Below are 72089 nucleotides of genomic sequence, written 5' to 3'. Positions count from 1 at the left end.
TTTAACTAAGTAAAGTGTTAGTGCCTTTATTCTCTCATAAAAGCCCTTTGTTCTTTGCCTTCTTACTTTATTCCACTAAGTTGTATTTGATCATTGTAATGTTGATTTTGGGGTAAGAGGACTTTGAGTGAAGTCTTGTAATAGAATAACTTTGAGTGAAGAGAGTGAAAGTGAAAGCTTCAAAGTCACTAGTAGAAAAAGGTCAATTTGCGTCGGCCCATTTGCGTCGCACAAACACGAAAACGATGCAAATATACTATTTGCGTCGCATGCAACAATGAATCGACGCATAAGACGAACTATGTGCGTCGTATCTAAATATTGTGCGATGCAAATCATCTATGTGCGTCGCATGAAGGTCATGGTGCGACGCACAAAACAAAGTAATCTGCGTCGGACCCCTTGGCCCATCCGACGCAGATCAGCCCAAAAGCTCAATTTATTTCTCACCCCATACCCAGCACCTCTCTCTTATCATTACTCAAACCCTAAAGCTTCTCTCAACCCGCCTCCCTTTCGTCCCTCAAACGCATCAACTGACGATCGAACATTTGTGATACATCTCTCTTACCCTCTCACGTCTCTCTCTCTACCTCTCGCGTCTCTCTCACACTCAAACACGCAGCTTCCAACATTTGTGATACATCCAGTTCTGAAGTTCCAACATTCGCGTCTCTCTGCTCGCCATTGCAACTGTTTGAAGAAAAAAACACTCTTCGTCGACGGTTTCGACAACAAACAGAGCCTCTTCGTCGACGGTTTGGACGAACAAACATAGCCTCTTCGTCGACGGCGTATAATCAACTTCGTCGATGGTGTACAACAGAACAACGAACTCTCCTGCGACTTAACTTTATGGATGAAACTCTCCGGCGACAGGTTCGTTTTTTTTTTTTCAAATTTTCAATCTGATTTTATAATTTCCAAGTCTAGAATTTTCTTTTTTCAGATCTACAATTTCGTTTTTTCATTTTTCATTGTTTAGATCTAATTTTTTTTCAGATCCACAATTTCTGTTTTTTTTTTACGTTTTATATCTGATTTTTTATTGACTTTTTTTTTCTTTTTATCATTTCCAGATCTGTTTTTGGTTTTTCTGGAAGTCTTCTTCATCGGAAATTGAAGGAAATTGAAGGAAATTGTGTAAAGATTGTAAATTATGGAATTTTGGTAGTTTATTGTTTTGTATTGGAGTTGTAAATTATGATATACTTGAATTATGTTTGTTTATTCTGTTGTGTTCGAATGCCTTCTTCTTCTGTTTGAATGCAATATAGTTCAAATTTTGGTGGTTTATGGAATGCAGTAAGCTTGTTCAATATTTTCATTTCATTTTGTTAGTGTATTTTGTTATTCTACGCAGATTCTTGTAGTTTGAGATCAGATTCTTGTAGTTTGCACCTCATTCCTAGTTTTTTTTAATTAAAAATTTTTTATTTTTTTTTTAAAAAATGCAATTTGCGTCGCACGTAGCCCAAGGTGCGACGCAAATCACTAATCTGCGTCGCACCCTAGCCGATGTGCGACGCACATCTCCCTTGACTGGATGGAGTTGGGGGCTGGCAAGACCACTTGCGTCGTACCGTATAAAGGTGCGACGCAAATAGCTGAACCATCTGCGTCGTTTCCGCATACGACGCAGATCGTTTCTGAGTCATTTGTGTCGAGGGCTTTGGCGTCGCACCGTAGTCCGACGCAAATAGGCGCCTCACATCCGACGCAAATTGCCTTTTCTTTACTAGTGAGTGGAGTTGAGAGGAATAATTGCTAAGGGAACTTTTATTCAGGAACTTGAGTTTAGGGACTCAAGGTGTGGCCTGAGAGTAGAATTAGGTTGTACTAGAGTTGTTTGGCCTAATTAGTGAAAGTGTTGAGTTTAGAATCCCTAGTGGTCGAGGTTGTTTCTTCTCGTTGGGCCATAAAATTTTTCCTCATAAAAATCCCTTGTGTTCCTTTAGCTTATTTCTTTGTTTAGGTATTATAATTCCGCAAAAAGTACATTTTATTTCTACACATACAATCCCCCTCCCCCCGCTCTTGTAGTCTTCCTAGTGAAATAACAATTGGTATCGAGCTAGAACTCACAAAAAGTAGAAAACTCTATTGACAAATACTACTACAAATATGTGCAAAGTAACCACCAATAACAAACCACCTTAATTTAACAGGTGGTTTATTTGATAAAAAAAATCTATTTTCTAAAAACAGAGGTTTCTTTTAACAGGAGAAATAGACCACTTTATATAAAGATGGTCTCTTATTACCTTCTTAATATTTCTTTTTGCCTTTGGGTCTCACACGTAAAACTAAGAAACCTTTATTCATATTGAGGTGGTTTGTTTCATATTCTTAAAATCCTTAAATCAGTATTAATTTTAAGCAGTTAGTTCAAAATTAGCACAACTCTTCCCTTATTCGTATTCCCTCCCCCCTCCTCTCCCAATCCCCCTTCGCGCTCCCTATCACACGCCCCACCTCTTTCGCCCCTTTCACCGTACCGCCCCCCTGTCATAATCGCCCTACTCGCCGACTCACCTACCCATATCTGCAACTCGCAGAATCCGCCGCCAGTCACCCTTCGTGAAGTTGAGATTTTGAATTTTACGGTTTGCGATTCAAAGTAATTTCATCACATGCCCTGCAATTAGCCTTTAATTCGGGTATTGTATCTCTTTCTATGTTAAATTCGTTAGTTTTTTTCTTTAATTTGGTTTGAAATTGTTGTATTTGTTGGTTTTAATCTTCTGCTTTCGATTTCCTTTCCTACCAAGGAAAATGAGACGAAACTACAACTCTTATTGGATTTGAGAAGAGATGTTCAGATTTCATAATTCATAGTTGCCTAAGGATTCATTTTATCTAATATAAGCATTTATAGTTGATGAGTTTTGTTTACTGGGCTTTCTCTTTTATGATCTTATGAAAAATTTATCAAGCAAAGATAGAAAATAAAGATCCCTAGGGAAGCGATTTTACTTGAGAATGTTTAGTGTAGTGGTGCTTTGTATTTTCATAATTTCATGTCATTTACTACTGGTTAATTTTTCATCATATTCAGGTTTAAAATATGTAACATAATATGATTCTTATGGAAATCATAGCCTATATTATGGAACTATATGATTAAAGGAGACATGATCCTTTTCGTGTTGAATTTGTGGAAATGTTGTACTTTGAGAGAATTCGATATGCTGCATATTGTCTGCTATACTGATCTTGTAAGCGCCTAGTGCTAAATTAAAACTATATAGTTGCTGCACAACTTTTTTTTAGTGAGTTATTAAAATGTATATGAATTATATATGTCTCTTACATTCTCGAAGTTGGATTCTCGTAACCAGATGATTCATCTTATTGTCAAGCAAAACCATATTGATGCAATCTGACACCCATGGTTCAACAACATTCTTATTTATTGCAAATATGATGCTTTGAGTTTTATTGTTAATATGATATAAGTTGAACCATTACGAAAGTTCGTTACTTTTTTTATTTTCTATTTGCTTGGCTCTGGAACACCTTTAAAGATTTTCTATATGCTGCCATTATTTTAAGGACGTCATAAGTGTAGTTACACGACTGCATAACTTACTTGCTTATGCTACGGTGGTTCCTCATTGTAAGATGAAAATCTTCTGTCTGCTTATATTACCGTGGAAGATTTGGCTTCTTTTATATGATAGCCTTATCTAGTCATTAGAGCTTTTAGATATGCCACCATCATATATGTTCATTCTGTTTGTTATTGGAATTTCATCAGATTTCTGAATTAATAGTGAAGGACTTTAGTTCTTAAAAGTTAATCATGTCCTTGACATTGTAGTGTCAATCTTTCTTTGAATTGGTTTTGTTTCCATGATACAAATTCTTATGGAGAAAGTACCTTTTAAGATTAACGAGTATGATGTCGAAGGGTATGTTGCTAGCGTTTTTATTTGCAAATCCTTTTGTTTAGTCCGTGAAAAAGAATAGGAGTGGGCAATCCGATATTATGGAGCAGGTGCTCGACTGTATTGGGTCGGCCACTCTGTTCAAATTTGCAAAATAAAACAGAGGAGCTTCATAAACTGAGTGGAGCATATGACAGTTAATAATATTTAGACATTGTTTCCATATGTTTCTATTAAACCTATTTTTATTTGAAGAATAAGAGCTGAACAAGTTCAGCAGAATGAAGGGATACACAGTGCAACAGTTGAAGCAATATAGATAAAGGGTATGAAAACAGAAAACTAGCAGAAAGAAAAGCATGATCCAAATTGATATTTAACAATCACTTATAGTTACTGTTATGTTGTTTATAATGTTTTAGATGGTGAAGAAAGGAACATTTAAATAGAACTAGTAATAGAGTTATTAGAATATGAGATGTATGTATTCATATAAGGGGGGGGGTTGGGGAACTCCTTAATAGTATTCATACAATTATCTAAACTTCTAGCTTGCTTGGCTAAAAATCCGCAAGCTTATTAACCTCCCCCTTGTATAGTGATACGGTTTTGGCAGTAGGAAAAACACACATTAGCTTGGATAGGAAGGTCTAAGTAGACTCCTTGTTTCAACTCCTATAATGACCTTTAGCTAGGCTAATGATTTTTTCTCTCTTTAGGCTCCTGCGTAGAGATAAACTTATTTCTACTCTTTCAAATTTCAAAGCAAAGAAACAGGATTAACATGTTCCACTCAATCCCATGGACCAGCGTAGCATTTGATAATTTTTTAAAAAGCCACTCCTCTAGGGTACCATCCTGAGTAGATTTCGGTGCAATATTAGTCCATAATTAAAAAGTGAAATTACATTATGGCAACAAATGGTCACAATTTTCACACGGGGAATCGCAACACATACAGTGAGGGGAGGGAACAATTTTTCTTATAAAGAGAAGTAGATTATAGGGGCGTCGGTCTAGCCATAGAAGCCAAAGGAAAATCTTAACCTTAGGGAGGGTGTGAGATCTCCAAATCCAGTTTATGTACATTGAAGTGAGAGTGAGTGCAAGTTGGGGGGAAATTTTGGTGTACAATGACATGCCACAAATTTTGGACAAATACATAAATTGAACTATAATAACTTGGATGTGATGCAACAACCATGGTATATAACATCTTTCAGGTTGCTGTTTGTAATTGAAGAAGATAACCATGCTATGCGAGCTGCTAGCGAGTCATGCTCCCATGTGTTTCTTTAGTTTCAAAATGTTAGTTGTCAGGTGATTCCTTCTCCTTATAAGATGCACTTTTCTTTGTTATTAATTATAGTTTATGTTGATCTATCATATACATCTTTTTATCCTATTTGCTGTTAGCAGACAACTAAGGGGTTTCTTCAGTTGAATTTCTAGATGTAGAGAAAGACCAGACGCTGGTACAGGTTCTATGTTCGTTCATCACTTCTTTTTTTACTAACCTGCCTTTACATCCGAATAGCTAGTGCATCATGTTTCTTCTGAAACTTGACATGGTTTTATAGGCATGTTCTTTCTTGGGTTCCCTTCTAAGAATTTCTCTTGTATTTCATAATAAAGCATGTTAGATTACTAAAGTAGGTAGTACTTTAATAGCATTTATAAAACTTATAAGATGGTGATTTTATAATTTGTTGTTACTTGGATGTTGTGTGAAAAGATGATATTATGGAATAAAGTTAGTAAATTTTAATTTAAAGTAGCATTTTTTGTCCTATTTGGTTGTATTCTATTTTTGATGCATATATTTTATGCTTTTTAGTTTTTTGCAGAGCTCATACGCACAAGCATAAACAAGCTGGAGGAGGAGGAATTTTGAGATAACATAGATTTTTACTAGGAAGTGTAATTGATCTACATCTTCTTTGGTCTTTTAAACTTTTGTGTATATAGTTTGAAATTTTCTTGTTACTTGTTAGAGAACATATTGATTGAAATATTATAACGTAGTTGTATTTTTGGAATCTTCTAACATTATATTGATATGCATGTGATTTTGTAGTGAATGATAATGAATGAATGAAAAGGTATTCTAATTATAAAGTCATCTGAATTATCTCAATACAAGTACCTAGATGTTCTATATACTTTTGTAAATTACTTGTAGATTATGAAAGACAAGCATGGAGCAGGTGAAATAGATTGGAGAAGTGTATAATAATATTGAAATATTGTTTTTTTTTATATGAAAAATTAAGGTTAAAGAGACCACCTTTTCCTTTCAGGTGGTATTTTTAGAAATGATTAAAAAGACCACCTATATATTAAAAATGATTTCTTTGTAAGATTAAGAAGATCACCTATCTATAAAATGTGGCGTCTTATCCTTCTTTTTTTCTCCCTATTTAAATTCATAAATAACCACTTATTTTAAGGAAGTGGTCTCTTCTATCAAATTAAGAAACCACCTGTAATAAGTGGTTATTTACCCTAAGAGACCGATGAGCTGAAGACCACCTCTCATGTGGTCTCTAAATGAGATTTTAGGGGGGTCTCTTTAGGCTTTATTGTAGCAGTGAAAAAGATCCAAGTAACATGAATACTACTGAGAAACTTGAAGACCTCCTATGTTCAATGGGAAGTTCTATATCTAATGGAAGAACATAATGGAGATATTCATCAAGGCCAAAAATTACCAAGTATGGAGAGTCATTGAAGTTGGTGATTTTGAGGTCACAACCACTAATGACAAAAATGAGGTAATTCCTAAAACATTTTATGACTATGACAAAGCTGACTTTGAAAAAATGGAAGTGAATGTTATTGGCGTTAAACTTTTATATTGTGGACTTGGACCCCGCAAACACAATAGAACCATCGGATGAAATCCGATCAATCGTAAAAGTTGGTAACACGGACGCTCAAACTGGAAGGTAAAACAAAGATGACTAAAATCAATGTTCTTCAAATGAATGTTCTTTATTCAGCAAAAGAGAGCATAAACTAAGTTTACTCGAACAAGAACACCATCAACCAAGTTCACTCGAACAAGAACACCTTCAACCACGTTCACTAGAATAAGAACACGTCAGGTTCAAACATGAACAAGTAACCCACGAATATATTACAAGCACCAACTTAGTGAAGTAATAGAAATATAAACGAATCATGGGCAATATCACATCTTGAGCGTAAATGATCCAATAAACTATGAATCACCCTGTAAGATCACATCGAGGAGAAACACAATTCCAGAGGTCAAGAGCACATCTTTGACCAATGATACCGAGAGTAGAGTAGGATCTCCACTAAAACAACCACAACGCCGCATGAACGACTAACAGACTAACCATCAACAAAAGAAGAACCACCAAGGAAACTGAGGAGTAGATCCGTGCCTCCACCAAACCATGTAATCCCCCATATTTTTTTATAGATTTTATAAATATATTTTATTTAATTTAAAATGTATTAATAAGTATTTTATATATTATTTAAAGAGGAAATTAGTTATGTTGACTATTTTGAAGGTCAATATAAATTGGCTTATCAACTATTGAATATATTTGATCAAAGTTTATTTTGTTATTGTAAATTATAATAAATTAAATTTTTTAATGAATTTTAGATTTCCTAAATAGGAAGTTAAGCTCCACATTTCCACACTTTTTTCAAACCCTTATTCTCCCGTTCTGCTCCTCCTCTACTCCTCTGACCGTCACAACCCTCCAGTGCCTCCTCTCCTCCCCCTTTCTTATTTCCTTCATCAATTATTCTCCTCCACTCTCTTTTGTTTCGTTTTTTTTTTTTAGTTTCTTTTTTCAATTATTTTTATTTTTATTATTTTTATTTTTATTATTGTTATTATTATTATTAATTACTATTAATATTATTATTTATCATTAATAATATTATTATTTATTATTATTATTATTTATTATTATTGTTACTATTATTGCTACTATTGTTGTGGCTATTATTATTATTGTTATTATTACTATTATTATTAATTTGATTATTATTATCATTGTTTTGCTTTAAAATATTGTTTATTTTATTGCTAATTACATGTTTAGAGTATATTGATATTATAATTTTATAATCTAGTTTTGTAGTACTTGCAGTCTAAAAATCAAGAAGGGAAGTTCTATGATGTTTAAGGTATTAAAATACTGGTTTTTGAGGGTTATAAGAAGGAAATCCTTGGTACTATTAATATGGATTAAAAAGGTTGAAACTTTAATGTTTAAGAGATTATTTTCAAAGATTTATAAAGACATTTAATATTTGCTAAATGGTTTGAAATTTATTAATGGTGGATTATTATATATAGTTGTTATTTATAGGAGAGGATTACCTCTTAAATGACTTTTAATTCTTGAAAATGGCACAAAGGATAAATTATACAAGGTATGTAAACGTTTAGGAGTCTTGGACATAGTATCATGTACTGATTTTTTGTGTGGAACTTGGTTTCATGCATAGGGAACTTCGATAGTTCTTAGACTAAGATTGTTTTCATGACATATAAATACCCCTGACAAATTTACAAATTCATAATATACCCTCAATGTTCCAAAAATGCACCATATACCCCTAAGTTTTCGAAAAGGTTCACCAAATACCCTTTTCGTAACTGCCGTTAGTTATCTCACCATTTGCATTATTTACAATTTTACCACAATTTAACCCTAACCCTAAAATCTACCCCTAAAATCCAAGCCTAATTTCAATCCCTAACCCTCACCCAACTCCTTCCCTCCACCCCACCCCACCCCACCCTAGCCCCCACCCCTCCCCTCTAACCCAGCCCAGCCCCCATCCCCTCTCCTACTACTGCATCCCCCAACCCCCTGCCACTGCAAATCCTACCCCATCTCACTCCCATCCCCCTCGATTTCCACCGTGAATCCCCTCCCCTCACCAGCCCTTAATGTCTCTCGTTCTCGCGCGACTCAAGCTTCACCGGAGATCTCGCGCGCCCAGGTTTTGCCGCAGACATTTCATTAATTGCGATTGAAATCTCCGGTGAAAGATGCGGTTTGTTGCAAAAATCGAGGGGGGGGGGGAGGGGGTTAGCGACAGAAATCGAGGAGGGGAGGGGGTGGTGAAATCGAGGGGGTGGGGGTGGGGACTGACGCAGAATTCGACTGGATGGGGAGGGGACTGCCACGAAAAGGGGGAGAGGGTGGGGGTGGGGACAGACGCAAAATTCGAAGAGACGGGGAGGGGCCGCGAAAAGGGGCGAGAGGGTGGGGTGGGTGGGGACTGGCGCATAATTCGAGGGTGGGGGGCTGGGCTGGGCTGGGTGGGGATGGAGGGGAAAGGGGTTGGGTTGGGGTCGATGGGAGGAGGAGAGGGTGGAGGGTGGGTTAGATTAGGGTTTAGATTATGGTTAGGGATTAGGGTTTAGATTTTAGAGTTAGGGTTTAATAGTGACAAAATGATAAATAAAGCTTACAGTGAGTTAACTGCAGTTACAAAAAGGACATTTAGTGAATGTTTACGAAACTCAGGGGTATATGGTGCATTTTCGAAAAATTGAGGGTATATTGTGAATTTTTAAATTTGTCAGGGGTATTTGGTAAAAAAACCGTATATATATATATATATATATATATATATATATATATATATATATATATATATATATATATATATATATATATATATATATATATATATATATACAAAAAGGCTATTTTTGGAATTAATCCTTGAATTAGTCATGTTTGTTACTTAATGCTTGTTAAAGGTAAATGTTGGTTATAACAATCATTTATTGTATAATTTTATACTTTATTATTTTATTACTAGCTCGTAATATGGATCATGGTTGAGTAATTGGAAGATATGTCTTAATGATATTAATTGGTTGGATATTGATTTTATTGAATATTGGGATTAAAAGAATTTATGGTTATAGAATTGGTATATTCAGTGACTTTTGTTAATAAAAAATAAATTACATATTTATTTGTGTGGCCGGTAGTGGTCATGTAGAAATAAACTCTGTATTAATGCACATCTAGAGTAGTGAACATTGTGAGTTTGAGTACATGGTGTGTAATAACCAGGGAAAAAAACAAATTAGTGGTAGATTGAAGGTTAAAGTATGATTACAAAATAAACTAGTTCCTAAGATTTTATATACGTTACTTAGTGACTTATATGATTATTATAGGTGAAATTATGTGTTTTCTTGGTTTTGTGCATTTGATCAGGACAAGCTATATGTGCATGCAGATTTCATATATGTGAAAATAATAGTTTATAAGGTAGTTTAAGGGTGAAATTTAATAAAATTATCAACCACTAATTTATGTGCTTATATATATATATATATATATATATATATATATATATATATATATATTAGGATTTTCAGTTATTACTGCATAAATCTAAACTGCTCCTAACTTATAAACGGTTAACCTAATCACCAACGTAATTTAATATTTGAAATCGTCCCGAATAATTTTTCCTAAGGTTGGATAATCACCACCATCTCAAGACAATATGCAAGATACAATATTGGTGGGTTTCAGATTAAACGTATTCATAATTCTTGGAAATTTCTTTCTAATTTGCATGTTAGTTATGTGATGAAAACAATCATCTAAATCACGAAAGCTACGGGAGGTAAGATCTGAAGACCAAATTAATATTCTCCCTTCTTGCCTGAAACACTGAAAGTTGTGTATTAACTGACTTAACTCACCACAAACAAAACTATATTGATTTTTCCTTTTAAGAACTATAAATACCATGCACCAGTACTCAATATTTTTTATAGGAGCAACGAGAGTAAAAGAAAAAGATTAAAGAGAATAAAATGAGAGACAAGAAGAAAGTCAATAAGAGGCAGTTTAACAATTGTTGTTTAGGTACATTCTTAAATACCCCTTCTTAATTTCGTTTTGTTATACTGTCTTAGTATATTAACCTCTTTATACAAAATGTAAGTACTAAAATTAGTTACTACTTTAATTTAATACTACCTCTGTTTCCTAAAAATCTTCCTTGTTACTGTTCCTACAGATACCAAGGAAGATCCATTGTGTGAGATGTAGGGTGGGTAAAGTAGGAGAGAGAAAGGGGTTAACATAAATAAACAAATAAAAAGGGATTAAAGTAGGAGAGAGAAATAGAGTAAAATTGACTTAATAATGTAATGGTGGACCATATGATAGTGACATGAGAGGGTAAAAAGGGAAAAAAATTCCAAATAAGAAATAAAGTAAAAGAGGGAATATCTTTTGGAAACGCACTTAAACGGAAAGAGGGAAGATCTTTAGGAAACGAAGGTAGTAGTAAAGTATATCGTGATTTGCAAATATTGTGCTTATAATGCTTATGGCATTATCATGTTATGATGTATATACAATGTAGTTTTAAATATACTATTATATGTGATAGTCATGATGTCTTGTATGTTCACTCTTGTTAGGTTTCTAGTATTGTCTATATACTTAAGTGTGTTTGAGTAAGGAGTTTTATGGTATTTTAATAGTCTTCATAGTTTTCTTGTAACCACTATTTATATAGTTATTGAATGGTTGGCAAAACCTCAACTGTCTCTTTTTATTACCATGATCCGTTCTTACTTGGCGATCCCTCTTTTTATGACTGCTAATATTCTTTTAACTAATTTGGAGATGGAATGGGTCTTCATACCCCATTGGAACCGAGTGCTATATCACTCGCCATGGCATAAGGGTGGGTTTTCACCCCTTCACACTTTGCTACAATTTTACAGGTTAATTCTCTTTTTTCGAATCCGTCCAATCCACGTCGGCGCAACCTTCGTTCTCTCGGAAGACCATATTGATATCATTCATTGCCAAATTTTGCCTCAAATCTTGAAGTTTATTGAATTATGTATTTTATTGCTTCATTGTTTTTTGCCTACTATTATGGTATAGGATTGCAATTCCATTTGGAACCGAATGCTTAGATATTCGCTTAAGAACTGGGGTGTTATCACACCCTGTAACTGTGTGCTCCTTAGTTGCAGGATTGTTGAGCAGCATGTTTGCCCCGCGGCTTACAGCTCAAAAGTCAAAAAATCATGGAATCAAGTGCTTCGTCTCTTGCAAATGTTTACTTATCTAAATGCCCAGGCTCTTGAAGCCTTATCGAACCGAGTGCTTGACACTCGCTTTTGCACAGGGGTGGTGATCCACCCCCTGACCTGTTTTCTTTCTATGGCAGGTTTATTTTTTCATCTCAGAAATGCAACAGGGCGAGAAAATATGTATGAACAGGTTTGTTGTACATCTATCATTGACCAGACTCTTGCAGTCCTATCGAACCGAGTGCTTGACACTCGCTTTTGCACTAGAGTGGTTATTCACCCCCTCTCTTGTTTTCTATCAATAAGAGGTCTATTTTCTCTTCTCATATTTCATGCAAGGGAAAGAAGAAAGGTTATGAGGCCATTTTTTTGGGCCTATGTACGATCGGGTTTATATGAATCTATTAAACGAATCTATCTCACCCATTTGTTTAATATATTTAAATTTTATGCTGGAATATCCAAGGGGGTAAAAAACGACAAGCTTTAAGTGAGCTGCTCTACCTAGAGAACAAATACAAACCGGATATTATCTTCGTCATTGAAACCTTAACTAATAATCAGAATAGCCATCGAATTCTCAAAGCTCTTCAATTTCACAATAAGTTAGTTGTTGACCCAATTAACCACGTGGGTGGAATGTGGGTGTGTTGGAATAACTCCAATATTATAGTTCAAAATCATTACTGTCATGAACGTTTGGTTCATGTTGACGTTCTCTACAAGCCAAACAATAAAATGTATTCCGTCTTGGGCTCATATTGCCCTGCTTAAAAACTCAAAAAGGATACTTTCTGGAATTATTTGAATAACTATGTTACAACTCTTCCTTTCCCCTGGCTTATGCTTAGGGATTTCAATGAGATGCTCTCTCCTAACGACAAACTAGGAGGCTTCCCTCTGAAACAAACCCAACTTCAACGACTCCCCCTCCTCTTGACTAATTCTCAAGCAATAGACATCGCATGTTTACAACAAGCCTTTTCATGGCGAGGCAACCATAACAACGAGATCATTTACGAACGCTTAGACAGGGCTATCTGTCATAAAAGTTTCTTCGACAACTTCAACAAAGGCACAATCTTCTATGGTAACTTTACAGTTTCCGACCACACACCCATCATTTTCTCCACCAATGATGGGGAATTCACTAAACCGCCTCCGTTCCGATTCCAAAATTTTTGGACGATAGACCATGACTCGCATAATATTGTTAAGAAAAATTGGACTATTCCAATTACAGGCTCGCGTTTCTATCGTATCCAGCAAAAGCTTAATCGCATTAAAAGTGAACTTAAATATTGGGCTAAAACAATATACAAGCACACATCAGATAAACTGACCCACAATGACGAAAAAATTCAAGAAATACAATAGAAACTATGGCTCCAACCGTATAATCACATCCTAATTAAGCATATTAATCGTCTCATTTTGCAAAGAGAAAAACTACTGCTTTTCAACCAAAAAGCTTGGGGTCATAATGCAAGGAAAACTTGGCTCACCCAGGGGGATCGCAACTCTCGATTCTTCCATAATAGAATGAAGAAATCAATGGCTCACTTGACTATTTTTAGATTAAAAAATGATCTTAGCCAATGGATTGACTCTCATGACGAACTTACTGCTCTTCTTTCAGATTCTTTTCAGAAACGTTTCAAATCTTCACACTCCGCAAATAGACAGATCAATTTGAATTTTATCCACCCTTTCATGTCCCAACAAGACTCCGATAAACTCCTTGCTCCAGTCTTTTGCCGAAGAAATAAAAATAATCATTTTGATATTAATCCATTAAAAGCCCCAGGCTCCGATGGCTTTGGTGCAAAATTCTACCAAGCTTACTGGCCCATCATTCAAAGAGAAGTAACCACTACTATTCAAAGCTTCTTTTTCCATGGGAAACTGTCACCTTCACTAAATTACACTCTGATCACCCTTATTCCCAAAAAAGAGGCTCCCGAAACACCGGATCATTTCCGTCCAATTAGCCTCATCAACAACTATTATAAAAGCAATATCAAAAATTTGGTTAACCGTCTACGCCCAATTTTGCAAAAAGAAATAAGCCTCTACAAACTTTTACACGATCGCTCTATTCATGATAATCTCCTAATAGCTTAAGAAGCTCTCAATACATTCCATAAATCTGAAAATAAGACTGGTTGGTGTGCACTAAAAATAGACATGGAAAAAGCTTATGACGAAATTGAATGGGATTTCCTTTGGAAAACTCTTCACGCTTTTGGTTTTCCCACCCTATGGATCTCATGGATAAAAGAGTGTGTCACAAATGTTTCTTACTCAATCAAAGTGAATGGCCAACCTTCACCCTAGTTCCACCCCTTTAGGGGCCTTCATTAGGGTGACCCCCTATCACCCTACCTATTCATTTTCTGCATGGAATTGCTCATAAGGAAGTTGATTATCCAAAGCCAAGTCCCAATTCCGGCATTGGCTTTGAACTACTTCCGCGAACTGCTAACATTTCCTGTCTCCTTTTTGCGGATGATAGCCTACTCTTTTGCAAAGATACCTCGTCCGCTTGTACCAATCTAAAAAAAGTGCTCGGTGACTTTTGTATCATCTCTAGTCAATTAATAAATTTCCACAAATCATCGATCATCTTCTCCAAACAGGTCAATCAACCTCGTAAAGTGGCGTTAGCTAGCCATTTTAACATGCTCCCTAATTCGTCTCTAGGTAGATATCTTGGAGTTTTCTTCAGTTCCCACCATCCTTCTAGAGCAAATCTCTCCCAAATTATCCAAAAGACAGAGTAAAGAATTAATTTGTGGGAATTTGGCTTCCTCTCCAAAGCAGGGAGATTAACTATGATCCATACGAACCTCGAATCTTTACCAGCGTATACATGCGCCTCCACTATTTTGACACCTGACATTACTACCTCTATTGATTCTCTTCAGAGGAAGTTTTTCTGGCGGCAAAATAAGGAAAGAAATGCAACCCCACTAGTCGCATGGGATAAAATCTGCAGACCAAAATCCCAATGGGGTTTAGGCCTTAGAAAAACTTTGCCAATGAATAAAGCCTTTATTGCAAAACTTAGTTGGAAAATCCTCACTAAACCTAATAATTTTTGGTTAAACTCATTTCTGACAAATATCTTCAGAATCAATCATTTTTAAACTGCAAACCTAAGCAAAATGACTCCCCCATTTGGAAAAAAATTTTACTTCAACGCCTATTTCTACGTAAAGGTATTCGTTCGAAAATCAGAGATGGTTCTCAAATTCTTTTTTGACTCCATAACTGGTGCCTCGATGATAACTTAATGACCATCTTAAAGTTAAATGAAAATCAAGTTGATGTTAAACTACTATTAAAAGATTTCATTTTACCAGATAAATCTTGGGACCTTCTCAAATTAAAAACTCTTCTCCCGGACCATATCATCAAATGCATTAAAGGATTCCATTACCGTCTGCCTCCCTTTCTGATGAATCTATTTGGGGTCCTAGTCCTTCAGGCCTATTCACAGTTAAGTCTGCTACTTGGCTGGCTCATAACCTCCCACATAGCAAGGAAAAATGGTCTCACCGTTGGATTTGGAATCTCGATATCCCACCAAAGCTAAACATTTTTTTATGGCAGATCTGCCATAATAGTCTTGGGGTTCGTGCAACCCTTGCAAAAATAAATATCATCCTTTTTAGTCACTGCGCCCTTTGTGTCACCCATGAGGAATCCATAGATCATATCTTTGGCCATTGTTCTAAGCTCCTCCCCCTTTGGCAGCTTAAAGAACTTAACGAATGGCTGCCCCATTCCTTAACTCATGCCACTTTTTTTTATACTTTTTCTATATTAAAAAGAATAAAAGCTACGCTTCTAAATTTGTCTTTGGAGTATTTGGAAAGAAAGAAACAATAGCATATTTCATAACGACTCGCTTAATATTTATAGGATTTTTCATAAGGCAAAATTTATTTTCACAAAATGGAGTCATCGGAATGCAGTAGACTATTGCAATTCCTCTGGCTCCCTGTTTTTTCACCCTTCTCTCCATCCCGCCACTCCCAAGTACCCTTCTTCAATCCTAGTGGCTTGGGAGCCTCCATCATTTCCATTTTTCAAACTCAACTTCGACGGTTCTTTTCGTGATTCTCCACAGCAGCAGGTTTTATCATCAGAGACTCCAATGCCAACCTACTCAAAGCAGCAGCCTTAAATCTTGGTACATCTTCAGTTTCGGTGGCAGAAGCTACAACCCTTCAGCATGGCGTTAGGCTAGCTATTCAAAATGCTATTACTCATCTTCACATCGAAGGAGATAACTTCATGGTTATCAACTCTATCAAAGGCATATGGTCCCCCCTTGGCAGATTGCTAACATCATTCAGGATATTCAGACTTCTCTCCGCTCCTTTTGTTCTTGGACTATTTGACATGTCTTTCGGGAGGCAAAAAAAGCAGCAGATTATATTGCCATAATGTTGGACACCTTATAGATTCTAGTTTTTGTATTGAAAATTATACTCATTCAGCTCTTCATTCCATCCTTGTAAATGATAAGGTTGGAGCTGCCTTCGTGTGGAGGGTCTCCTAACCTTCTTTTCCTTACCTTTATAAAAAAAAGAAATTAAAAAGTAAAGGAGTACACATTATGCTAAAACTAGATGAAGAGTTTGTGCTGGAGAACAAAGTTATATGTATTATCCGAAGTGACATACATAAATGTTGTTTGCACACAGATTGTCATGAGGGGTTAAAAGCCTGAAAATATATTATCCTGAGTGACATACATCTATTTAGGGGTATGTACATAGAATTTGTAAGGATAAGCTACAACAAGCGATTTTGTCCAATCATAATTGATTATTTTGTATAATAATCTGCAAAGTATTTTTACATGGTACTGGGAATCTACTGGACCCTTTTGGGTTGACCTTTATAAAGTATTTTGTTTTGAGGTACCATTGATGGGAAGGGACAGGAGTGACGAATATTAAATATTAGGTATAATATTACAATATGTTGTTATATCATGTTCTATAACATTGGTAGCATGTTTTATTTTATCTTTGCCTAATATATCTATTATTCGAAATAAGGCGGTATTCTCATGTAAATATTATAATACATTACAAGAATAAATAAGATGTAATATTTTTGTTTGATATTGGAACTGGTATGTAATGTTTAATTATTAAAATTACTTAAAGTATAGGGTGTTATGGTTTGGTATCTGAGCCACATTAAAAATAATATTTATTATAAATAAAAGTAAATTTTATTAATATTAGTAATTATTAACAATCTACTTGAGAAAAAGCAGTTGGGTATTATAGGTGTGGATTGTTATCCATTTAAGCCTACACGCGGTATGAGCGCGTTTATTTGACTTACCAATTGTTAAATTTTATTTGAATTTCGTTTTGAAGTCGACAAGAATTCTTTAAAGGAATAATAATAAACCTAACTGGATATTGAAACGGTAGAGACATCTTAGGGACTTATCCAATGTAGATTTCCATGTCTAGACTCCACAGATGGTCAGGAACCAATGAGTTCGGGGTTGAGGGTACAATATAGTTTGAAACTATGTTGCCCATTGCAAGCCTCTACTAAATATAGATTCATTACAAATTTTATGCAAAAGAATAATCATATAATATTTTAAACATCCTAAAAATAATTAGTCTAGGTTGGTTCAGGAAACTCATAAATGGACTATATTTTTAGTAACATGTTATTATGCAATCATATTACGAGGTTCCTAGCAGGTTATCCAAATTATCTGAATTACTTAGAACGATTCTTTAGGTTTTGTTTAACAATAAATACAAAGTGATAAATATTGCAATCGGGGATAAAAAAAATTATGTTCATGAAAAAGAAATTAAAATAAGAAAAGAAAATATTGCATGGAGTTAGTATAATATGTACAATGTAACTTCAAGAAAAAGATAAGTTGTTAACTTTGCTTTCAAGATATTTGAAAAATAAAAGCACGCTCCTTTTGAAGGAAGGCGATTCTTTCTACCCCGGTAGAACCTCCTCCCACCCGGTTCGCTCACCGCCGCGACGGAATTCTCGTCAGCCATGGCTGATGAGATCTCAAAATTCATATCAAAGTTAACAATTAATGAAGAGGAAGAACAAACTTTAGACCTTGCATCTTTAAACCCTACCACTGACGAACAAAAATTGGCCCAAGTTCTGATCGGAAAAGTACTTATTGTACGTTTTTTTAATGCGGAAGCCTTCAAGTGCAGCAAAACTGGCGTCTGAGCTCCGATTCATGGGATCGAAATCCAAACCCTAAGCCCTAATTTATTTGCGTTTTAGTTTTTTCACTGGAGGGATATAATGAAAGTATTGGAAGGAAGGCCATGGTGTTTTAACAACATGTTGATTCTTCTAAAGGAAGCTAATGGATACAAATAACCAGACCATGTAACAATCACCCACTCCCTGTCGGTCTAATGATATAATTCGAGTTGTGATTGGTAACATAGGTGAAATATTGGATATTAAAGAAGATGTTTTAGGAATTGGACATTATAGACGTGTCAAAGTTATCATTGATGTGTCTAAACCTTTGCGTAGATATAGGAGGATGAAGGACGAAAATGGTCGTGAATTCCAGGTTGATTTTGCTTATGAGCCTTTGCCATTTTTTTGTTTTTCTTGTGGTGTTACGAGTCACTCTGAACGTGACTGTAATGTAGTGTCGGAAGAGGAACAATAGGAGAGATTAGGCTGGGGGGTTAATTTGAAAGATTCCTGTAAGACGGGGAGAATGAAGGAGTTGGCAGAGGAGGAAAAATATAGGTCCTGTAAGAAGGTGCTTTTAACATCTTTGACACCCTCATTTACTGATGAGAGTACCGAGAAAGCTCAAAACTTTAAGCCTTCAAAGCATTACCCCCACCCTACCTATGACAATAATAACTAAAATTCCTTGCCAGACCCACAACACTCTTTACCTTTCCACTTTAATCCAAACCCCAAAAATAGTGCCATCCCCTGTTCACATGTTCCCGATAAGCCCCATAAATCCACACAAAAGTCCAAACCTCACCAAATTACTAAATTCATTTCCCGGGAGCAGGGCCTTTTGGCTTTTGATGTTTCCCCTAATCCGACCCATTTTAAAACTTCTACTCGTACTCCCCCAATTCAACCCACGGCTTCCCACATACCCACCCCCACATTACCAAACCCCACCAAACCAAGCCAAATTCCCTCAAATAACGAAAAACTACTTCAGCCCACCCCCCTCATAATACTACGAAATTTCCAAAACACCACTGCTACTTTACCTGAACCGGCTTTGGGTGAAATGAAAGATGGAGTACTGAAAAACCGAGGCTGGAAGAGGTTAGCTCGGGGTTCTATGCAGGAGAAAGGTACGGTGGAGGCTATGGAGATTGATATTGATTTTCAAACGAACAAAAGAGCATTGAATGATAATAATGTGGAGTGTGAAGTTCCTTCATGTACTATGAAATGTGTTAAGTCGAGTGCTACCAGCTCTGTTTCTCAAGCGGTGGTTGGCGATGACCAACCTCGCCAAACATTATAGTAGTCTGTGTTGGAACTGCCGAGGGATGGACAACCCTTGGTCAGTTCGACAACTCCGTAAATGGAGCAACCTTTATGCCCTCGACATTGTGTTTTTGTGGAAAACGATTTTAAAAAATAATGCACTCGAAGTTCTGAAAAACCGATTGGGTTTCAAAAATGCTTTTGGCATGGCTAGTGTTGGATGAGCAGAAGGGTTGTGTATTTACTGGAGGGAAGAAACTAAGTTCATTTTGGTTTCCTTTTCTCAAAATCATACATTGAGAGTGATGGCAAGTTTTGGTGGTTTGTGGGGATTTATGGTTGACCTGAAGAAGAAAATAAATGCAAGACATGGAATTTGATTCAACACATCAATGAGGAGTATAACTAACTTATTCTTATTGGTGATGAATTTAATGAGATATTGCTCTCTAGTGAAAAGGAGGGAGAAGTTGACAGAACTAGGCCCAACACGACTATCTTTTAGAATACTTTGGATGATCTGGAGCTATGTGACCTTGGGTTTTTTTATTCGTGGTATACGTGGGAGAGGGGTAATTCTACATCCACTAGAATTCGTGAGCGCTTGGATAGGTCCATTGGTTCTACTTCTTGGATTGAGTTGTTCTCGGAGTTTAGTGTTGAGCATTTGTTCCGTTATAAGTCAGATCATACGACTATTATAATGCGGAGTACTCGCCACAAGAAAAGTGGGAGATAGATGAGAGGTTTTATATTTGAGACCTATTGGCTCTTAGATGATTCGTGCGAAGAGATGGTCAGAATGGCGTGGGCTAACTCCTTCGGGGATCGGCTCTATACTCGGCTGAAACGTATGAGGGGAAAGTTAGCAAGTTGGAGTAAGGATAAGTTTGGGAAGTTGGGAGATCAGAGTGCAAAAATTGAGAAGAAACTTCATATTGAACAACAAAATCCTATTTCAGATGAGAATTATGCTGAATGTCCAGATCTAGAAAAAAAATCTTGATGATTTGAATGAGAAGCAGGAGCCTATTAGTATCTTAGATCCCGGGTTTTTGAAGTACAGGACGGTGACATGAAAACTAAATATTTCCATCATAAGGCTTCCTAGAGCAGAAAAGAAACTTTATTACAGGGCTCTATAATAGTATTGGTGTATAAAAGGATGATGTATATTCTAATGAAGAGATTTTTGGTGACAATTTCATGGGCACTTTTACCTCATCTACTTCCTCAGAGTCGAGCTTCCAGGAGGTACTAAAGCACATTGATCCTGTTGTTTTTGATGTCTGTAATTAGAACCTATTACATCCTTTCACAAAATATGAGATATTTTCACCCTTACAATAGATGCATCCCTATAAAGGTCCTGGCCTGATGGTATGCATGCTCTATTTTACCAGAGATTCTGGCATATTGTAGGAGATGATATGATGGAGTATGTATGTAATATTTTGCATGGTTATTCTTCCCCTAGCTGTAGTAATAACATTAATATAGCTTTGATTCCCAAAGTAAAAAATCCTACTGTTGCTGCGGAACATATGCCTATAACTCTTTGTAATTTGCTATACGAATCGGTGCCAGGAGCTCTTTTTCTTCGTCTCAATATGTTCCTCCCTGACATGGTTATAGAGAATCATAGTGTTTTTGTGCCTAGGCATCTTATCATTGACAATGCTTCGATAGCTATGGAGATATTTCATACTATGAAGTACAGGAATCGCCATAAGTGTGGCATTATAGCTATGAAACTTAATATAAGTAAAGCCTATGACAGAGTAGAGTGAGGCTTTCTCAGGAAACTTCTGCTGATTATGGGCTTTGATGGTAGGTGGGTTAATTTGGTGATGGACTGTGTCTCCTCTGTTTCTTATTCCTTCATTATTAATGGAGGAGTCTGTGGCGATGTCACCCCTAATAGAGGTCTCCGTCAAGGTGACCCCCTTTCTCGGTATTCATTTATTTTGATCGCTGATGCTTTCTCTAAAATGATTCACAGTAAGATTCAGGAGCGACAAATTCATGAGGGTAAAGCTACTTGTAGTGGCTCGTAAATCTCCCACCTTCTCTCTGTAGATGATAGTCTTTTGTTTACTAGCACCCGTCAGGAATGCACTGTTATAGTTGATATTATCAACCAATATGAATTAGCATCCATGCAGAAAATTAATTATGAAAAATTGAAGGTCTTTTTTAGCAAAGGTGTAACTGTTGAGCAAAAGGAAGAGTTGATGGGAATCCTGAGAATGTGACAAGTTGAGAAACATGAGAAGTACCTTGGTATCCCCTCTATTGCGGGAAGATCAAAGAACGCTGTTTTTGAGTCTCTCCTTGATAGTATTTGGAAGAAACTCCAATGGTGAAAAGAGAAATTGTTATCTAGAGCCAGAAAGGAAATACTTTTGAAATCTGTAATCCAAGCCATCCCAACTTACCTCATTGGTATTTATAAGCTCCGTACTATGATTGTTCAACAGATTCATTCGGCCATAGCCCGATTTTGATGGGGAAGCTCGGATTCGCGCATGAAGGTTCATTGAAAGAGCTGGGATTCTTATGTACTATGAAGTGCTTAGGGGGTATTGGGTTAAGGATCTTGTTGTCTTTAATGGCGCCTTACTAGGGCTACAAACATGACGCCTCATTCGCGAGCCACATTCACTATTTGCTCGTGTTATGAAGGCGAAATACTTCCGGCACTGTGATTTTCCTTTAGGCCCCTCTTGGGTATTCTTGCAGCTATTCATGGAAAAGTATCTGCAGTTCGAAGGCACTCGTCAAAAAGGAGAGTTTTCGGAGAGTTGGTGATGGCCGAAGTATAAAGGTGTGGGAGGACCCTTACGTTGGTGATGAGAGAGACCGCTTTATCACAAGTGGTCAGTGTGAGAGGGTTACATGGGTCAAAGATCTCATAAACCCCAAAAAGCTCGAATGGAATTGGGCTTTGATTGAGGAGATTTTTAATGAATGAGATACATGAGGTAGCCATTCCACTCAGTTCGAGTCACTGTTCGGATGAGAGGTTTTGGGCCTTAACAAAAAATGGTCTCTATTATGTAAAAACCGCATACATGCTTGGGAAAGGGTGTAAACTAGACCTTGTTCCTCAAGCTTGGGTTGCGATTTGGGGCATGGACACGAGCCCAAAGGCTCGACATTTTTTGTGCGTGGCGGCTTTGTATGAACACCCTCCCTTCGAAGGGCCTGCTTCACCACCGCCACTTGTTGAACGATGGCCTATGTCCGTGGGGTTGTGGTGCTTGGGAGACAGCAGCTCATGCGGTTTTCGGGTGTCCCAACATCAAGGATCTTTGGGTTGACAATGGATGTGGAGTTATGAGTGATATTGACTCACATGATTCCATGTGTGAGTTGGTTAAAAGTTGGGCTACATTGGATATGCATGTGCTATCAAAGGGAGTGTTCTTGGCTTGGTGTATCTGGAGTGAGAAAAAATTGATGGTTTTCCAAGGTAAGATGACCCTCATCATGTATTTCTTGCTCGCCTGAAGCGTCTTGTTGATGATCATAACAAATATAGCTCAGGCATCTACTGTGCAATACCTAGCTCAAACAAGTGGTTCGGCCCTCCAGATGGGTTTGTAAAATTAAAGGCGGATGCCTCGCTTGGTGTGGAAGGTTTGGATGGATGTGAAGTTTTTGCTCGGGATTCCTCGGGTGTTGTTCTTTTCTCGACCACAAGATGTTTCAAGGCTTTTTGGCCCCCCGAAATTGCAGAAGCTAAAGCAATTGAAATGTTGTTGAGATTAGGAAAGCGCTATGGACTCAAGGATGTGGTGATTGAGTCAGATTGCCAAGTGGTCATAAATTGTTTGTCGAAGAGTGCGCTCTTTCTCTCGAATTTGGATACTATCCTCCATGATATTCTTTCCTCTAGTGCTTCTTTCTCTTCCCTTAGTTATTCTCATATTAAACGAGATGGTAACTTTGTAGCTTATCATTTAGCTAAGCTAAGTCCCTTTGGTTTTGAACAAGTTTGGGAAAAACACGCTCCTACGAAAGTGGCACCATATGTACTTATGGATTATTCTTTATCCTTAAATTAATGCTGGCAGGTAACTTTTTCCCTCAAAAAAAAAAAAGAGAACATGGTTACTAAATGCAACTCTCATTTACCATATACAACCCACCTAAATACCAAAAATGCCATTATTCATTCATAACCCATTTCCCCCTATTCCTTTCCTCTCTCATCTCCCTCTTCCTCTTCGTGTTTCATCTCCTCAATTCAGGTTCAAAATTGCACAAATTTGTCCACAATTATACCCGAAATTTGTTTGCACTCTCTATAATCTTTATGAAATGTTGGAAATTTTATAAATTGCTAGATCCTTTACACATTTCGAACTCAATTTCAAGCGAAGAAGTTATTGGAATTTTGTCCAACTATCTTTCATAATTTCGAAGGAAATTTCGTATTTTAAGGTTAGTTTTCTCCCCATTTTCGTGTTTTACTATTGTTATTTCTCTCTTATTTCTCCTTCTACCAATTTTATGGCGTTTGCCCTGTTAATTGATGCAGAATGCGAGTTAGAATTTTGAAGGAAACTGCGAAATTCATTGCGATCTATTTTTTTTTCTTTAATGGTAATCTTAGTAGTCTGGGTTTTCGTTCGGCACAATTGTTTATCCATCGCTGCAATTTTTTGCTTTCTCTTTCAAACTTAATCTATTATTCCATATTTGGGTTCTCCTTTGTTACGAAATTGGTGATAAACGGTCCCAAATCTACGCTTTGTTTGTGCGAAATTGGTTTGTTGGTCCCAAATATGTGCATTGTTTTTTAGAAATAAGTTTGTTTGTTAATTGGTTTTTTTTAGCATTTCATATAAATTGAATGAAATAGAAATTACTACTCCATGTATATTGAACAAAATAATTGGTACTTTCATGTAACTGGGGTGAAGTGGTTCCTCTCGTTTCATATAAATTGGATGATCGAAATGGTATTGTTTCATGTAAGTAGGATGAAGTGACCAACACCAATTTATGGGTTAAGGAGACTAGGAAAGGCACTTGTTTGTGTGCAGTTGTGTGCTCCAGCTTGACTACAATGGTGCAATGACGAGATAGATGTGGGTGATGCATTGAAATATGTGAACTTAAGGTTGGGGAAGGGGGGAGGGGGATTGAATCACTGACACAATTGAAACACTGGTCGGCAACCACATAGATAATGCTTCTACTTTCATTCTACTAAATTACTAAATTACACTCACAAATAGTGAGTCAATCTGTAGAAATTTGATTAGATATAGAATAAAAGGAGCAACATGGTCCCATGACCCCAAAATTGTCACTCACAAATTTGATTCCACAGATATTAATGAGAGATAGAAAGAGACAACATGATAACATGACCCTAAAATTTTCACTTTCTATATTTATAGAGAAAGTCCATGACCCTTTAATCATAACTCTTCATTTGCCTTATCTATCACCCACTTCACCTTAATTGATGTTCATCTTTTCTTGGGGTGAAATTTAAAATGAAAAAAAGAAGTTTTTATTTGGTTGAATTAGTGATATGTGGTTACAACTTGCTAATTTTGATGATGCCGATACGATTATTTACACATCTAATTGCTATGCTAAGTGTTATGTTAATCTCTAGGAGAGTGAATGTGCTCTTAAACTTTAGTCTATGATGTTTACGATTTGCACCTAGTGTAGACTTAGCTATTATAATGTTTATAAAAGTGATTCATAAACAACGAATAAGTTGGATCTCGTTTTCTATGAATTTCATTTTGAGTAACTAGCTAGGCGCCTAAAAATTTAAAGTTGACACGAAAGGCCAATAAAACCAAAAGCTTTGATACCACTTTCTGACACCTCGAAATCGTCTATTTTCCAAAATACCCTTTTTAATATAAAAACTTAGAGAATTATCAAAGTATTATCGCCCGTGTGATAACGTATCGTCTTATTCAGAATTTTGCAGCGGAAATAATACTAAATAACTTTGAAAATAAAACTTAGTTTACCAAAAGTTAACTCCAAAAGTTAAACCAAAATAAAGTCAAAAGTTAACCTTCAATGTAAAAGTCAACCAAAAATAAAAAGTCAACTATAAAATATAAATCAAACACAAGCTCTCCAACTTCCCGAACCCATCATGCATCATCTTCATACTTGTAATAGAAGATGCTCTATTGATATCGAGAGACTGGTCGCCAAATAGGTCACCTGAGAATCAATAAGGCACAACCATGATCAACACATACATACAAGGCACGTAATCAGCAAAGCTGCTTACTACATAGTAACTAAATATAAAATCTAACATGATACTAATAAACATTAACCAGGGATAAATAATATAATATAATAACATAGTAGACTACTTTTGCTGAACTAGACTCCACAACCAATAAATTAATTAATTTAGGTGGAATAAGTAATGGAAAGAGTTGTCCAAACCAAAACAGTCTTCAATTTAGAAGACGAAGTACAGGCGTGACTCCGTACTCCCCTGACATACGATACTGATGAACCTTTTAAATAAAATTGGACACAATGATCAATCCGATCCAAAGAAAAGTCATGGGCTACCACCATTTACTGCAACGCATACTAGTCCAACACTTCAGACGTGCACAAGTCTAAATCTATTGCTATTCGCTTTCCACTTTAAGTGATTAATGATTTATTTACTAGTTATGACTCACAAGTAGGACGAATAATATAAACATCAAAGATACATAAACTTCCACTTTTATCTCAGGATTAGATAAGGTGATCATCAACTTATCAACTCAAGAAAAATTCCAATATTAAATCAATAACCTTTATTTATTTGTTGATTCAAGTTAACAACAAACCAACCTTTCATAAGTGAATAAACAACTTACCAAATAAGGCCATGGTCCTCATAAAGTAATTAAATAATCCAAATAGCAACAATTCATGATCCAATACCAACAGAAATATTAATTCCTCATAAGAATTAATAAAATAAAGTTCCCAAATCTCATATGCTTGCATCAATCATCCATAAAAACATGATATAATCATCATAATCAACGTGCTTCACACAGCGGCATAAAACATGATACTAGATAAATACCATCCTTAGGACATGACACTAATCCAACCTATTAGTTACGTATGTACCTTGTGTAGACAAAGTTCGAGGCAACTTTAACAAGCATAAAAGTCGCCGAAAGAGAATTATCCGCCTAACAATAATCAATATAACCACAAAATACTCTAAAAATTTCCAACAATATTATAATACTTTAAATCCTCTTTAAAAGTGTTTAAAAACCTTTCCCATTATCAAAACTTTAATTATTAATCCTCCCTAGTATATCACTATTATACTAGACTTTAAAATCTCTTAATCATAAAAACTCCATCGTAAGCATACTAAAAAAAATTCCAGTAACTTATAATGTATTAGAACTCTTTAAAAACATACTTAAACATAATCAAAATCATAAGAGTACTCAATAAACTATAATATACTACTATGATTTTCGAACTCATAAAATCCTAAAAATTCATGCTTTGATACTTAAAATCTTAATTTAAACATAATAAATAAAACTGAAATTTAATTACTTCTTTATATAAATTACATATAATCTGAAATCTATTATCAAATCATCAAACTATAACTTTAATCATAAATATATTAAAACATTCCCTAAAAAAATAAACTTTGCATTAAATAAAACTAGTGGAGGAAGAAAAATAACCAAAGAAGAGAAAGGAAGGAAAGGACGCCGGAAAGGAGAGGGCGATGTTGTTGGTTGGCGGCTGCTGCTGCCGATCTAGTGGTGGCACCGACCTGGCTGCTGCTGGTGGCTGGCCGAATGAGCCGAAGAAAAAGAAAGAAAAGGAGGAGGGAGAAGACCGAAAATTTGGGGGAGTAAAAGCGAAAAAATCGAATGTGTTTAATATGTGGAAAATTGTGCAATGAAGGGTATTTATATTAGGGGTGTTCACAAAAAAAACCCGCTCCAAACTACCCGTCCCTAAAACATGGTGACCTAGTAAAAAAATGGGTCAAAAATCTATTTTTGATTTTTATCGGGTCGGGTACTCGACCCATTAAAAAAATAAAATCCGGTTCGGGTACCGTGCCACACCTAGTATACATGCAGGTACCTGGTTGCATCAGAATTATTTGGATTTTTTTGGACCAGAGCTTCTTCTGAATTTTGTCCTTTTCGGTTACTAAATTTTGGCCAAATTCACTAATTGCTGCCTGATAGACACTTACCAGCGGTGCCTACCAAATTGAAAATCCTAAAACGTCAATCCTCATTACTCCTCAATCTTCCGTCCTCACTCCGTCACTTTTATTTGCATTTGACATTTGTGATATCGTGATTTATGGGCCATGGCAGTGGCAAGGATGTGATTTGCATGTTGCAGTACATGACGATTTCATGAATTTGTGTTATGGTCTCATGGTTTGGCGTTGAATTCATGCTTGAGTGTTTTTTTTTTGATAAGTTAATTTGCCATTTCCATTAAATAAACCTTGGCTTGGTCAACCTATACTTAAAACCAGGTATTCCCTCCATAGGGAGGGAAACTTTCATAGTGTTGTGCACGCCCAGAGATGAGGAGATTAACAAAGCCAAGTTTGATTACAGATCTAATACTACAAATCATCTCACCAATATTCGACACAAAGACATACATGCTTAATATAGTACTGCAAGTAACCTCCTTCTAATACTACAGACAACATGTTATTCTTGCTACAACCATGGTATGAATTCAGATTGGTGTTGCAGCCCTTGCTTGGCAAGCGAGTCAGCGACAAAATTCGAGCTTCTTCCCTTATGAGCTATTGATATGTTTAGGCCATTTCTTCTAGCGCTTCGTATGAAGTTTAGCTGATAGTTTAGGTTCCATGGGCCTCCGTGCTCACTATTGCACCACATTACGGCATTAGCCGAGTCAGATTCAAGGAGAAGGATGGAGTTTTTTGTAGCCTCACAATTAGTGAAGGGATATTGAGATGGCTCTGTGAATGGTAAGGATCTCGACACTATTAATCTCAATATATGGGATAGGGGATGAGAAGAGGCACATAAATTCACCTCGGTTGTTTCGCAAAATACCACCTACTGCAGAACTTGAGTTGGTTTCCATTACAGAGGCGTCGACATTCCACTTGAGTACATTGGGGTTGGGAGGAGACCAAGGTACATATGAAGGCTTAGTGAGAGATAAAGCTGAATTGCAATTGCCACCATTCCATTCTAAACATAGTGGGTTTCTTTGAATGTCCATCGGAATGTATGGGAACCCATCATTCCAGCCACTGATCCACCACCCTATGCGTAAGAGAATCAAATCTTGAAGATTTTCCATCGTTGAAGATGAATTATCATAAATTCTTCGGTTGCGCTCCTTCCATAATGTCCATATTATAATGAATAATGATGCTGCCCAGACTTTTTGAAAAAAAGTGCCTTTTTTCTTCCCACATTTCCATTTAACAAATGCATAGATAAGATTGTGAGGGAATACCCATTTATATCCCCAAAGTTCCAGCCACCAATTCCACATCTTACGGGCTGTAACGCAGTGAAGCAAAAGATGGTCACTTGTTTTTGAATGCACTTCACAAAGTGGGCATAAATCTTCATCTGCAGGAATAATACAACCAAGGCAAGCTTGTTCCACGTGTTACTTTTGCCAAGCAAGCAATCCATACGAATACTTCAATGCGATGAGGGACAAGGCCCTTCCAGACTACTTTTATTGCATCCGGGTGAGGCATAGATTTAAGCTTATCTAATTGTTGGGTGAAGGATTTTGTGGAGAATTGACCCAATTTGTTGTAAACCCAAATTAACTTGTCACATGCATTTGAGTCGAAGTAAACTTGATTGAGCATTCTGTCAAGACCTGCCTTTTCAGTTAAGTCTTGAGGGCGAAGATTCCTTTTCCAACAAAACACCAAATCCAGTTGAATCCTTCCCAGAAATCGTTCGAGTTTACCGAAGAGCTTTGATTGACTGCAATGGAATAGAGCCTCGGGAACATCTGCTTTAGCGGTGTAGCACCCATCCATGGTTCATGCCAAAAAAGAGTGTTGTGACCATCCCTAATATTTTTACGAATTCCATTTATAATAAGAGACTTTGATGCAGCGTGGTTGAGTATTGTTGCACATATCGCTTTCCATGGCCCACCTGAATTTGGTATGGTGAGATCAGATATGGCTAAGGAAGTTGGATATTTGCATTTGGATCTGATTATGTGACACCATAGAGGAGAGGGGTCGCTGAAAAATCTCCAAATCTACTTACTAAGCATCGCCAAATTTCTGTGTAGCATGTTGCCAATACCTAGTCCTCCCATCGATTTGGGAAGTTGGATTGATTTCCATGCCACTAACGATATCGCCTTTTTTTCGGAGTCGCCACTCCATAGAAACGCTCTCGTGATTTTGTTAATTTTTTCTATCACCTTCTTTGGAATGGGGAATAACGACATGAAGTACAGAGGTAGGTTTGATAGTGATGACTTTATGAGTGTGATTCTCCCTCCAATTGATAGTATCTTACCTTTCCACAATGCTAATTTCTTTGCCATTCTATCAATTACAGGATCCCATGCTTGAATTCTAGATGAGTTTCCACTAATGGGGATCCCCAAATATGAGAAAGGAATGCTTCCTGTCTTGCATTAAAGAATGGTTGCCGCTTGTTGTAGCCATGATGAAGAGACATTCATGCCCATTATAGAGCTTTTATGAAAATTCACCTGTAGGCCAGATGCTAGATGGAAGATGATGAGAGTTTTTTGAATATTTTTTAGGGATTCGATGCTTGCATCACTGAACATAAGCATGTCGTCTGCATATTGCAAGTGTGATATCTCCAGACCATTTTTACAGATTTCTACGCCTTTCCACATTTTCAAAGAGAGTGCTTTTTGGATCAACTGGCTTAAAGCCTCCACAACAAGGGTAAATAGGAAGGGGGATAGAGGATCCCCCTGCCTTAGGCCACGCTGAAGGTTGAAGGGTGCACTGGGGGATTCATTTATTATGATTGAGGCAGAGGCGGTGGATACGCATGTTATTATCCAATTACACAATTTGTCCAAAAATTTCATTTAGATGAGAATCCATTGAAGGAAACCCCAAGAAACGTTGTCATACGCTTTATGAAAGTCTAGTTTGAGGAGGATTGCTTTAGTGTTTTTTCTCTTACAAGACTCAATTATTTTGCTCACTACCATAGCTCCATCTAAATTTTGACGCCCTTCAATATATGATGATTGTGGAGGTCCTATGAGAGAACTTATCACTGTTTGGAGCCGTTTTGCCAACAATTTGACAACAATTTTATAGATGCATCCGACCATACTTATTGGTCTGTAATCTTTGAAGCTTGATGGAGAGTCTACCTTGGGGATGAGAGCAATAAACGCGGTGTTACTGCCTCTAGGAAGGCAAGAAGAGGCCCATAATTCATTGACGATGTCGTAAATATCATATTTTATAACATCCCATGCACTTTTCACGAATTTGAAATTGAAGCCATGGGGCCTTGGGGCCTTGTTTGAGTCACAAGAGGATACTTCTTGGTCAATTTCTTCCTTCAAAAAAGGAAGTGTTAGGCAATCTGCTTGGGCTTGAGAAAGGCAGTTGAATTGCAGATTTCGAGGGTTGGTCTGTTGGCATGCTCTTCTTGAAGTATTTTTTGAAGAAGTTTATTGCCTCGTGCTTGATTTGAGAGGGCCCTGAGATGTTTGTGCCATTTATATCTATATTCGTGATTGAGTTTTTCCTCCTCTTGATCAATGCTATCGCGTGAAAGAACTTAGTGTTTCTATCACCCTCTTTTAGCCATGTAATTCTGGATTGTTGTGCCCAATATACCTCCTTTCTTTTCATCCACATCCATAGGTTCGTTTGGGCTATCTTTCTCCTTTCCACTTCATCTTCATCAAGATTTCTTTGGGTGCTCGGATTGTCAAGGTTTGATATGACTTCTTCGAGCCTCTTTATGTTGGCATCGATGCTACCAAATTCAGAACGGTTCCATTCTTTGAGATTTTGCTTGGTTATTCTGAGTTTTTCAGTCATGGTTCCTTTCGACTTCTTCATCCACGAGTCTCTGATTATGTTCAAGCATTTTGGGTCTGATAAGCAATAGTTTTGAAATTTAAATGGTTTCGGGCCCCAGTCCATTGCATGGGAGTGTACAAATAGAGGGCAATGGTCTGATAATCCTCCCTTCAATATAGAGACTTTCATTGAGGGAAAGTGAGAAATCCATTCTGATGATACTATCAGTCTGTCAAGGACACTTTTCGACTTCGATCTGAACCATGTGAAACTCCTGCTTAATGGCAGAATTTCCAATAGCTGAAGTTCCTGCATGAAATTGTTAAAATCATCAATACTTGCTTGTGAGAAGGATAGGCTGCCTCTTTCCTAGGCTTTAAGTACTTCGTTAAAATCCCCAATTAGAAGCGAAGGTAATGTGTTTGAGTTTTGGTACTCAATTATTTGCCTCCATACTTCTGCTCTTGCAGCAACATTGCAAGGATTATACACCGTGATTAGTGTGCATTCGAATTCATTAGGCAAGAGAGTACCACTGACCACAATCTAATTTTGCATCACAAGTTGAGCTTTCACATTGAAAAAGGTTGTGTTCCATATATATGGCTAGGATTCCACCCGAGTTGCCTCTGGATGGGCTGAAAATTACTTTGTTGTCATTTGACTTCCAGCAGGTGCGCATAATTTTGTTATTTATTTCCTCCATTTTTGTGTCTTGGACAAAGACGAAGCATGGATTGTGTATGGAGATCATCTTCCTGAAAGAGTTACGTTTAACTCGAGCATTTAACCCCCTAATATTCCATTATATTATTAACATTATAATTGACATTTTTGATGACAATGTGTGGGAAAGGCTCAACGAAGGCTTGCTTCCCAATTGAGCCATTGATTTTTCAAAATAACTCCGATTCTTCTCTCTAGTTCAGTTTTCGGGCCATTGAAGGATAGGCCTAGAGTGTTGGTCATTTAGATGATATCTCCCACTTGAATGGTTTTGGGAAGGTGTATTGATGGGGAGGATGGGCTAGATGGTTGTGAGAATGTAATGGATTTTCTTAGCTTCCTTTTTTTTCTCAAGTTTTCTTTTTCTTTTTTTTTCCTGCTCTCTTTTTGTATGTGGGAATTGTGTTTTCGAATCTAGGTGGGAAGAGAGGGCGAGAGCACGAAGAGGATCCAAGAATTGAAGAGGATGATGCTTTGGGTTTGTTTGGCTTGAGAAGTGGGCCAAAGGTATTGGATGTCTTGATTGGTGAGTAGATGACTTTATGTGGTGATGTTAATCGCATTGGGCTTTTTAGTCCAAGCTGAACAATGGGATAGTTTTGTGTTGTGTTTTCAAAAAGGTTGTCATTTTGGTAGCTTGGTTTGGGAGGTTTGTTTTGTTTTGGGCCCAAGTTGTTATGTTTTGGGTTTTTTGTCTGTTGACCATATAGATTCCAAGGGGTTGAGTTAATGTCTTGGGTGGATAAATGTATATAATCTAGGTGGAGAGATGGTTGTGCTTGGTTATTGAGAGTAAATGGCGGCTCTGGTGGTTGAATTTCACAATTCCTAACATTCTCTCTCAATGTACTCATTGATTCATCATTTGAAATGCGACTTTTCATATTTCTTGTCTCTGAGACAATTTTTGCAGCCAATGGAGGCTTACCTGGGATTGACTTTGAAGTTTCTGGGTTTTTTCATTCATTTAGGACTGTTTCTCCTTCTGTCTTCTTTTCTTCATCATGATCACTATTGTTTGGTTGGGCCCTGTGATACTGTTTTTCCGAGATGAAGACATGATGTTGAATATATATCTTCAATTTCCATGGACACTTTACAATTGATATGGAACATGCAGTCAGTGCATATTTTTATTTTTGCACAATCAAATTGTTTGTAGTGAACTGAGATAACTTTTCCGAAAATACAACCTAAGTTATAAAAGTTTTCGTAACTCTATGCTACAAGAGGAACAACATATTTGTTTATCCATGATTTTCTCCATAACGCTTTACTCCTTCTGTTTACATCTCTAACTGCCATGAACAACCTGTCAAGCCATTGACTGTCGATGATTGATCTTTTATCTTCCAAGGAATCAAAGATTAGAAGATGTTGCATGCCTCCCATTGATTTGATTATAAGACAGTTTACTCCTTCTGAGAGTATGTGTTTTAAGATTGACTCAGATGACTGAAGTGAATGTGAGATAGCAATGGCACTTCTGTTCAGCCATTCCTTGTTCTCATCATGTAGTCTCCCTCTTATTCCAGCTGCTATGTCGCTTTCTGTGTCAATTTCTTCAAGTGAATTTCGGATTTTTCCAGTGTCCTCTCCTAGGACCTTTGAACTCATGATGCGGTGTTTTGTTGGGTTTGGTTTGGTTGGCTTCAGGTTTGCCTCCAGGTTTTCCTCTCTAATTTTATTATGTGTCATCTGATTAGGTTGTTTTTCTGTGTGGACAACCTCTTTGTATGACCTATCATCTCGCAGCTTGTTTGGTTTTATGGGGTGGCTATGTTTGGTGAGTATTCGAGATTTAAATGGCTGGTGTAGAGTGCGGTTTGGGTTTGAGGGGTTGTGAGTTTCGACTGGTCTATCATATTTGGCTGGAAATACATTGATTCTTGTGTTTCCATATATCCTTCCATTTTCATCTCTTACTGTTGTGACAAGGGATTGAGGGTACACGAATTGTACAAAAGCAAAACAATGATTTGGGTTTCTTTGTATTGTGGGGATATGGATGTTGGCTATGGCTCCATGGCATCGGAACACCTTGGCTATGTCTTGTATGTTGGTTGTAATTGGCGGGTGGTTAACGAAGCAGGTACGACGGGCTTGGCTGTGGTTGGGTTTAGGATTATTCCGGGTGACAATGGTCCAGTGGTTTCTCTCTCTAGGGGGATTCTCTCTCTCATCTTTTTACTCGCTTTTACTCAGCTAAAACGAGTCGGGTACCTTATGACCCGACCCAGGAATATCAGGTACCCGATTATTAGGTACCCGATTTTTCTGGGTCGGGTTATGGGCTGCATTTTCAAGTATCTGAAAATGTGGGTACCCACATATTTGGGTACCTGACATTTCGAGTACCCTGTTATGAACACGCCTAATTCGGTTTGGGTTTGAATGATGGTTTGGGTTGATGGGTTAGTTTAATAAAGATGCTTATAATAAAAGTCTTTGGACTCCTCTTTACAATATAGGCTCATGAAACATAGTAAAAGTTTTTGGGCTCCTCTTCCCAATAATTAAAATCTTTTGTACTCCCACTCAACCTTTCAAATATAAAATAACTTTCAAGTATGACTAAATAAAATATCTGATGACTTAAAACCATTAAAGAATCCTTTTGGCTTTCAATAGTCAACATTCTAAAAAAATACAATATTTAAATACTCAAAAATATATATCAATATACATTAAAATATATTTATAAAATTCATAAAATTACGAGATAATACACAAGCGTGTTAGATTTTTATGAACACCCCTATTGCCAATTGAATATCAGCGTCCTTCAGGACTTTAGCAACCGTTGGATATACCACTTACACTAGTGGAAAATAACCCTAACTGATCTACTCAAATAGTAACTGATTTGAAAATGGGCCAGACTAGTCAACGGCGGAGAGGTTGAGGGAATTCAACTGATCCGGTTCAAAACATAATCAATTGAGTTTTAACTGATCCAATTAAGTTGCAAAACAGGATCAGTTATTTAAGTTACCTAACTCGGGTTTTGCAGCTCAATTGGATCAATTACCTTCAATTTCATATATTTTTTTAAAAAAACTCACGCTTTCTAAAGAGGGAAAGATAGGCAGAGAACAACTTTCCCACATATGTATACACCAACAAAATGATCAAAATACATACGTAATAATTAAAATACATACATAGGATACATACTATGTTAGGTGATGAAATAAATAAACACACACATATCTAAGTGCAAATACATAATATAATTCACAAAATAATCAAAATTAATATCCATGAATTACTAAATAAATTCAACAATTCTATCTAAAATTCATAAAGAAATTACAAAAAAAATGTTAACAACTGAAAAAAATTACAAAAATCATCAAGCAAAAATTACACAAAAAACAAAATTAATAAAAACCCTAAAAGCGTAATTGAGTATAGAGAGAAGAGAGAATTATAGAAAACCCCTAAAATGCTATATTACATAAACAATCTCAACCCCTAAATACGCAAAATTGATATCAGCCTCAAAGGTTTAACAATTAATTAATTAATTAATTGAGTGAATCTAAATAAAAAAAAACCTTGAATTTGAGCTGGATGAAGAGAGAGAGGGAGTAAAACATGCAAGGCTGTGTTGCTCACGCCATGTTCATCTTTGAAATTAAAGATCTATGTATTGGATGAAGATAGAGAAGACCGATTGCGATGGTTATGGCGTTGAGAAGATTTCCTGGGTGTTCTTGAGGAGTAGGTGTTGGTGGTTGTGGCGTTAAGAGGTTGAGATAGAAGAGGGTGGGCATGGCATTGAGAGGATGATAGAGAAGAAAGTGTTCGTGGCGCATATAGTTACATAGAGAAGAGGGTGGCATGGCGTTGATGTGTGTTGGTGGGTGGTGGCGTTTGAGAGGGTAGTGTGCTAGTGGCATTGAGAGGGTGAGAGTATTAGGGTTTGAGTGAGGATCAGAGAGTCAAAGATGGAGTAAGGAGAGTGAAATATGGAGTATTAGATCGAGCGTGGAGGGAAAGGGGTGGGGTGGTATATGATGGCCTAAATGCATTATATGGTCCAGTTGGTCTTAAACCAGATTCGTTAACATTAAGTGATCTAGTTTTAGGCCAACCGGAACAGTTATTTGACCCTTTAATTTATTTTATTTTCGCACAAACGAATGATTTTACGGATCCAATTTTGGTAGAACTAAATTCGTTTCTTTGTATTATATAAGGTTTTTTCCACTAGTGTTGGTTTGAAATGGGAGCCGATAACTATGGATTTAGTCATGGGATTACAATAACTCCTCTCAGGATGAATTCTATATGGGTTATAGTGGATAAGCTTACAAAAGTGGTCATTTCTTAGAAATTCATGATATTTAGGATCTTGAACGATTAGCAAGATAGCATGTTGAAGAGATTACTAGACTTCATGGAGTACCTTTATCTATTGTATATGATCGAGAAACTTGATATATATTTAAAATTTTGGCAAAAGCTACAGAAAGCATTGGGTACACAATTGAACATTAGCACAACCTTTCACCCAGCTACAGGTTACTAGATTAAAAGAACTATTCAAGCTTTAGAAGATTTTGCGAGCTTGTGTTTTGGAATTTAAAGGTTCATGGGAAATACGTTTGTCATTAAGAAAATTCTCCTTAACAATAGTTATCATGCTAGCATTAATAGGGGTGTGCAAAAATATCCGATCCGAAATATCCGATCCGAAAACCCGCCGATCCGATCCGAAATTTCGAATATCCGATCCGATTTTAAGATTTCGGATATTTCGGATCGGATATCCGGAAAAAAATCCGGGTTTTCGGATCGGATACGGATCGGGATTTTTCAAAAATTTCAACGATCCCGATCCGAAAATCCGGTGATCCGATATGAAAATCCGGTGTCCGATCCGAGAACCCGGTGATCCGATCCGAAAAGTTCGAATATCCGAAAATTTCGGATCGGATTCGGATCGCAATTCCTCTGATCCGAAATTTTCGGATATCCGGATTTTCGGATCGGATCGGATCCGATATCCGACATTGAACACCCCTAAGCATTAATATGTCACCTTATGAAACTCTATATGCACGAAAATGTGAACCCCTTTATGTTGGAGTGACAAAAATGGATTAAGATAGTTGGACCTGAAATGATACAGAAAACATCAGATGATGTTCAAATCATTGAAGAAAAAATGAAAACTTCACAGAACCATCAAACTAGTTATGCTGACTTTAAAAGAACGCATGTAGAATTTTGAGTTGGTGACTCAACAATTTTTATGGTTTCCCCAACTAGAGGAGTATTGACGTTTGGCAAAGCAAGAAAATTTCGTCCGGGGTATATCCGACCATTTGAGATTATTGAGAAAATTAGAAATTTAGTTTACCGATTAGCACTTTCTAGTTAATTTTCTTGAATCATGATGTGTTCCGTGTTTCAATTATACCTTGATATATTGTTCTAGCAAACACGCATTAGGAATCTTGTTCGTTATTTAGTGGACTATGTACAAAAACTACAATTGAAGTTCTTGAATCTTTATTACAAAAGGTCAAGCGACACTAGCAAGCGAGGAAATCAGTATGCTACAAGGGTATGATTTATTATTCTATGATGAGTATTAGTTTATGCATGAGATCTTGGGTATTTGATGTTAGAAAATTAATTTATACATTTTCGCTAATTGCATCAAATTTCTACATGTTCTCGTCATGGGAAATGGGAGGGCTTTGTGATAGGTTGTGCTAAGGTAGAATGTGATAGGACGTTAATGTAATTTATCATACCAAATTTATAAAATAGTATAGTAATTAGTTCCCATGCATAAAGATATGAAGTATCTGATACATCACTATTGTATATTATACACTAACTGATTAGTCAAAAAGTTCCTCTATAACATACATAATAAGATTAGCTAGGATAATACATATATAGACTCATAGTGATAGTATATGTTATACAAGTCTAATAACTAGGGCTCTTCCTTAAGAAGGAAGGGTGGAACCACATCTTGCAATAGCCCATAATCATCAGTTGGAAACTGTAACTGATGAATGTTATGACGATGATGAAGTTGTTGCAGATGTGAAAACTGCGAAAAGGAAGAAACACCAACACTCATATTATCAGCTCCGCCGTGCCCTAGTTGAGCTAGTAGTTCGTGAGGGAAGTTCGATGACGACGATGGTGGTGCTGGTGCTAGCATGGAATATTGAGGGAGGAGCGCAGCAGCATGACCACGTAACGTGGCCGGAACTGGGTGGTTGTGCTGACCCTCGTAGGTTGTAATGACCGTCGACGGGTCTTGGAAAGATCTTTCCACTCTCTTCTTTACCATGCATTTCTGTGTTGTGCAACGATAGTAGCTCCTGAAATCATTACCTTCATTTGTTAAATGCCATAAGGCGTAACCTATAGCACGCATACTGCATACATCAATAAATGTGTCTGATCTTACACATGTCATTCAATCTTTTCTTTTCATCATGATTCACGGTATAATTTATGTCTTGATTTGTCTTTTTATTATTATTGTTGTTATTCTAAAAAATCTAAACCTATATATTATAGCTAGCTGAGTAAATTTTAGTAACTGGACATGAACTTTCTTGTTAATTCAGATCTAATATCTTATCATATTTATTATTACTATTAGATTTTAGTTCCATACTAGATTTGTCTTTTATTTGTGTTTTTTTTATAATTTGTTGGATAACAATTATGGAGGGAAGGGAAAAGTGAGCTTGCAATTTCCTTCCATAATTTTCCAATGTCAGAAGGATGAAATATTACTACCAAAATTATTCCCACCCCAATCACTTCATAAATATTCATAACATAATGGACATATTCCTTCAGCAAGGAGAGTCCTCAGAAGATGAAAGAATGTTTGGGGGTCATAACACCAACAGAAAGCTATGTGCACGCTGCACGCAGCACCTTTACCATTGGATTGCCAGGAGTTTGAAGGTTCGAAATTTAAGAGAATGGATCATGCTGCTCTAGTTGCCACTGTCTATAGATTATGGGGAGAGAGGAATAACTCTCTTTGGAGTCAACAAATGACTGCATTGAATGATTGAATATAGTCATTAGGGATATAAAGTACTGGATGATGCAAAGAATTGAGGGTTGGCTTCCAGAAAAGATTGCAGAGTTGGACACACAATGGTTTAGCAATCTGTATTTTTGTTGCGTTTTTTTCGTCTTGTGACTTTGTTTTTGCTTGTATATTTGCTATGTAAGGCTTTGGCCTCAGTTGTTTGTCTTCAAGTCTAGGGGTAGGATTCTTTTGTAGAAGGTTTTTCCCTTGCCTTGAAAGTAATAGGCTGTGTCTCTTTTTATAATTCATACTAGCAATTTATGCACGCATGCATGCTTTAATTATTTTTTTTATTGGTTATTCTTCCACAATAAATTTTTTGAATTTTTTCTTTTCAACTAAATTTTTTATAGCATTTAAAAAACTTTTAGGTTCTATTTGATTGTGCTATTTTATGAGTAAATAATTTGAAATCAATGAAGCACGTATAATGCATAAAACAATTAGAAAATATATATCACTAACCTTTTGTTGTTTTTATCATAAAGTTGGAGTTGAAACTATATGATGGTTCGATAATGTTATTTTGGGTAAAGAGTGTTATTTTATTGATAAAAAATATAAGTTTCTAAATACATTATAAATCATCATCAAGCTTTTACGTACTACATTATTGTCGATAAAGTATTTCAATAACACACTCTAACTTTTTTTATGGACTTTTCTAATCAATGTATACTCATATGTATGTGTCATTTTATATTTATGGTAAATTTCCTTATGTAAAATTATTTTGTCAATTTTATGTTGATTGTGATGACTTTGACTTGTTTGAGAATTTCCTTTTATAAAATAATTTTGTCAATTTTTGTTGATATGCGTTTACTGTGCTAACAAAATATAATTTATTTAACAGGATTAAAAATGTAATTTCAAATGGGGACACCGTTGTTCTCCTCTTCTCTTATAGTATAGAGATATAGTGCGCATATTTATTTACCAAAAAACCACTATTATTTATATTTGACTACTTGTTAGTAGATTTAGTAAAGTCAGATTTTTAGAGTGGTTCATTTCGGATATCCGATCCGATCCGAAATTTCGGATTGGAAAAAAGCGATCTGAATCCGATACGAAAAATTTCGGATCGTGTCGGATTGGATATCCGAAATTTTCGGATCGGATCATCGGATATCCGAAAACCAAAAAAATTGAAATTTTTAAAGGAAAAGTTCATAAAAACAAGTTTCGGATTGGATCATCGGATATTTCAGATATCCGATCTTGAAAACAGATATTTTAGATCGGATATCCGAAAATATCCGCAAAAATCTGAAAAATTTCAATGATACGGATATTTTCGAATATCCGAAAAGAAAAAATGTTGATCCGTATTCGATTCGAAAATTTTCGAATAACCGGTCCGAAATATCCAAAAACTAAAAAAAACAGATCGGATCGACCGAATCGTATATTTATGAACACCCTAGTTACGTGTGTGAAACTGTGAATACAGGTTTTCACAAAAAGTCAAGATGTTTGAATTAAAAAATGATGAGATGTAAGTATTTGTTTTCCGAAAAATAAAAGGATGTGGGAACGGAATTGAAAACAAAAAGGGGCAGGTATTTTGGCACTAGGAAACAATAAATCATCAACAATTGCTGCTTTTGGTAGATTCCTAATTAAGTCTTTCACATTTTAAGGGGCACCCTCAATTCTGAGAAGTCAAATTGTTTGTTTTAGGGCGACCACCGACCACCAAGCTGTTCCTCTAGCAATTGGCAACGGCAACTCATTGCCAACTCTTTTTTCACAAGGAAAGAAATTTTTCATTCATATAAGGTCATATACTCATATATATGATATATCTATAGGCAGATTTGCCACTGAAATAAAAAAGCTCTAAAATACACAAACAAGTTTACATGTAAAACAATTTTTACCCTTGGCCTTTGGAAGACGGAAGTACCTTTTTAAACCGATATCCTTCAATTATTTGGAATTTTGAAATAATGACATTAGTTACAATTAGGCATAATTTTCTAATTTTTTCTCAACATATAAGGAAAAATATAATCATGTCGGATCTTGTTTGATTCGTCTCAATGAATACTTTATTACTATTTAATCACTATAATTTTTGTCTAATATGTAATGAAAAATATTTAAGGTTCAATAAGTGTATTTGCAATATTAAAGATATTTAAGATTCAATAAATATATTTACAAACGTATACGGTTAAAGTAGGGATAAGAAAAAATAGAATACCAATTAATGATAAGAATTAAAATGTGCTTTGATAAACTTGGGTGGCACTAGACCATATTTTTTCAAATTTATTTTTATTCATTTATTTGGTGTATAGAGATCCATAAGCCATACTAATATTTTGACGCAATCTCATCAGAAAATTTTCAACAACACTTTAAATATTGATCAAATAAAGTGTCTCACATCCACACATTGTTTATTAAAACGAGCAAGTAATCTTTATAATAAATAAAAATATTTTTTGGTAAATTTGCATTGATGCATGCAGGTATCTATAATAAATTATGCATGATTATGAACCATTATTGATTTTGTACCTTCCTGATCTTCAATTATGTTTAAACTTACACGGTATCTAACTATCTAAGTGATATTACAGGCTAGCATAAAATCAAATTATACAGCGCCGAAGCAACTCCTACACGGAACTAGTCTGCTCCATACCGGCGAAACTTTATCTCTACAAGTATAGTGTCCTTTCTTTTTCCTTTTTTTTGTTGGTACAATATAAGTAGGGTGTCCTAACATTCCAATAGTTGTTTTATTCTAGTTATTAGCCAAAAAAAAATTATTCGATAATTAACTAGTCCAAGTAAGCTAAGCCCTCATGAGTGTTAAGAAGGAGAATTCCAATTTATAAGGAAACTTCCAAACATTGAAAAATGGAGATTTATACCGAGAATCAAATATTTACACAAACTCTCCAAAATGGGGCTAATGAGAGTCAAACACCCAACCAACAAGTTGGGAGGTGGGAGCTTCAACCATTGGGATCCTCATATGATTCTCAACTAATTATCAGCCAAATGAAACCAGCAGGCCTGTCTCGAACTATATAGAGGCCCTGTGCGAACTCATATTCGAAAAGTTCAATAATGTAATAGCTCATCCATTCATGATTCTTCACTTCATATCATCATATAATGAAAAAAGAGTAGCCCAAATAAGTAGATAAACATTTTCTTATTATTACTTGAACTTTAATTCTCTATTTCGAGGTCCGCACACATAAGGGGCCATGTTCCATGGAACATGCTGAACATGGTAAAAGTCGGCCTGAAAACCGACTTTTTGATTTGCTTTTGATAAGAAACGTGGAAATATTCAAACAATACATTACATACATAAATAAAAATCATATACTAGTCTCTAACTTGCTATAGATATAGTTAATCTAATTGAAATATCTTACCTAATGTTAATTAATATTCTGTCAAGCATTTCAATTTGAACAAATTACTTAACTCGTGTGCAATTGTATACCATTTAGGTTCCGTTTGGTAGGGCGTAAAACATTTCCAGTGTAAAATGATTTTCATGGAAAATAATTTACAATGGAAAACACAATTCCAAAATTAGTTTTCCGTTGTTTGGTTCTATGTAAAAAAAAAAAATAATGAAAATGAAAGAAATTTGAAAGGGAAAGTAATGAGATAGTGAAACGAGTGTGTAAGAGAGATGAGGAAAATAATTTTCCTTTCATTTTGAAGAGAAAATGGTTTTCCATCATTAGAAGTATAATTTTACTCCAAGGGAAAATGGTTTTACACTCCTTTGCCAACCAGACAATGTAAAACTCAAAATAGAGGAAAACAATTTTCCTGGAAAACGTTTTACGCCCTATCAAACGGAGTCTTAATTTAGGGGATGTTATATTATAATACTGGTTATAAATATTATTTTGAGCTACTTTTAAAGTTTGGTTTTAACTTTTTTAAAGTTACATCACATGGATATATTTGTTATAATAAACATAAATAATTGGACAATATTGCAAACAAAAATTAAGATGATGAACATACCCTAGTTTTTACTTTTTATTTTCACTCTTGTAAAGTTGTAAATTGGACAATTCGCAACAAAAACGAACAAAGCCACTTATACTATGATTTAACCTTTATTTTCAAGAAAACAGTGGCATATTTGTATTTTTTTTTTTTTTTTTTTTTTTGTTTTGAAATTCGATGCATTTGGCTACTAATCTTAAAGAAACTCAATATTTCGGCGTATTTATCTATTTCGAACATTTTTCATGAGTACATCTGTACATGAATCCAAAATCTCAATCTACAAAATGGTATCTATATTAAACTCATATCCACATGCATAATGTGAAAACGCGTTTCAATACCAACTAGATATAGACTATAGTACTACTGAAACTTCTAAAAGTGGTGGAGAAAAAAAAAAAAAAAAAAAAAAAGAGGAAAATTGAGAATGATCAACCGTGAGAACATACCTAGGATAAGGACTATTCTTGACGGCCTTTTGCCCATATTTTCTCCATCTATACCCATCTTCAAGTTGATCAACTTCACTCTTTGTCATGAACGCAAATCTTGGTTCCCTTTGCTTCTTCTCCCCTTTCTTCTTTCCCTTATTCCTGTTCATTCATAATCAAACACTCATTTTCCCTCATCAATACTTAATTATGCACTAGATTATTTTTGCTAAATTATTATTATGCACTCAATATAAAATCTAATCTCTATATAATTAATCTGTTGGGTATTGTTGGTTTTTCAAGACCATTACTCATAAATAAATCATGATTTTTCTTTTTATGTAATTAAGTTAGCTCGGCAATTAGCTACGTACGGAGGACTTGAATGCAGACTGGATTTCATCCCTAGCTAGCGGACGTACACTCTATTCATTTGTATTTGGTGGACATTACCTCATGAATTTCTAATTAGTTTTTGGATTATTATTTAAAACAAGAAAAAAGGAAAAAGGTACTTAGTAATATCGTCGTCCCCCATGCTTAATAATTCAGATAATGGTGACAAATATGATTGGTCCAAGCCTAACCAAGAGCCACTATGCAATATGGTTCACATGAAGTTTTTCTTGTTTAGTAACTCATATTTAGGTTGCTAGCTTTGAAATGGTGTCTCATCAAATCTTTCAAGCTCTTCTTCTGCTAAGTGCTACATATCCAACATAAATCACAAATAACTAAAGTGTATTAATATGAAGTGGTAATGAACCTAGTAAGATGAGAGGTTTATGAAATCCCTCATTAAGTTAGTAAGAAACTGAGATTCACAACTTAATATGATCTTCTTGTAGATATGAGTATATTGTTTAACCTTTTCTTGTTTGACCAAGTAGTTAAATCAAGGAATCATTTGTACTTCTATTTTATTCCAAATACTTAAAATAAAGATCAGATCTCTTGTTGAACTTACACTTTCTTTGATTCATCATCGCCGCCTTGATCATCGCATGCTTTAAACGGGTGCTTATCTTCGTTCTTCACACCCGAACGATCATCCGCGCCACCACCTTCCGTGGAGGAGGAAGAGATCGAAGAGTTTGGAGTACCGGGATTCTCCCCACTACCAACGGCAGAGGCTCCCTCTTTCTCTTTCGCCATTCTTGGTTTCTCATCACCACCACCATCAATAACGGAGGAGAAGACTTCTGAGGAGGCCGGGGTCGGTGACAACGCTACGCTCCTGGGGAGAGTAGGGTAGTCCATGGAATATCCATTTATGAAGTCACTGAAGTAAAGATTAGACGAGGTAGGGTTATAAGAATATGGGAAGAAATTATTGTTATCTAATAGGGCATGATCAGGATCTTCATGGATTAACGTTAACGATGGATTATGGTGATAATTATAGGAATTATGATAGTTTCTTGCTTCATCAGACATGGAAGAGTGAGGTGATGATCGACTGAGAAAGGAAGAAAGGAGAGAATTTGACTGGAAAAATTGTAGGTTTGTATTTTTGTTGAAAGAACTCTTTGTCTTGTAATATAATATGAAGGGGAAAGAAATGAGGGAGGGTAATATAAGAGATAGTGTGGTTGGGTAATAAGAGCACCTCCAATGGGGAATTTTACCCTCCCCATATAGACTCTCTCTCCTCAAATGGGGCTCCCCATGAGTGGGGTTGGTTCCCCATTTAATGAGGATGCTCAAAGATTAGGGGAGGTGCCCAAATGGTGCTCTAATGAAGAGGTTACACCTGGCGGGAGAGAGAGAGAAAAAAAAGAGCTGCTGGCCATGAAGACTGACGCGCGGCAGAGGGAGAAAAAAGAAAGGGTGAGCTGGCTGGCATAGGATGACGCGCGCCCAATCAGAAGGTGACAAATGTCACCTTCTCCTTTAAAAGCAACGGTTATTTTTTAAAATAGCCGTTGCACAATTTTGCCATTTTAAAAAAAATCTGCTAATTAAAAAAAAAAAAAATTATACCAACGTTCATATTTTTTAATTGTCTATAAATAGAGACCAATTTTGCCATATTTTAGATACATTCAAATTTCTCTACCTTTTCCAATCTTTAATTTCTCTAATTTTTCTCATCTTAATTATATATTTTATTCCTCTACTCTTTAAATACTTCCAAACAAATTATCCATAATTATGAATCCTAATAATTCTAATTATGGAAATAGGCCTCAAAGAACCCCAAATTATCAATTTAATCTCAACCACCCACAAAATCCAAATTTCCCACAAAATTCTAACTCCCCACAAAATTCTAATTTCCAAAGTAATCCAAATTTCCAACAAAATTCAAATTCCCCACAAAATCCAAATTTCCATCAAAATTTCGAACAAAACCCAAATCGTCAAAATACTAATATTGCTTTTGATCCAAATATGCTCAATAACCCTCAAATCCAAGCCTTATTCCAAGCATTTGTACTCCAAATCAACAACCTTCTAATTTCGAAACCCCGCCCCATACTCCGGTGAATCTCTCATCTCCAATGTCTCAATATATGGATCAAAATCCTACAACTCCAGGGGGAGACGGGAGCAATAACCGAATACCGATTGGAGATTATTACCAAACTCAACAACTCGGAGACGATGATGATGCTTATGATGATGATGATGAAGATGAAGCGGACCAAGGTGGAAAAGGTAAAAATAAGATACTAAAAGAAAGGTGGGGACATGATGAGGATATAGCATTGGTCTCCGGATACCTTAATTGTGGTGGTGATCCATTAGTGGGAACAGATCAGTCAAAGGCAAAGCTTTGGATAGAAATCAAGCGCATCTACGATGCTGAAGTGGTAAAAAAACCATCACTCATCCACCCAAGGACCATGAAGTCAATTAAAGCGCACTGGAGAACCATCAACCGACTCGTGACTTTGTGGGTATCGCAACTCGGTGAAGCCGAGCGAATGAAATCAAGTGGAATGGCTATTACGGATGTAGAGGCTAAAGCTCATGAACTATACAAACAAAAACAAAATAATAAAGCTTTCAAATTGTACCATTGTTGGATGGGAATGAGACACCTTTCAAGATGGCAACCCGGATATGATTCAACTGTTGTGAGTCAATCAAGTTCAAAAAGGTCAAGTGATGAAGTTGTATCAGTTCGCCCGGATGGTCAGAAGAAGGCTAAGGCACAAAGAAAGATGAAAGGAGTAGCTACAAGTTTAGATTGATTTCAACAACACCTTAAGTGAAATGCAAGGTGAACGAATTACAATAAGGAAAAATATAGAAGAAATGATGGATTACCAAAAGCAGCGAGATGAAAAGAAAATGAGGTTCAAGATGTATCAATTGTTGATGACAAAACCATCTCTTGATGCTGTTGAGTTCGAATACTATGAGAAGCTGAGAGAAGAGTTTATGAAGTAGTTTAGTTATAAGCTTGTTTTATTTAGTATCCTTAATTCTTTCGTAATTCTAGTATTTACTATCCTAGTTTGTATTGTTTTAATATTTTTTATCTATTGAGAATCTTATCTTCTGAAAAGTGGATTACAATCTTATCTATTGAGAATCTTATCTTCTGAAAAGTGGATTACAATCTTATCTATTGAGAATCTTATCTTCTGAAAAGTGGATTACAATCTTATCTTTTGAAAATCTTTTTTTTGGGATTGTGTAGTCCTTTCTTATCTTCAGAGATTGCACTCTTATCATCAAATGTCTATAAAAGATGAATTGGTTGAATGATAACATCACACCATAACACCATCCTTCTTTCTACAAAAAATATCATTCTTCTTCCTTCAAACCACTTCTTCTTCTTCTCTTCTTGCAACAAAAGGAAACATGAACTTGGATTACAATTCTTCAAGTTCAAGTGATGACCAGTTTGATGATATGGTCAATAACATGATTTTATACAACGCGTATCTTGAAGAACAAGAAGACTACGTAATTCAACAAGCTGTTCAAACAATTGTCGCTCCAATCATAGAAGCCACTCAAAGAACATCTCCCAAAAAAAAAAAAAATATTATTCCAAGAGACCGTGCTGATGCAGATCAAAGGTTAATGAACGATTACTTTGTTGATCGTCCTCTATATACCGAAGACATGTTCCGACGCAGATTGCATGCATTGGCAATGGAAAAATTGCCCACGAGCATGGAAAGGGTTGTATCAAGGTAGGTCCAAATCTGCAACGGTAATTCTAGAAGCCGTGGCCTCCGGAGACTTGTGGATATGGCATGCATTTTTCGGAACACCGGGAACTTGCAATGATATCAATGTATTGGCACGCTCTCCGGTGTTTGATGATCTTTATCAAGGAAGAGCTCCTGAGGTCACATTTAATGTGAATGGTAATACCTATAATAGGGGATATTACCTAACAGATGGGATCTACCCTAAATGGGCAGTGTTCATGCCAGCAATTCGACTCCCACTATCTCCCGTCGATGAGTTGTTCACCAAACGTCAAGAATCAGTTCGGAAAGACGTCGAACGTGCGTTTGGGGTTTTACAAGCACGCTTTGCAATAATACAAAGGCCATCACTCATTTGGGATGAACACTTAATGTGGGAAATAATGCTGGCGTGTATCATTCTTCACAATATGATTGTCGAGGATGAACGGGATACATATCTAAATTATCAAGACGCATCAACTTCGAGCAAGAAAATGCCTCGATTGCTAGTACTTCGTCTAGCCATAGGCTTGAAACATTCTCTGTTCAACCTGGTCGCTACAATGATATAGGGATGCAACAATATTTGCAAAATAGAGCTGATGCGTGGGATAGAGATGTTCACAACTCCTTACAAAAGGACTTGGCTCAACACATTTGGCACAATTGTCGCCAATCAACCAATGATGAGTGAATTATTGTTTGTAATATTAAGTGTAGCCATTGTTGTAAGAAATCTCAATTAAGTAGCTTAATTAAAAGATGAGCATAAATTAACGATTTATCGTTTTAATAGCGTGATTACCAATTTACATAGCGTAATTAGCAACTACCGAATTTAATTATGTCACAATTATTTATTGATTAATTATGAAATTAATGAGGATAATTACGATTTTTTTATTTAATTACAAAGAAATCATGTTACATATGGAATATATAATCAATAGATAAAATATTGGTGGGGTATGGGAAAGTAGGAGAGAGAAAAGGTGGTGGGGTATAGGAAATAAGAGAGAGAAGATAAATGGGGAGGTAGATGAGTGGAGGTATGTGTTTCAAATTTGAGTAAGGTAAAATGGAGAGGTAGTGGAAAATGAGGTGGACAAATAAGATGAGGAGAGAGAAAATATGGGGTGCCTCATGGATGGAGGTGCTCTAAGAGATGAGGCAAAACTTTATAAGGTTTGACAATGCAGCCTTCCAATTAAAAGGGTGAAAAGTGCCTTTTCTATGTTGGAATTTTGTGTGACTTGAGAAAGAGTTAGATACGTTATGTATTAATTATGTAGCATATAAGGCGGAAACTATAGAATTATTCAAGTCTTTTGACAAGCCATGACGTATAGCGTCTATGCTCTATGAAGCGCCGGTCTTGTATTGCTATTTTCATACAATAAGTTATCGAACACTACTGTCCCGTCTTTTTTTTCCATTATTGTAATGTAAGGACTTAAACAAAATTAGCTTAAACAAACCAAATTAGAGGGTAAAAGTGAGATAGTGGATTATAATTTACCAATTTATAAAAGCTCAGTAGCTATTAAAAAGAAGTGAAAGTATTGGGTCAGACCGTCTGACCCAATATTCTCGTCAGACGGGCTGAGCCCAGTACTATACAATTTTATTTTCGACTTCCCTCCACAAAACCAGCACCTCAATCTTCTGAAAATTCAATTTTAAAACCCAAAAATCTTGATTTCAACCAAACCAACCAATCAAAAACGAAAGAAAGCAGATCCAAAGTGTATTATTTAAGAAAAAAAGGAAGAACCTGAGTAAAAACGCGAAGCTTGAGATTGGAGGAGAGAGAAAAAGCGACATTGGAGAGAGAGTGGGAATGATTAGTGCAGCGGCGACGGCGGAGGAGAGAGAGTGAAGAAGTGGTAGTGGAAGTGGACTTCTCATAATGGAGTTCTCTGATCTGGAAATTCACATACATCATACTTACAGTAATGGCGAAGATTTCCAGCCTATTCATGCTGTAGTGGAAGTACTATTCATGCTGAAAGAAATGCCATTCATGTTGTAGGAAGTTTTTCGATGCAGTTATTAATGGCGAATAATTGGTTATCACAGTAATGGCGAAGATTATGAATGACATTTCTTTCAGCACTCTTCCAATCAAGCATGAATAGTGCAATAATTGGTCATCACACTAATGGCGAAGATTTTGGAAGAGTGAAGAGAGTGAAGAAGTGGTAGTGGAAGTACTACTACTACTGGAGTTAAAGGGGAAGAGAAGATGATTCCAGGTATTTTGAGTTGGTTTTTTTTGTTTCAGTTGGTTATTGTTTTCTTTCAGTTCGTTATTGTTTTCTTTCAGTTGGACTTTGTTTTTTTTCAGTTGGACTTTGTTTTCTTTCACTCGGACTTTGTTTTCTTTCAGTTAGACTTTGTTTTCTTTCAGTTGGACTTTATTTTGTTTCAGTTGGACTTTGTTTCGTAATATGTATATCAACTGAAACAAATAATGGACCAACTGAAACAAAAAATGGACCAACTGAAAGAAATAATGGGCCAACTGAGAGAAATAATGGACTACCTGAAAGAAAATGAAGACTACCTGAAAAAAAATGAAGACTACCTGAAAAAAATGAAGACTACCTGAAAAAGAATAAAGACCAACTGAAACCCAAAGTAAGTCTAACTGAAGTACAAAAACCAACAACTGAAAAAAAGAAGACTAACTGAAAACAAAATGAAGACTACCTGAAAAAAAATGAAGACTACCTGAAAAAAAATGAAGACTACCTGAAAGAAAATTAAGACTAACTGAAAAAAATTGGAACCACCTGAAAGTCGTCCGACCAAAGATTATTGTCGGACGAGTCCGACACAATACGTTCTCTAAAAAAAATTATATTACAAATTCCAAAATATCCCCTATGTTTTTGTGTAGTGAATGAGTTGTATATTGAGATAACACTACGACTGTAACAGAAATCGTGGGCCATGCATGTACAATCAAACATCCATAAATTTGAACATGCTTGCATCAAAATGGACCAACTCCAATGGTCCATAATATAACTAGTGATGTCACAAACAGACCTGACTGATGGGTCAGCCTGATCTCGAATCGACTTGAATTTGGTTCAATATGTGAAGGTCAGTCTCTAGACCTGATCGAAACCTGGCCTCAGACTACCCAGACTTGACCGGTATCCGACAAAATCATATTATGACCTGACCACACAAACCTACATTCAAACTGAACGTAACTGTAACCCAACCATATATTAACCCAAAACTCGATTAGACCTAGTAAATACCTGATTTGCTAATGTCCGACCGGAATTCAACTTTAATTCTTGTTAACTAGATAAAATAGGATATGCTTACTTTAAGTGTTGCCTTTTTTGTGGCAACACGGTAGCTAACCAAAAAATTTATATCATTGAAGGAAGACTCATAATACTAATAAAAAACCAATGTTATTTCATTTATTAATTTTGGTCCTCAATGTTAAACCAAAGATGAAGCTGACAATTGGTAATTAAATAAAGAAATATAACTTCATATTTCACCATTAATTTACATCATAGTATAAAATCTACAATACAAGAATCTGGAGAAATAAAATCTTAAAAAACTAATAGAATAGTCAAAATTATATACATTCATTCCTAAAAGATTATATTATTATTTTCGAGAGTATAGGGAGCTCCTCAAGATTTCGATGTCATAGAGCGCACCACGTAGGATTGTCATGTCATTAATTTTTATTTTTATATTCTAAATTAATAGAGTTATACATAAATTTAAATACGTATAAGGAGTTTTGGATAAGCGAAAATTAGAGTTTGATTTTGAATGAACAACCTAAATTATTATATTATGTAAATTGCATATAACTTTTGCTCCGTAATCTAAAATACTATAATTTTTGTACCGACCATTAGAGAGTGCTTAAAATATGTTTCGAAATAAGATCCATTTATAATATAGTTCTACAACATATGAAATAGAGTGCGCCACTGTAACATCCCGATAATTCTCTCTTTTCCAAAACTAATTTTTGAATATAAAGCCATAGAATCATCAAAGCATTATCGCCCGTGTGATAACGTATCGGCTTATTCAGAATTTTGCACCGGAAAGCATATAACTAACTTAGAATTGAAGTTTAATAAATTACAAAGTTAACTTGAAAACCAAACAAGACTCTTAACGTTAACTTCAAACCAAGCTGAAATAAAAATGTATCACCTACGAAACAACAACTAAATCCATGCTACACAAGCTCTCTATTCCCGAAACCCCATGATGCATCATCTGCATTCCTGTAGATGTCAATGCACTAGAGAAACTGCTCCCCAAGAATGGATCATCACAGGATCAATAAGGCAAAGCCATGATTAACACATACAAACAAAGCATGTAATCAGCAAAGCTGAGTACTGCATAATAAATAAATAAACATTCCTAACATGATACTAATAAACATAAACAAGGATAAATAACAATATAATAACCTGCAGATAACTTTTACTGAACTAAACTTTAACAAGCTTTTTATTACTTTTAATGGAATAGTCATTGGACCGAGTTGTCTAACAAAAAACCAGTTTTCCCTTTGAAGGACGAAATACGGGAGCGACTTCGCATTCCCATGACCTACGATATTGAGGAATCTTTTAAACGAAAATAAGAACTGTGATCAATCCAAACCCATAAAAAGTCATGGCACGCTCACCATGTACCCCAACTCCTGATTGTCCAACTTCAGACATGCACCACTCTAAAGTTTGTTACTATCCAAGTTTCACTTTATATGATTTACCAATTATTACTTGTTATGGATAAAATATAATTGAACATCCATAACTTTTTTTTTTTTATCTTATGATCACATAAGTGATCATACAAATTACAACCCAAGATTAATTCCTTATTTATTCCAATCCTTTTTATTTGTTGAACCTAGCCAACAACCAACTTACCTCTCAAAAGGTATAAATTATCAACTTACCAAATAAGGACCACGGTCCTCATAGAGTAGTGAAAACAATAATATAAGGGAACACATGATTCAATCATGATCCAAACGAATAAATATATCAATTCCCCCATGTGATTTAATAAATAAAGTTCCCAACCAACATGCTTGCATCAATCTTCCATACAACCATGATATAAATTTCATAATTAAATCTCATATTAAACATATTCGCACATAGGTATAAAACACGTAAAATCCAACATAATAACAATCATATATAAACTCACAAAGTTCCTATACATGATACTACATAATTTTCCTTCCTAAAATCATGACACTACATCAAACAACATATAGGTATGTACGTACCTTGTGTAAACAAATTGATAGGCCACTTTAACAACTTTAGAAGTCGCCTAGAGATACTTCTCCGCCTAAAATAACCAATAAAATTTATAATCAATAATACTCCAAATAAATTCCAGCGATTTTAAAATACTTTAAACCTCCTCTAAAAATATTTAAAAGTTTTTTTTTCATCATTAGAAGTTCAATTACTTATACTTCCTAGTATAGTACCACTATAATAGTCATTAAAATTCATAAAACTCCATTAATAACATCCTTTTTAAAAATTTCAGTAACATATAATTTATTAAACTTCCCTTTAAACATACTTAAACATGCCTAAACTCATAAGTTTAAGCAATTTCATATTTTATAACATACTACTATGATTTTCCAATCTTCAACACTCTAAAAATCCATGCTTTGATAATTAAAAATCCAATTTAAACATAATAATTAAATCTAAATTTTTATTTCTTCAATACATAAATTATATAATCATAGATTCATCGTTAAAATAGTAAATTAAAGCTTCTAAACATAATTAACACAAAAAAAAATCATAATAACATAATCTTTAAACAAAACATCAGGAGGAAGAAAAGTAATCAAACCAACACACAGAAGGAAGAGGACAAAAGGGAGCCGACTAGAGCGACAACATGAGCGGTAGCAACACGGTGGTCGGAGGTGGTGATGGTGTGAAGTGGAGGATTTCTTGTTGAGGAAGAAATTATTTCTTGGAAGAGAAGATAAGAAGAAAAGAAGAAAGAAGAAAAACGTGGAAGAGAGAGGAAGATATGACTGCTGATTTTGGTGTGAAGGAGGAGAGAGAAAATGTGTGTGTGGGGGTTAAATTTGGATCTAATGTATTTATTATGCATTTTCTTCTTTTGGGCTTAGGAAAAGACAATTGGGTTTAAAATATAGTTGAATGATGAATATGATTGATGAATAAAACTCCTAACATCACTCGAAGTTCCTTTTCCTAGTCCAATTAGTATTGGGGTTCCTCAAGTCCATTTAAACTCTTCCAAATCCAAATAGTATTTTAAATGTTTTTCAAAGCATGCCTTAAAATATTTTAACTTCCTTAAATCCTTAAAATAATTCCATTGTCTTTCAAAATATCAAACTTTTAAATAAATAAATTATTTTAAACTAAATCACATATATATACATATACAAATATACATATATATATATATACATATATATATATATATATATATATGTATGTATATATATATATATGTATGTATATATATATGTATTATATATATATATATATATATATGTATGTATATATATATATATGTATGTATATATATATATATGTATGTATATATATATGTATTATATATATATATATATATATATATATGTATGTATATATATATATATGTATGTATATATATATGTATGTATATATATATTATATATATATATATAATATATAATATATATATGTATGTATATATATATATGTATGTATATATATATATGTATGTATATATATATATGTATGTTATATATATATATGTATGTATATATATATATATGTATGTATATAATATATATACATACATATATATATATATATTATATATATATATATAATATATATATATATATATATATACTAAAATATACATATATATATATACTAAAATATATATTATAAAATCCATTAATTTACGGGGGATTACAGTCTACCCCTCTTAAAAGAAGTTTCGTCCCAAAACATGACACAAAACTCCCATATTTTGAAAAATTTGATCTAAATTTTCACTTGAAAAATATTTGTGCTACTCATGTGCACAATTAAACGACTTTATAACTCACTTGCGTTACTCGTGAACACATTTTTCTATGGAGAGAATCTATTTATTTTGCACCAATATGAGCAAATCGCCAAAATAAGCATAAAAATGCATACAAATCTCATAAAATAGGTACAAAGCGCGAAATTCTATCGTATTCCACCCCCCTTAAAGAAAACGAGTTACGCCCTCGTAACTCGCCTCAAGGAACAATTTTGGATATTTGTTCTTCATGTCATCTTTGGCTTCCCACGTTGCCTCTTCAGACTCATGGTTAGACTAAAGTACTTTCACGATACGAACATACTTATTGCGTGTACTACGCACCTTTCTGTCTAGAATCTTCATAGGCTCCTCTCAGATTTAATTGGACCTTTTTCCAAAATTTCGAGAGAAATCTCGAATCACGATCATAAATAATACCCTTTGGAGCTCCATGCAATCTCACTACACGCCTAATGTACGTCTTCACACGTTGCTTCTTTTTCAGTGTCTCCTTAATAGGTATGACCACGCCGAATTTTGTTAGTCGGTCCACAATAACTCAAATGGTATCATTGCCGCTCCTCGTCCTAGGCCAAGCAGTCATAAAATCCATAAAATAGAATCCCACTTCCATCCAAAAACCTCTAAGGATTGAACCTTACCCATGGGTCTCTTATGATCTATCTTCATTTTCTCACAGGTTAGGCACTTAGACACATATTTGGTTACCTCATTCTTCATGTTTGGCCACCAATAGATACCCTTAAGGTTTTTGTACAACTTGTCAACCCCCGGGGATACAGTATATGGAGTGTTATGCTCCTCATTCATAAGACGTCTCTTAAGGTCCTCACACACCACCTTCCCTTAAACCAGCACGGATCTTAAAGTCGGCTTCCTTACCTTGCTTCATATTCTCCTTAATCTCATTTAGGTGCTCATCCCCAACTTGACCCTCTTTGATCTCGTTAAAAACTGACGACCCCAAAGATAAAACGCTTAGTCTTGCCTCACTCTCCCCAATATTTAGAATTTCTAGGCTTAGCCTTTGCATATCTTGACACAACTCCTCAAGGACTACCAAGGCACTCACGCACTACTACATAATTGACCTAAGGTAACACTGTATGGTAACACTTTTTCAGATCCAACTTTCACTAACACATAGGTAACACTTTAGTAATATTTTATTGATACGTAACACTTACATATAGCACTATTTGGTAAGTAACACTTTAAATGTAACACTTTTTCATAGGTAACACTTTGATGGTAACATATTTTTGTATGTAGCACTTTAAGATAACACTTTTTTTTTATGGTAACATTTCAAATTTACAAGGTAAAATTTCAATTTTAAAGGGTAATACTTTTTTTGTAAGTAACACTTATAATTTTTGGGTAACATTTTAGGATGTTGCATGGTTAATTAATATATACACTAACACTTATAGTCTTTTGAGATACCCTTATAAAATATTATTGTCCATAATTGTTTTTTCACAATGGGAATCGAGTCCGATAAATTCTACCCTCTCTAATTAATTTACTTTAAAGTTTGTACATTGTCAAAAAAAATCCCAACACTAGCAAAAAAAAAAAGTTCTTTTGCTACTTGTTACATACATGATCCGACAATCATTTTAAAAAGGTAGCCTTTTGTGAATTACCTCAATATTTCAATATAAAAATTTCACATATGTGTTTTTTACTTAATTTTATTTTCACTTGCTCCTTCCCTCTCTCCTCGATTTTATTACTGATCCCCTATTTTCTCTGGCCTCTCTATCTCCTCTATCTCTGTCCCTTTCCATCAAACTAGTTCTCTTTCTCTTTCTTCCCCTCTTACTCTCGATCTCTATCATCTCCCTTCTATTGCTCTCGATCTTTGCGCTGCTGTCCTCCAACGGTGTCCGAGCTCGACTCGACCACCGGTAGGAGGCATAGCGAGCTCGAATCGACCATTGGTATGGTTCCAGGGTTCAATTCACTGCTCACGCTCATTCGAATTCATTGTTCACTCTACTGATTTATAGGGCTTGATCTGTAAATAAGGTATTATTCAAATTCAATTTCATGGTTTTATTGGCTGGTCAAATTGAGGCAAAAAAATACGATATTGCCTTTATTCTGCTATTCATAAGGTTTTCGGTGATCTTCTAATCCAATTTTAGGGTTTCGATTTAACAAGCTTTACATCCCCTTAATTGATTTGTGGCTTTTTGATTCTAGGGTTTAGAATAGGTGAGCATATATGGTTCTTAAATTCTAGTAATTTTATATAATTGTGCAGAAAATCTAAATTTTCTAAATGTTGTGGTCAAATCTATGGCTGCATTTCGGGGGAATTATGGGCAGCATTCAGGTGAAGCTCAATTCAATTTGGTGTTTAACTTCTTTTCAATAATGAATATCTTCTTAGCGTTCAGTTACAACATTGCTTCTTTATGTTTTATTCAATTTATGTTTAACTGTTGTAAGTGTGGCATTTGTGAAATTATATGTATTAGATTGCAGCCTTGTAGTAGACTTTCAGAATGAATCTTCAACAGAACTATATCGATCTTCTCATGAAAATATAGATGTTTTCTGGCCTCTTTATATTTTTTTGGGATACTTTTTTCTGAATGTAGAACAATGTGATTGCCACAAACAAGCTGATATGAAAATTCTAATTAATAGGTTGGCGATTTTCTAGGCTAAGGATGGTTCTTTGGTGACATGCTTTGCTATCTCTTAGTCTCAACAGAGGAGCTCAACTAGATTGTTTGTAAGTTTGCCGTCGTTTTTCTTAATAATTATTTTTGGGGAGTAGAAACGGGGACCATGATGGGGTGCGTTTGGCCATTGCGGAGGATCAAAACTTGCCGATAACCACTAATATTGAACTGAGATCTGAAGTTGAGACTAAATTTGTGTGGTTTAGACAGTGTAATATGTTGTACCATGGCACTGGTTGCTGATGGTTAGAAACTCTTTCTATTTGGAGATGACAGGATCAAGAAAGTTATGTATAGCATAGTTCAGATCTGTTGGGAAAGATAGAGCCAAGATATATTTCTGATGTCAAATTGTGGCCTGCTGGTGAATAATTTTTATTGAAAACATCCTCTAACTACAGAAGATCTACAACCAATCTATTGCTTTTGAGTTCTAATATTTTGGGACATTTGTAAGGAACTTCATAGTTCCTGATGACAAACTAGCTCTGGTGCTTAATGATAGTAATAAGTTGGTGAGTGGTGACTACTCCCTTTCCCAAAGTTGAGTGATGTGTTTGTGGTTAGTTTTTCCTCTCTATTTTTTCTCTACCATTGGGATCCACTTCCATATACCCATTTGTTCTTTCTATCTAATCTTCATCGTTATTCCTTAATCTCAAAGCAATGTGAAATAGCTCTGACTTCCGGGTATTATATCACATGATTCATATACATACAATTGAGATTGGATTACTCACTGGAGCTTCTTTCCCCAAATTGCACTTTCAATCATTTTCTAGAATAGTACAGAAATGTTGTGTATGAATAGTTAGGACACATTGGACACAAATGACTAGTACTAAATATGTTCCAGTTAAAAACAGAGAAATGTAATTAGTCATGGCATGTTTTAAATTATATTTTTCTGTCAACTTTTGTGTAGCACCTCCGAAAGGGAAGCGAACTAGAGGACCAACTATGTGCAAAGATGAGTTTTCAATCATATAAAGACCAAATTGTGAAGGACACTGTTAGAGAAGTAATGAAAAAGTTTGAGAAACAACTTGAACCAAGGATGTTTGCTGGTTTGTCTCATTCACTTGAAAAATGTTTCCACTATTCATGATATTACAAAGCATCTTCATGAAGGCACTAGTGATCAAGATAAGGATAAGGTAATTCGTAGGCTTCTCTACTTCTCAAACATATAATTAACAAGCATCTCTATAATATTATTGTTGAAGATTTCATCTTAGTATTTTTTTATTACAGGATCTAGAGAATCAAAATGACGAATTGGAGTAGCAACACATCACATCGAGGCTGCTAGGAAAATGGATGCATATGGCGAGATGAAAACAGATGGAGTACATATATATGACTATTAGATCTAGTTTTAGATTACCATATGAATACATTCTTGTAGGATGATTTTGATTCTAGATTGAATATATATTATTTTTCGTTAGTATGGAAGTAGGACTAATAGGTGTACAAAATTCAATAATTATTATAATACAATTGTCAATTCATATATTAATTTTAATTTATATATATGTATATACACATATTTCCTAATAAAGAAAAGTGTTACTTAATCACCTAGAACGTGCTACAGAATATGACAAGAATGTGTTACCTAATAACACAAGAGATGCTACTTAAAATGGTAAAAAGTGATACCTAATGTTTAATGAAGTGTTACTATAGGTTATGGTAACACTATAATATGTTACTAATAATATGACAAGTGTTACATAATAAATTTAGGGTAACACTTTAAAAGTGTTACAATAGGTATTAAAAGTGTTACATAAACGAATCTAAAGTAACATTTATTTAAGTGTTACTATAGGCAATCAAAAGTGTTACCTAATAGCATAGGTAACACGGACAGATGTAACACCCAAAAAATTGTTACCTATTATCTAATGTTACACTTTAAAGTAACACTTTTTGGGTGTTACGTAAAGCTAATTATGTAGTAGTGACGCTAGGGCTCGATTTCCTACTCAAGGCATCATTAACTACATTTGCTTTCGCCTCATGATACTGGATGTCTAGGTCATAATCCTTGATCAACTCCAACCATCTTCTCAGCCGCATATTAAGGTCTTTTTGGTGAAAATATACTTCAAACTCTTATGGTCCGTAAATGTCTTACAAGTTACCCCATAAAGGTAATGTCTCCAAACTTTCAATGCAAACACTATGGCGGCTAACCCTAAATCGTGGGTAGGGTAATTGGCCTCATAAGGTTTCAACTGACGCGATGCATACACGATTACCTTCCCATTTTGCTGTAACACACATCCCAAACTATTGTTCAAAGCACCACTATACATCTCAAATCCCTCATTCCCATCAGGCAGGGTTGAAACAGGTGCAGAGGTTAAACGTTCCTTCAAATTCGATAGGTTTTTTCACACTTTTTACTCCACTCAAACTTTGATTCTTTCTTCATCAAATTTGTCATTGGCCGCGCTATCTTCGAGAAATCTCTCACAAATCTCCTATAATAGCCAGTGAGACCTAGAAAACTTCTAATACCTGATACATTCTTTGAAGTTGGCCACTCACTCACAACTTGGATCTTAGCAGGATCTACAAAGACTCCTTCCTTAGACACATAGTGACCCAAAAATGCTACTTTCTCCAAATGGAACTCACACTTAGAGAAATTGGCATATAATTGATTCTTCCTAAGCGTCTCCAATATAATCCTCAAGTGCTCATCATGATCTACTTAATTATTCCTCGAATATATTGGAATATTATCAATGAAAACCACCACGAACTTATCTAGAAACTCATGGAAAATCCTATATATTGATCAAATCCATAAATATGGCAGGAGCATTAGATAACCCAAACGGCATTACAATAAACTCATAATGACCATAATGCGTCCTAAATGCAGTCTTAGGTACATCCTTATCAGCTACCCTCAACTGGTGATACCCCGAATGTAAATCAATCTTCTAGGATACACTCGCTCCATTTAATTGGTCGAATAGGTCATCTATTCTAGGCAAAGGATACTTGTTCTTGATGGTTACATTGTTCAATTCCCTGTGGCCAATACACAAGCTCATACTTCTATCCTTCTTCTTCACAAACAATACAGGAGCTCCCCAAGGTGATGCCCTAGGCCTAATATAACTCTTATACAACAAATCCTGCAATTGCATCTTCAACTCACTCATCTCAGGTAGTGCCATTGTATAGCATGCTTTTAATATAGGTGCAGTTCTAGGAACTAAATCTATGATGAACTCAACAGCTTTAGCAGGTGGTATACCCAAAATCTCACTCGAAAATACATCCATAAACTCATTCACAATTAGGACATCCTCAATTTTCACCCCAACTTCCTTACTCACATCCTGCACACTACAAAAAAAACAACTCACACCCTTCTTCATCAACTTGCTCACTTGCATTGCATAAATAACCCCAAAGTTATTAGGCTTCCCAAAACGACTATAGGAAGTCAATTTTCCCAAAAGGGTTTCTCAAAAGTACTTTATGAACTTCACAGTCTATCTTGGCCTTGTAGAAACTTAACCAGTTCATTCCAAGAATAACATCTAAGTCTCCCCAATTGAACTTTATTAAATCAGACGAAAATACACAATCTCCTATCTTCAAAGGCAAATCTTTAAATAACTTGGTACACCTTATGATCTCTCTAGTAGGTATACTAATAGGCAAGTCAATTACTTCAAAATCTACTAACCCTAATTGAATTTCCTTAGTCAAACCTTGATCAAATCACTGAGCCTTTAACTCCTCAGTGGCTACTACCTCAGCTGCAAGCCTAGACAATGCTATGAACTTTGTATAATACTCAGAGATGATCATGCTCCCCATTCTAAGGTTGATAAACTCTTGGGCCTTTAGTTTCCTCATAAAAACAGGGTAAAACTTTTCTCTTAAAGCAGCAATAAAGGATTCCCAATTAAACACTTCCACCACAATAAGTCTAGTCCCATTCTCTTTGTACCATATGCCAGCTTCATCTTTCAAATACAATAGAACTGACCTCCTTTCATACCCTCATGACAATTCACAGCCCAAAATCTTTTTCAAATTCCCTAACCAACTCTATAAGAAGGTAGGGTCAGCTTACCCCTTAAAGTATGCTGGCGAATTTTGGTGGCTAATTTTAACTAATCTCTCAAATATGACTCCAGCAGAATCGGGACGCTAAGCTCTTTCCTGAGTTAGTTTCTCCGCTAAGAGGCGAATAGTAGCAGCTAAGTCATCAGTATTGTTTGACACTCTACTTCCCGACTGAAATTTAACATCACTCTACTTTGGTTTCGATACATAACTTACATGCATATGCCATTCTCTACGAAGGCAACATTTGATTTGACCGTAAAGATGGCATCAACAAACAAATTCTCATGAAGTTACTATAACACTAAGTTCACACATTATGAACCATAACAATCATATATTCACGCATGAGTAAATATTCACATTAATAATCACATAAGAATCAAATGAAACCAATCACAATAAATAAAATATTTTCCTTTTCGCGTACTAAAATATATTCTCGCTCACTCCAATAACTAAATAATAACTTTTATTCCTTAAACTATAATAAGAATATTTTTCTAATCGAAAATAACCAACTTATTCCTCAACAATATAAAGATGCTAAATAAGGAACCATTGTAGCTTAGCTACTTATTCAAATACTAACCTTAGAACACAAATAAATACTCTATGAAGTTACATTACCATTTTTATCCTTGTTTTCTTTATACTTTTATGGAGTAAACATTTCATCTTTCAAGTCTCCAGAGTCTTCACTAAAATAATAATAATCCGAATAAAATAAACTAAAAGTATTATAATAATGAATAATGGTATTTATAATTTTTGAAAAAATAATAAATAAATGAAAAGCGTCGAACTAAAAAAATTCCGAAAAAAAGTTCAACAAAGAAATAAAATTTCGAACCATAAAAGAATTCGAATTAAATTTTGTTTTTTTTTTAATAAAATTTTTCGAATGCTAATTTAAAAATAATAACGTATTTCAGAAATTAATTCAAACACCATGAATAAGTAAGAGCTCAATTCTAATAAATTCATTTAAATAACTAGCTAGTTAGGCACCTAACTTTTTTTAAAAATAACCTAAAGCTCTGATACCACTTTGCACCACTCCGATAATTCTCTCTTTTCCAAAGATACTTTTTGAATATAAAACCAGAGAATCATCAAAACACTATCTCCCGTGTGATATCGTATGAGATTATTCAGAATTTTGCAGCGAAAAACATATAACTAACTTAGAATTAAAATTTAATAAGTAACAAAGTTAACTTTAAAACCAATCAACACTGTTAACATTAACTTTAGATCAAACTGAAATATAAATGTATCAACTACGAAACAACAACTGAATCAACATGCTACACAAGCTCTCCATTCCCGAAAACCCGTGATGCATCATCTGCACACCTGTAGATGTCAATGCACTAGAGAAACTACTCACCAAGAACGGATCATCACAAGATCAATAAGGCAAAGCCATGAGCAACACTTACAAACAAAGCACGTAATCAGCAAAGTTGAGTACTACATAATAAATAAACATTCCTAACATGATACTAATAAATAATAAGCAGGGATAATTAATAACATATTAATCTGCAGACAACTTTTACTAAACTAAACTTTAACAACCTTTTTATTACTTTAATAGAATAGTCATTGCATCGAGTTGTCTAACTAAAAACTAGTCCTTTCCTTTGGAAGACGAAATACGGCCGCGACTACGTATTTCCATGACCTGCGATATCGAGGAACCTTTAAATAAAAGTAGAAACGGTGATCTATCCGAACCCAGAAAAAGCCATGGCCCGCTCCCCATATACCCCAACTCCTGATTGTCCAATTTCAGACGTGCACCAGTCGATAGTTTATTATTATCCAGGTTTCACTTTACATGATTTACCAATTATTACTTGTTATGACACACAAGCGACACAAATAAAATACAACCAAACATCCACAATTTTATTTCTTTTATCTTAGGATTACATAAGTGATCATACAACTTACAACCCAAGACTAATTCCTTTTTTTAATCCGATCCTATTTTTTTGTTGAACCTAGCCAACAACCAACTTATCTTTCAAAAGTATAAATTATCAACTTACCAAATAAGGCTCACAGTACTCATAGAGTAGTGAAAATAATAAATATAAGGGAACACATGATTCAATCATAATCTAAACCAATAAAAATATTAATTGCCAACCAACATTCTTGCATCAATATTCCACAAAACCATGATACAAGTTTAATAATTAAATCTCATACTTAACGTATTCGCAGACAGGCATAAAATATGTACAATCCAACATAATAACAATCATACATGAACTCACAAAGTTCATATACATGATACTACATAACTTTCCCCTAAAATCATGATACTACATCAAACAACACATAGGTATGTACTTATCTTATGTAAAAATATTCATATGTCACTTTAACAACTTTAGAAGTCTCATAGAGAGAACTCTACACCTAAAACAACCAATAAAATTTATAATCAATACTCCAAATAAATTCCAGCAACTTTAAGATACTTTAAATCTCATTTTAAAATATTTAAAATTTGTTTCCATCATTAAAACTTCAATTACTTATACTCCCTAGCATAGTACTATTATACTAGTAAATAAAATCCATAAAACTCCATAATAACAACCCTTTTAAAATTCTAGCAACATATAATTTATTAAAACTCCATGTAAACATACTTAAACATGCTTAAACTCATAAGTTTAATCAATTTCATAATTTATAACATACTACTATGATTTTCGAATCTTTAACACCCTGAAAATCCATGCTTTGATAATTAATTTCGACATAATAATTAAATCTGGATTTTTATTTCTTCAATACAGTTGTATAAACATAGATTTATCATTAAAATAGTAAAATAAAGCTTCCAAACATAATTAACATTAAAACAAATCACAAAAACATAATATTTAAATAAAACTTGAGGAGGAAGAAAAGTAATTAAACCAACACAAAGAAAGAAGAGGAATAAAAGGGCGTCGGCTGGAGCGACAGCAGCAGGGGCAACAACATGCTGGTGGTATGAAGTGGAGGATTTCTTGTTGAGGAAGAAATTATTTCTTGGAACAAGAAAAAAAGAAAGAAGAAAAACGTGAAAGAGGGAGGAAGATATGAACGTCATTTTGGTGTGAGGGAGATGAGAGAAAATTTGGGTCTAATGTATTTATAGGCATGTTTTCCTTTTGGGCTTAGGAAAAGACAATTGTATTTAAAATAGAGTTGAATGATGAATAAGATTGATGAATAAAACTCCTAACATCACTAAAAGTCCCTTTTCATAGTCCAATTAGTATTTGGACTACTCAAACCCATTTGAAACTCCTTTTCCAAATCAAAATAGTATTTTAAATGTTTTTCAAAGCATGCCTTAATAAAGTATTTTAACTTCCTTAAATCTGTAAACTAATTCCCTTGACTTTCAAAATAGTCAACCTTTTATATAAATAAATTATTTTAAACTAAATTATATTTAAATATAAATATATATATACTAAAACATATTATAAAATCCATAAATTTACGGGGGATTATAGTCTACCACTCTTAAAAGAATTTTCGTTCCGAAACTTGACACAAAAACTCCCATATTTCAAAAAATTTGATCTAAAATTTTCACTTGACAAATATTTTTGCTACTCAAGAACACACTTGAATGACTTTAAAACTCACTTGCATTATTCTTGAACACATTTTATACAAATACCCTATTAACCCCCAATCCTAAACTCCTAATCCACTAAACCCTAATCTTAATTCTAACCCTAACCATAACCATAACCATAACCCTAACCCTTTACTTCCTTTTACCAGAAATTATCAATCAATGTTCATCTTACTTATATGTCAGTTTCCTAAATATAGTCCAAGCTATGTTAGTTCATGACAAATGGTATAAGAGCAGTACGTTTCTTGGTGGCCCCACTGCTGCCGAAGTTCATGCAACAACAGATTTGAAGTTCGCCGGGGCTCCAACTCGACATCGAACATTTGAGGAAGAAAAGGAAGAGCTCTTCATGAGGGTGGACGAGATATTCCAGAGACATTCTAAAAGAATGGAGGAAACCATGAATCGGTGGAAGGAGGAGTATATTCGAATAACCTCCATATTTAGACTTGGAGAAAAGTGTTGTATAATATGAGCACTATAAGAGGGGGGGGTGAATTATAGTGAGAGAATAAGCACTAATTTTTGCGGAATTAAAAGTAAACTTGGGAACAAACAATGGGAACACGAGAGATTTTACGAGGAAAAACTTCCTAGGCCTAGTAGGAAGAAACAACCTCGACCACAAGGGATTTTAAACAACTTTCCACTATAATAGGCCAAAACAACTTGATTACAACCTATTACTTTTCTCTCGATTCTCAACTTAAGTCACTCAACTCAAGTTCCCAACGACAGTTCCCAACAACTGACGTTTTCTCTCAAACTTCACTCGAAGTTCTTTTCTCTTTCTCTTTCTCTTTCTCTTGCTTCACTCAAAGCTTTCTCACACTTACAAGAGTTCACTCAAACCCTTTTTCTCAAAAATACACTTTGTAAAACAATGGAAGAGTAAAAAAACTCGATTAATGTAAGTATGAATTCTCTTAAGGAAAGGCACTGACACTTTAGATAACTTAAGACAAATTAACTAAGTCAGACACAATTTTTCTCAAGTGAATTAGGCGCCTATTTATAGACTATTAAGACAAGACATGATTTCCACTAACTTAGACCATTATCACATGTTCTCCATGATTTCCAATTAATTAATTAAATTAAATTATTTATTCCAAGTCATGTACATCATCCACTAATCCATTACTTCACTTCATAGAAGCAGTAACAAAGTACGTGGTTTTGCAAACTTGGAGAATAATTAATCTTATTTAATTTAATTAAATACTGTAGGATAATTAACTTAGGCCACTAAAAACATGAAGCAGTAAATCATTTAGGCGTGTAATCTAGAATTTAGGAAATAAATAAATAAAAATCCTTTAGCTATTTTTTAGGAAAAATATCTTTTTCAAAATCTTTTATAAAAATCGGAAAACAGTTTTGTATTTCGAAAAATCCGAAACATTTTAAAAACCGGAAATAATATATTTTCGAAAATTAAATCTTTTAAATAAAATATAAAAGATAAAATATATATTTTAAAAAGATAAGATTTGAAAATCAGTTATTTTAAAATCAGAAAATCTATTAAAATCTTTTCCTAACAAACTTAAACTAACTTCCTAAAATTATGGATCTTAGTCAAATTATCCCTAAAAACTCTAACAACTATATTGGGCACACAATTATCTTAGGCGCACAATATTAGTCACTTAGTAGTTCCTAAATTAGTTTTAAAGTCTTGTTCCCTAATATATTCTAATCTTCATTCCATGCTTGATTCTTCATTTCTCGAACATCTTTACTTCGATCTTGATTAATTCTCCGCTTTAATCTTCAATCAAGTATTCTCTTAGCTCGAGCATGAATTACCTTGCAATCAACATAAAATAAAATATACTATGTCTTTTGTGGTTAGGTCATCTTCAAAACTCAAGGGTCAACAATTTTCCCCTTTTTGAAGATGGCAACAAAAGGCATATACTAAAAATAATACATATAAGTCATATAAAAATAATTTTAACAAAGTATGTAACCAAGTTAAATTAAGTATTATAGACTCGTAATTTTATTTTGTAAAGTCGAAATATGAGAACATAAATCATGACAAAAAAAAATTTACTCTGATTTTCCTTATCTTTCCCCCTTTGGCATCTTCAAAAACATAGTCCACGATTTCAAAAAGATGAAAATTATTCACTAAACACATCACACCACCAAACATGTAAGAAATAAGTTGGTTAGTATAAGCAAATAAAGCATTCAACTCTCAAAAACCGCAATCCAAGAATATTAGCCATTCATTTAGACGCACACATGCAAAAAGATCAAACTTAGAATTAAGCAAACCAATAAGTTCCATTGTAGCATGAGTAAAGGAGAAGGATAGAAAAGACAAATATTAAACAAAGTTCATGTTCCCACACAAAATAAAACAAGCTAATTTAGAAAAGTTTATGATTTGGAGAGGAGGTTGTTCTACTTCTTCCACCACATCATGAAGCTTTGCCATCACTTCTTGATGATTTTCGGCCAATGTATCATTTCCCTTGAGCACAATGTCTTCCAACTTCAACAATCTCGAGTTCATAGCTTATGAGGAAGAAAGTTCACCAAGCCGAGCCATATCTCTTGTTGTCCATCCAAGGCTTTGTCAACTTTGCTCATAACCCCTTTTACCAACCCATTTAAATCCTTAGCTTCCGTAGCAAACTCCATCATTGCTTCCGAATGACCCATAACCAAGGAAAACAAAGAATCCAACCTTCTAGCATGAGCTAGAGTATATGTAGAACCAATGGTAGGATTTTGAGAAGACGAGGGAGCTTGAGAAGGCTTGGGTTTGCGGTTTGTTCCTTAGGTTTGGGAACAGCAGGTTGTTCCTCTAGAATGGGAACACCAACTGTTTCCTTAGCTTTAGGAACAGAACAGGAGGGTTTTGAGGTAGAGGGAGGGATAGAATCATCTTGTGGTGCTAGGGTAGAGGGTGAGGCAGATTTTTGTGGAGATGGAGGAAAAGGAGGATTGGTTTCCATGGGAACAGGAGTCGGTTCCCTAGAAGGAGGTAGGTTAGATTCATAATCTTCCCTATCAATCACCTTTACTTCATCTTCCTCACAACTTTCTTCGGCATCAAGATAGGAAAATTAAGCACTTTCATATTTTGAACCCTTTGACTAGCTCTAGTGCTCTTCATAACCGGTTTCACCACCTCATCAACCACCTTCTTCCCTTTCTTCTTAGTTTCTTCTTTTTCTTTTTCAATTTTCTTTTCTTTTTGATTTTTCTTTTCTTTTTCTTTTTCGATTTTCTTCTCTTCAACTTCTTTTTCTTCTTCTTCTTCTTCCACTTCATCATCCATATCATCATCATCCTCATCATCATCAAGATTAGCACGGCCCTTAATAACTTCTCCATTCACAACACAAACATTTAAGTTATTCAAGGCACGCACATTCAACATATTTCCCGTGGACACACTTATGGACTGAGTTCCCGAAATTTTCACTTTAAACTTAAGTAGAATTTCGGTTACTAAGGCTCCATAGCCAACAACAAATCCATTTTCAATGCAATGACTCAAATGTTGAATCATTAACGAAGGAAAGTTTATGTGTTTGTGAGAAGCTAAACAATGAATGTAAATTAAATCCAACATGCTAACTTGAGCACGTTTGGAAAGACGAGGCAATAAAGCTTTCTTGAGGATGTGAAACAAAATTTTGTGATAAGGGGAAAGAAGATTATGTCAAGAAATGTTTTTCCTTTTGACCTCCATACTTAACAATCAATTGATCAAAGGAAATGTCCGAAAATGGATATGAGCCACGTTGTTTCTTGAAATAAACATCTGTTCCTCTCACGGGAACACCAAGCAGTTTACCCAAATTTTAGCATTAAAATCAATTTGAGTTCCTTTCACCAAGGTGGAACAATTTCCTTCTTCATCCATGGAAAAGTTTTCACAAAATTCGTCCATCAATTTAGGAATCAAACTATTTCCATAACATTTCACAAAAAGATTTTCCCAACCTTGAAACTTAATCATATTAAGTAATTGACGAAAGTTTACTCTTTTGCACCAAGAAACATCAATAAAAAGTCCATGCACATACCTAGTTGCCGTGGAATTTTTTCGAAAACCGAGTTGTTCCTCTCTCGGGAACATCTGATTCCCCCTCACTAGTTGCATGAGCTTCTTCAACCTCCATTTCAACCGATTCTTCTTGTTTCTTCCTTTTCCTTAGAATTCTTGATGAAGAATTTGGAGAAATATCCATGGGTGTTGGTGATTCAATTTTAGAGGATGAAGGAGAGGGTTTTTCGGCTTTGTGGGAGGAGAGAGAGTGATAAGTGTTTTTGGTAGTCATGTTTTGTGGAGTAATTTTCGGTTTTATGAGAAGGAAGGAAAAAAATTTGTTTTGTTTTAAGGAAAGAATAATGTAAAACCGTGTATTTACACTGTTTTTAAAAAAAAATCTTCTAAAAAAAATACTTCAACTAACTTGAGAGATATAAGGAAAAATCAGATTTTTAGGAAATAAAATCTGAACAAAATATTTTTGGTTTTTCGAATTTTGAAAAGAAAAAAATCTAACTCTAATACGCTGGGAATTGGGAACAGCGTTTGGGAACAGTGAATGGAAACAATGAAATTTTGCTACTTTGGAACTCCATTAATTCTTTTAATCCTTTGTCATCACTTAAGGCATAGAATTGTCCTATGAACAATAAGGGGAATATTATTGGACATTGGTGAGCAGTTTTCAGACATTTTTACTTATACATATGAAATAATCATATAAGATTGTGATGTATTTAAGCAAATAAAACATCAAAAATGCACATCCAGACATAATGCCAAAGAATTAACACAAAGGGGAATAATGTAGCAATCATTTCAATTTGATTAAGCCAAGTTCAAGTCTCAATTTCTCAAACCTATCTCTATTTAAGGGTTTTGTCAAGATATCTGCAATTTGACGTTCAGTCTCACAGAATTCCATTTTAATAAGACCCTTTTCAACATTATCTTTCAGAAAGTGATGCCTAATATGGATGTGTTTGACTCTTGAATGTGTACGGGATCTTTAGAAATACTAATAGCACTAGTATTATCACAATAGATGGGAACACATTCAAAGTAGATTCCATAGTCACGTAGTTGTTGTTTTATCCATAGCATTTGGGAACAACATGCTGCTGCTGCAACATATTCAGCCTCTGCTGTAGATAAAGCAACTGTGTTTTGCTTCTTGGTGCTCCAAGAAACTAAACTATGACTAAGGAACTGAACCATACCTGATGTACTCTTTCTATTGACCAGATCTCCTGCATAGTCAGCATCCGCAAATCCTTTCAATTCAAAGGTATCACTCTCGAATAGAATAGGCTTAAATCATCTGTTCCCTTGAGGTATCTTAGGATTCTCTTCACAGCTGTGAGATGAGATTCCTTTGGATTGGCTTGAAACCTTGCACATAATCCTACACTGAAAGCAATATCAGGACGACTTGCAGTTAGATATAGTAATGAGCCAATCATACCTCGATATTTGGTTTGATCCACACTTGTTCCTATAGAATCTTCATCCAATCTGGTTGAGATTCCCATAGGTGTATGATTAACTTTGGATGCTTCCAAACCATACTTTTTCAATAGTTCCTTTATGTATTTTGTTGATGGATGTAGATTCCTTCTTCTGTTTGCTTGATTTGCAACCCCAAGAAGAAGTTGAGCTCACCCATCATACTCATTTCAAATTCTTTACTCATGAGATTAGCAAAGTCCTTGCACAAAGATTCATTAGTGCACCAAATATAATATCATCAACATATATTTGAACAACTAATAAATGTTTTCCTTTTGATTTTAAAAACAAGGTTCGATCCAATTTTCCTCTTTTAAACTCATTTTCAAGAAGGAACTTAGAAAGTCTTTCATACCATGCTCTTGGAGCTTGCTTTAACCCATAAAGAGCTTTGTCAAGCTTAAAGACATGATTAGGAAATTCTTTATTTTCAAAACCTGGAGGTTGTTCTACAAATACCTCCTCATTAAGATAACCATTTAGAAAAGCACATTTTACATCCATTTGATACAATTTGAAACCCATGAAGGCAGAAAAGCTATGAAGATTCTAATTGCTTCCAATCTTGCAACTGGAGCAAAAGTTTCTTCATAATCAATGCCTTCCTGTTGATTGTATCCTTTCACAACTAACCTGGCCTTGTTTCTTATGATAGTTCCGAACTCATCTAATTTGTTTCGAAACACCCACTTTAAACCAATAACCTTGTTATGTTTGGCTTAGGTTCAAGGTGCCAAACTTTGTTTCTTTCAAATTGATGAAGTTCATCCTGCATTGCTACGATCCAATCAGCATCAGTGAGAGCTTCTTCATGATTCCTAGGTTCCAACATAGAAAGAAAAGCATGAAAAGCACAAAAGTTTTTCAATTGAGATCTCGTTTGAGTTCCCTTATTTATGTCACTGATTATTAGTTCCACAGGATGGGAACGATGAGTTTTCCAAGGCTTTGGTTGGAAATCCTGGATGGAAACTTGGTTTCC

The 72089-nt window shown here is 35.1% G+C and overlaps 2 protein-coding genes and 1 long non-coding RNA gene across 3 annotated transcripts; 2 read left to right on the top strand and 1 right to left on the bottom strand.

The window, feature by feature from the left end:
• Positions 1 to 2292: 2292 nt before the first annotated feature.
• Positions 2293 to 5971, top strand: LOC104883656 (uncharacterized). Its single transcript, XR_788592.3, has 2 exons — positions 2293 to 2660; positions 5114 to 5971. It is a non-coding gene; the product is annotated as an uncharacterized LOC104883656 (long non-coding RNA).
• A 32067-nt stretch (positions 5972 to 38038) lies between these two features.
• On the bottom strand, positions 38039 to 45830 carry LOC104883655 (WRKY transcription factor 71). The gene is made up of 3 exons (XM_010668205.4): positions 44793 to 45830; positions 43841 to 43984; positions 38039 to 38652 (listed from the first exon to the last, which is right to left on the bottom strand). Exons 1-3 carry the CDS (start codon positions 45260 to 45262, stop codon positions 38256 to 38258), a joined length of 1011 nt encoding a protein of 336 aa, XP_010666507.1. The 5' UTR covers positions 45263 to 45830; the 3' UTR covers positions 38039 to 38255.
• A 2099-nt stretch (positions 45831 to 47929) lies between these two features.
• Positions 47930 to 48557, top strand: LOC104896760 (uncharacterized). Its single transcript, XM_010683548.3, has one exon. The coding sequence runs from the start codon at positions 47931 to 47933 to the stop codon at positions 48555 to 48557; it is 627 nt and encodes a 208-aa protein (XP_010681850.3). The 5' UTR covers position 47930.
• Positions 48558 to 72089: the final 23532 nt, after the last annotated feature.

Source organism: Beta vulgaris, chromosome 8, assembly GCF_026745355.1.
Source record: "Beta vulgaris subsp. vulgaris cultivar EL10 chromosome 8, EL10.2, whole genome shotgun sequence".
In the NCBI taxonomy this organism is placed as follows: Eukaryota; Viridiplantae; Streptophyta; class Magnoliopsida; order Caryophyllales; family Amaranthaceae; genus Beta; species Beta vulgaris.
Note: the sequence above shows the minus strand (reverse complement) of the source record. Positions and strands in the feature narration are given on the sequence as shown.

What these genes read in the sequence shown, in the direction of transcription:
- LOC104883655 (XM_010668205.4), bottom strand. Translation starts at nt 45,262, where the DNA reads ATGTCTGATGAAGCAAGAAACTATCATAATTCCTATAATTATCACCAT. An exon ending in GATGATGAATCAAAGAAAGT is followed by an intron (nt 43,985 to 44,792) that starts GTAAGTTCAACA and finishes ATGAATGAACAG; the next exon opens with GAATAAGGGAAAGAAGAAAG. An exon ending in AAGAATAGTCCTTATCCTAG is followed by an intron (nt 38,653 to 43,840) that starts GTATGTTCTCAC and finishes TAATGATTTCAG; the next exon opens with GAGCTACTATCGTTGCACAA.
- LOC104896760 (XM_010683548.3), top strand. Translation starts at nt 47,931, where the DNA reads ATGCATTGGCAATGGAAAAATTGCCCACGAGCATGGAAAGGGTTGTAT.